The sequence below is a fragment of the Saimiri boliviensis genome, chromosome 3 (assembly GCF_048565385.1).
Source record: "Saimiri boliviensis isolate mSaiBol1 chromosome 3, mSaiBol1.pri, whole genome shotgun sequence".
NCBI lineage: Eukaryota > Metazoa > Chordata > Mammalia > Primates > Cebidae > Saimiri > Saimiri boliviensis.
In genome coordinates, this window is record NC_133451.1 from 121,495,414 (window position 1) to 121,567,502 (window position 72,089).

The window sequence follows — 72,089 nt, forward strand, 5'->3', positions numbered from 1 at the left end:
ATAAGGGCTTTCTGAGCTGCTGCAAACACACTTCAGTTTAACTCTGGAAGTTGAATACACACATTGACAACCATTCTGCTAGATAGCTCCGTTTTGGTTGTAGAGCAAGGTATTTCTCTTTACAGCCTGTTCTCCCATCCACTGTGGAATGTCCAAACGCAGTTTTTAGAAGAAACTTTTTGCAACCTCGCTGAATCTAAACATTGGTGCAACTTCCTAAAAGGAACCAGCACGCAGCAGATGAGTTTGTACGAAACGGGTCTTCTGTGTTTTATACGCATTCTTACTGATAAGTCTTATATGCGTCACTAGGGCTGGAAATGACTGTTTCTACATTCTCCAAAGAAAGGGTTTCTGAACTGCTGCAAACACACATCAGTTTAGCTCTGAAAGTTGAAGACACACATTGACAACCATTCTGCTAGATAGCTCCGATTTGGTTTTAGAGCAAGGTATTTCTCTTTACAGCCTGTTCTGCCATCCACTCTGGAATGTCCAAATGCCGCTTTTAGAAGAATCGTGTTTCTTCCTCGGTGAACCTAAACATAGATGCAGCTTCCTAAAAGGAACCAACACACAGCAGATGAGTTTGTACGAAGCGGGTATTCTGTGTTTTAAACGCATTCTTACTGATTACTCTTATATCCTTCTCTAGGGCTGGAAATGACTGTTTCTACATTCTCCAAAGAAAGGGTTTCTGAGCTGCTGCAAACACACATCAGTTTAATTCTGGAAGTCGAATAAACACATTGACAACCATTCTGATAGATAGCTCCGTTTTGGTCTTAGAGCAATTTATTTCTCTTTACAGCCTGTTCTCCCATCCACTCTGGAATGTCCAAACGCAGCTTTTAGAAGAAACGTTTTTGTACCCCGATGAATCTAAACATAGATGCAACTTCCTAAAAGGAACCAACACAAAGCAGATTAGTTTGTACCCAGCGGGTCTTCTGTGTTTTAAACGCATTCTTACTGATAACTCTTATATGCGTCTCTAGGGCTGGAAATGACTGTTTCTACATTCTTCAAAGAAAGGGTTTCTGAACTGCTGCAAACACACATCAGTTTAACTCTGGAAGTTGAATAAACACATTGACAACCATTTTGCTAGATAGCTCCGTTTTGGTTTTAGAGCAAGGTATTTCTCTTTACAGCCTGTTCTGCCATCCACTCTGGAATGTCCAAATGCAGCTTTTAGAAGAAACGTGTTTCTACCTCCGTGAATCTAAACATACATGCAACTTCCTAAAAGGAACCAACACACAGCAGATGAGTTTGTACGAAGCGGGTCTTCTGTGTTTTAAATGCATTCTTACTGATAACTCTTATATCCTTCTCTAGGGCTGGAAATGACTGTTTCTACATTCTCCAAAGAAAGGGTTTCTGAGCTGCTGCAAACACACATCAGTTTAACTCTGGAAGTCGAATAAACACATTGACAACCATTCTGATAGATAGCTCCGTTTTGGTATTAGAGTAATTTATTTCTCTTTACACCCTGTTCTCCCATCCACTCTGGAATGTCCAAACGCAGCTTTTAGAAGAAACGTTTTTGTACCTCGATGAATCTAAACATAGATGCAACTTCCTAAAAGGAACCAACACACAGCAGATGAGTTTGTACCCAGCGGGTCTTCTGTGTTTTTAACGCATTATTACTGCTAACTCTTATATGCGTCTGTAGGTCTGGAAATGACTGTTTCTACATTCTTCAAAGAAAGGGTTTCCGAAGTGCTGCAAACACACATCAGTTTAACTCTGGAAGTTGAATACACACATTGACAACCATTCTGCTAGATAGCTCCGTTTTGGTTTTAGAGCAACATATTTCTCTTTACAGTCTGTTCTCCCATCCACTCTGGAATGTCCAAATGCCACTTTTAGAAGAAACGTGTTTCTACCTCCCTGTATCTAAACATAGATGCAACTTCCTAAAAGTAACCAACACACAGCAGATGAGTTTGTACGAAGCGGGTATTCTGTGTTTAAAACGCATTCTTACTGATAACTCTTATATCCATCTCTAGGGCTGGAAATGACTGTTTCTACATTCTCCAAAGAAAGGGTTTTTGAGCTGCTGCAAACACACATCAGTTTAACTCTGGAAGTTGAATACACACATTAACAACCATTCTGATAGATAGATCCGTTTTGGTTTTAGAGCAAGTTATTTCTCTTTACAGCCTGTTCTCCCATCCACTCTTGAATGTCCAAACGCAGTTTTTAGAAGAAACTTGTTGCAACCTCGCTGAATCTAAACATTGGTGCAACTTCCTAAAAGGAACCAACACACAGCAGATGAGTTTGTACGAAGCGGGTCTTCTGTGTTTTAAACGCATTCTTACTGCTAACTCTTATATGCGTCTCTAGGGCTGGAAATGACTGTTTCTACATTCTCCAAAGAAAGGGTTTCTCAACTGCTGGAAACACATATCAGTTTAACTCTGGAAGTTGAGTAAACACATTGAAATCCATTCTGCTAGATAGCTCCGTTTTGGTTTTAGAGCAAGGTATTTCTCCTTACAGCCTGTTCTCCCATCCATTCTGAAATGTCGAAACACACCTTTTAGAAGAAACCTGTTTCTACCTCGGTGAACCTAAACATAGATGTAACTTCCTAAAAGGAACCAACACACAGTAGATGAGTTCGTAGGAAGCGGGTATTCTGTGTTTTAACCGAATTCTTACTGATAACACTAATATGCGTCTCTAGGGCTGGAAATGACTGTTTCTACATTCTCCAAAGAAATGGTTTCTGAACTGCTGCAAACACACATCAGTTTACCTCTGGAAGATGAATACACACATTGACAGCCATTCTGCTAGATAGCTCCGTTATGGTTTTAGGGGAAGGTATTTCTCTTTACAGCCTGTTCTCCCATCCACTCTGGAATGTCCAAACGCAGCTTTTAGAAGAAACGTGTTTCTACATCGCTGAATCTAAACATAGATGCAGCATCCTAAAAGGAACCAACACACAGCAGATGATTTTGTACGAAGCGGGTCGTCTGTGTTATAAACGTATTCTTACTGATAACCCTTATATGGGTCTCTAGGGCTGGAAATGACTGTTTCTACATTCTGCAAAGAAAGGGTTTCTGAACTGCTGCAAACACACATCAGTTTAACTCTGGAAGTTGAATACACACATTGACAACCATTCTGCTAGATAGCTCCGTTTTGGTTTTAGAGCAAAGTATTTCTCTTTACAGCCTCTTCTCCCATCCACTCTGGAATGTCCAAACGCAGTTTTTAGAAGAAACGTGTTTCTACCTCGCTGAATCTAAACATTAATGCAACTTCCTAAAAGGAACCAACACACAGCAGATGAGTTTGTAGGAAGCGGGTATTCTGTGTTTTAAACGAATTCTTACTGTTAACTCTTATAAGCGTTCCTAGGGCTGAAAATGACTGTTTGTACATTCTACAATGAAATGGTTTCTGAGCTGCTGCAAACACACATCAGTTTAATTATTAAAGCTGAATACACACATTGAAAACCATTCTGCTAGATAGCTCCGTTTTGGTTTTAGAGCAAGGTATTTCTCTTTACAGCCTCTTCTCCCATCCACTCTGGAATGTCCAAACGCAGTTTTTAGAAGAAACTTTTTGCAACCTCGCTGAATCTAAACATTGGTGCAACTTCCTAAAAGGAACTAACACACAGCAGATGAGTTTGTACGAAACGGGTCTTCTCTGTTTTAAACGCATTCTTACTGCTAACTCTTAAATGTGTCTCTAGGGCTGGAAATGACTTTTTCTACATTCTCCAAAGAAAGGGTTTCTGAACTGCTGCAAACACACATCAGTTTGACTCTGGAAGTTGAATACACACACTGAAAACCATTCTGCTTGATAGCTCCATTTTGGTTTTAGAGCAAGATATTTCTCTTTACAGCCTGTTCTCCCATCCACTCGGGAATGTCCAAACGCAGCTTTTAGAAGACACGTGTTTCTACCTCCCTGAATCTAAACATAGATGCAACTTCCTAAACGGAACCAACACACAGCAGATGAGTTTGTACGAAGCGGGTAATCTGTGTTTTAAACGCACTGTTACTGATAACTCTTATAACCGTCTCTAGGGCTTGAAATGACTGTTTCTGCATTCTCCAAAGAAAGGGTTTCTGAGCTGCTGCAAACACACATCAGTTTAACTCTGGAAGTTGAACACACACATTGACAACCATTCTGCTAGATAGCTCCGTTTTGGTTTTAGAGCAAGGTATTTCTCTTTACAGCCTGTTCTCCCATCCACTCTGGAATGTCCAAACGCAGTTTTTTGAAGAAACGTGTTGAAACCTCGCACAATCTAAACATAGATGCAACTTCCTAAAAGGAACCAACACACGGCAGATGAGTTTGTACGAAGCAGGTCTTCTGTGTTTTAAACGCATTCTTACTGATAACCCTTATATGCGTCTCTAGGGCTGGAAATTACTGTTTCTACATTCTCCAAAGAAAGGGTTTCTGAACTGCTGCAAACACACATCAGTTTAACTCTGGAAGACGAATAAACACATTGACAACCATTCTGCTAAATAGCTCCGTTTTGGTTTTAGAGCAAAGTATTTTTCTTTACAGCCTGTTCTCCCATCCACTCTGGAATGTCCAATCGCACCATTTAGAAGAAACGTGTTTCTACCTTGCTGAATCTAAACATAGATGCAACATCCTAAAAGGAACCAACACAGAGCAGATGAGTTTGTACGAAGCGGGTCTTCTGTGTTTTAAACGCATTCTTACTGATAACTCTTATATGCGTCTCTAGGGCTGGAAATGACTGTTTCTACATTCTCCAAAGAAAGGGTTTCTGAACTGCTGCAACCACACATCAGTTTTACTCTGGAAGTTGAATACACACATTGACAACCATTCTTCTAGATAGCTCCGTTTTGGTTTTAGAGCAAAGTATTTCTCTTTACAGCCTGTTTTCCATCCAATCTGTAATGTCCAAACGCAGCTTTTAGAAGAAACGTGTTTCTACCTCGCTGAATCAAAACATAGATGCAACTTCCTAAAAGGAACCAACACAGAGCAGATGAGTTTGTACGAAGCGGGTATTCTGTGTTTTAAAGGAATTCTTACTGTTAACTCTTATATGCCTCTCTAGGGCTGGAAATGACTGTTTCTACATTCTCCAAAGAAAGCATTTCTGAACTGCTGCAAACACACATCAGTTTAATTATTAAACTTGAATACACATATTCAAAACCATTCTGCTAGATAGCTCCATTTTGGTTTTAGAGAAAGGTATTTCCCTTTACAGCCTCTTCTCCCATCCACTCTGGAATGTCCAAACGCAGTTTTTAGAAGAAACGTGTTGAAACCTCTCTGAATCTAAACATAGATGCAACCTCCAAAAAGGAACCAACACACAGCAGATGAGTTTTTGTGAAGCGGGTATTCTGTGTTTTAAACGCATTCTTACTGCTAACTTTTATATCCGTCTCTAGGGCTGGAAATGACTGTTTCTACATTCTCCAAATAAGGGGTTTCTGAGCTGCTGCAAACACACATCAGTTTAACTCTGGAACGTGAATACACACATTGACAACCATTCTGCTAGATAGCTTCGTTTTGGTTTTAGAGCAAGGTATTTCTCTTTACATGCTGTTCTCCCATCCAATCTGGAATGTCCAAACGTAGTTTTTATAAGAAACTTTTTGCAGCCTCGCTGAATCTAAACATTGGTGCAACTTCCTAAAAGGAACCAACACACAGCAGATGAGTTTGTACGAAACGGGTCTTCTTTTTTTTAAACGCATTCTTACTGATAACTCTTATATGCATCACTAGGGCTGGAAATGACTGTTTCTACATTCTCCAAAGAAAGGGTTTCTGAACTGCTGCAAACAAACATCAGTTTAATTCTGGAAGTTGAATACACACACTGACAACAATTCTGCTAGATAGCTCCGTTTTGGTTTTAGAGCAAGGTATTTCTCTTTACAGCCTGTTCTCCCATCCACTCTGTAATGTCCATACGCAGCTTTTAGAAGAAACGTGTTTCTACCTCCCAGAATCTAAACATTGATGCAACTTCCTAAAAGGAACCAACACACAGCAGATGAGTTTGTACCAAGCGGGTCTTCTGTGTTTTAAACGCATTCTTTCTGATAACTCTTATATCCGTCTCTAAGGCTGGAAATCACTGTTTCTGCATTCTCCAAAGAAAGGGTTTCTGAGCTGCTGCAAGCACACAAAAGTTTAACTCTGGAAGTTGATTACACACATTGACAACCATTCTGCTAGATAGCTCCGTTTTGGTTTTAGAGCAAGGTATTTCTCTTTACAGCCTGTTCTCCCATTCACTCTGGAATGTCCAAACGCAGCTTTTAGAAGAAACGTGTTTCTCCCTCCCTGAATCTAAACATAGATGCCACTTCCTAAAAGGAACCAACACACAGGAGATGAGTTTGTACGAAGCGGGTATTCTGTGTTTTAAACGCATTGTTACTGATAACTCTTATATCCGTCTCTAGGGCTGGAAATGACTGTTTCTGCATTCTTCAAAGAAAGGGTTTCTGAGCTGCTGCAAATACACATCAGTTTAACTCTGGAAGTTGAATACACACATTGACAACCATTCTGCTAGATAGCTCCGTTTTGGTTTTACAGCAAGGTATTTCTCTTTACAGGCTGTTCTCACATCCACTCTGGAATGTCCAATTGCACATTTTAGAAGAAACGTGTTTCTACCTCGCTGAATCTAAACATAGATGCAACTTCCTAAAAGGAACCAACACACAGCAGATGAGTTTGTACGAAGCGGGTCTTCTGTGTTTTAAAGGAATTCTTATGTGTTAACTCTTATAAGCGTTGCTAGGGCAGGAAATCACTGTTTCTACATTCTACAATGAAAGGATTTCTGAGCTGCTGCAAACACACATCAGTTTAATTATTAAAGTTGAATAAACACATTGAAAACCATTCTGCTAGATAGCTCCGTTTTGGTTTTAGAGCAAGGTGTTTCTCTTTACATCCTCTTCTCCCATCCACTCTGGAATGTCCAAACGCAGTTTTTAGAAGAAACGTTTTGAAACCTCGCTGAATCTAAACATAGATGCAACTTCCTAAGAGGAACCAACACAAAGCAGATGAGTTTTTGTGAAGCGGGTATATTGTGTTTAAAACGCATTCTTATTGATATTTTTTATATCCGTCTCTAGGGCTGGAAATGACTGTTTCTACATTCTCCAAATAAAGGGTTTCTGAACTGCTGCAAAAACACATCAGTTAACCTCTGAAATTTGAATACACACATTGACAACCATTCTGCTTTATAGCTCCATTTTGGTTTTAGAGGAAGGTATTTCTCTTTACAGCCTGTTCTCCCATCCACTCTGGAATGTCCAATTGCACCTTTTTAAAAAAAGTGTTTCTACCTCGCTGAATCTAAACATAGATGCAACATCGTAAAAGGAACCAACACACAGCAAATGAGTTTGTACGAAGCGGGTCTTCTGTGTTTTAAACACATTCTTACTGCTAACTCTTATATGCGTCTCTAGGGCTGGAAATGACTGTTTCTACATTCTCCAAAGAAAGGGTTTCTGAGCTGCTGTAAACACACATCAGTTTAACTCTGGAACTTGAACACACACATTGAGAACCATTCTGCTAGATAGCTCCGTTTTGGTTTTAGAGCAAGGTATTTCTCTTTACAGCCTGTTCTCCCATCCACTCGGGAATATCCAAACGCAGCTTTTAGAAGAAACGTGTTTCTACCTCCCTGAATCTAAGCATAGATGCAACTTCCTAAACGGAACCAACACAAAGCAGATGAGTTTGTACGAAGCGGGTAATCTGTGTTTTAAACGCACTGTTACTGATAACTCTTATAACCGTCTCTAGGGCTGGAAATGACTCTTTCTGCATTCTCCAAAGAAAGGGTTTCTGAGCTGCTGCAAACACACATCAGTTTAACTCTGGAAGTTGAACACACACATTGACAACCATTCTGCTAGATAGCTCCGTTTTGGTTTTAGAGCAAGGTATTTCTCTTTACAGCCTGTTCTCCCATCCACTCTGGAATGTCCAAACGCAGTTTTTTGAAGAAACGTGTTGCAACCTCGCACAATCTAAACATAGATGCAACTTCCTAAAAGGAACCAACACACAGCAGATGAGTTTGTACGATGCGGGTCTTCTGTGTTTTAAACGCATTCTTACTGATAACCCTTATATGCGTCTCTAGAGCTGGAAATGACTGTTTCTACATTCTCCAAAGAAAGGGTTTCTGAACTGCTGCAAACACACATCAGTTTAACTCTGGAAGACGAATAAACACTTTGACAACCATTCTGCTAAATAGCTCCGTTTTGGTTTTAGAGCAAAGTATTTTTCTTTACAGCCTGTTCTCCCATCCACTCTGGAATGTCCAATCGCACCATTTAGAAGAAACGTGTTTCTACCTTGCTGAATCTAAACATAGATGCAATATCCTAAAAGGAACCAACACACAGCAGATGAGTTTGTACGAAGCGGGTCTTCTGTGTTTTAAACGCATTCTTACTGATAACTCTTATATGCGTCTCTAGGGCTGGAAATGACTGTTTCTACATTCTCCAAAGAAAGGGTTTCTGAACTGCTGCAAACACACATCAGTTTTACTCTGGAAGTTGAATACACACATTGACAACCATTCTGCTACATAGCTACGTTTTGGTTTTATAGCAAGGTATTTCTCTTTACAGCCTGTTCTCCCATCCACTCAGGAAAGTCCAATCGCACCTTTTAGAAGAAACGTGTTTCTACCTCGCTGAATCTAAACATAGATGCCACATCCTAAAAGGAACCAACACACAGCAGATGAGTTTGTACGAAGCGGGTCTTCTGTGTTTTAAACGCATTCTTACTGCTAACTATTATATGCGTCTCTAGGGCAGGAAATGACTGTTTCTACATTCTCCAAAGAAAGGGTTTCTGAACTGCTGCAAACACACATCAGTTTAACTCTGGAAGTTGAATACACACATTGACAGCCATACTGCTAGATAGCTCCGTTTTGGTTTTAGAGCAAGGTATTTCTCTTTACAGCCTGTCTCCCATCCACTCGGGAATGTCCAAACGCAGCTTTTAGAAGAAACGTTTTTCTACCTCCCAGAGTCTAAACATAGATGCAACTTCCTAAAAGGAACCAACACACAGCAGATGAGTTTGTACGAAGCGGGTCTTCTGTGTTTTAAACGCATTCTTTCTGATAACCCTTATATCCGTCTCTAGGGCTGGAAATGACTGTTTCTGCATTCTCCAAAGAAAGGGTTTCTAAGCTGCTGCAAACACACATCAGTTTAACTATGGAAGTTGAATATACACATTGACAACCAATCTGCTAGATAGCTCCGTTTTGGTTTTAGAGCAAGGTAATTCTCTTTACAGCCTGTTCTCCCATCCACTCTGGAATATCCAAACGCAGCTTTTAGAAGAAACGTGTTTCTACCTCGCGGAATCTAAACATAGATGCAACTTCCTAAAAGGAACCAACACACAACAGATGAGTTTATACGAAGCGGGTCTTCTGTGTTTTAAACGAATTCTAACTGCTAATTCTTATATGCGTCTCTAGGGCTGGAAGTGACTGTTTCTACATTCTCCAAAGAAAGGGTTTCTGAACTGCTGAAAACACACATCAGTTTAACTCTGAACGTTGAAGACACACATTGACAACCATTCGGCTAAATAGCTCCGTTTTGGTTTTAGAGCAAAGTATTTTCCTTTACAGCCTGTTCTCCCATCCACTCTGGAATGTCCAATCGCACCTTTTAGAAGAAACGTGTTTCTAACTTGCTGAATCAAAACATAGATGCAACATCCTAAAAGGAACCAACACAGAGCAGATGAGTTTGTACGAAGCGGGTCTTCTGTGTTTTAAACGCATTCTTACTGCTAACTCTTACATACGTCTCTAGGGCTGGAAATGACTGTTTCTACATTCTCAAAAGAAAGGGTTTCTGAACTGCTGCAAACACACATCAGTTTTACTCTGGAAGTTGAATACACACATTGACAACCATTCTGCTAGATAGCTCCGTTTTGGTTTTAGAGCAAGGTATTTCTCTTTACAGCCTGTTCTCCCATCCACTCTGTAATGTCCAAACGCAGCTTTTAGAAGAAACGTGTTTCTACCTCCCTGAATCTAAACATAGATGCAACTTCCTAAACGGAACCAACACACAGCAGATGATCTTGTACGAAGCGGGTAATCTGTGTTTTAAACGCACTGTTACTGATAACTCTTATAACCGTCTCTAGGGCTGGAAATGACTGTTTCTACATTCTCAAAAGAAAGGGTTTCTGAACTGCTGCAAACACACATCAGTTTAACTTTGGAAGATGAATAAACACATTGACAACCATTCTGCTAAATAGCTCCGTTTTGGTTTTAGAGCAAAGTATTTTTCTTTACAGCCTGTTCTCCCATCCACTCTGGAATGTCCAATCGCACCATTTAGAAGAAACGTGTTTCTACCTTGCTGAATCTAAACATAGATGCAACATCCTAAAAGGAACCAACACAGAGCAGATGAGTTTGTACGAAGCGGGTCTTCTGTGTTTTAAACGCATTCTTACTGATAACTCTTATATGCGTCTCTAGGGCTCGAAATGACTGTTTCTACATTCTCCAAAGAAAGGGTTTCTGAACTGCTACAAACACACATCAGTTTAACTCTGAAAGTTGAATACACACATTGACAACCATTCTGCTAGATAGCTCCGTTTTGGTTTTAGAGCAAGGTATTTCTCTTTACAGCCTGTTTCCCATCTACTCTGGAATGTCCAAACGCAGCTTTTAGAAGAAACGTTTTTCTACCTCGCTGAATCTAAACATAGATGCAACTTCCTAAAAGGAACCAACACACAGCAGATGAGTTTGTACGAAGCGGGTCTTCTGTATTTTAAACGCATTCTTACTGATAAATCTTATATGCGTCTCTAGGGCTGGAAATGAGTGTTTCTACATTCTCCAAAGAAACGGTTTCTAAACTGCTGCAAACACACATCAGCTTAACTCTGGAAGTGGAATACACACATTGACAACCATTCTGCTAGATAGCTCCTTTTTGGTTTTAGAGCTAGGTATTTCTCTTTACAACCTGTTCTCCAATCCACTCTCCAATGTCCAAACGCAGCTTTTAGAAGAATCGTGTTTCTACCTCGGTGAACCTAAACATAGATGCAGCTTCCTAAAAGGAACCAACACACAGCAGATGAGTTTGTACGAAGCGGGTATTCTGTGTTTTAAACGCATTTTTACTCATAACTCTTATATGCGTCTCTAGGCCTGGAAATGACTGTTTCTACATTCTCCAAAGAAAGGGTTTCTGAACTGCTACAAACAAACATCAGTTTAACTCTGGAAGTTGAATACTCACATTGAAAACCAGTCTGCTAGATAGCTCTGTTTTGGTTTTAGAGCAAGGTATTTCTCTTTACAACCTGTTCTCCCATCCACTCTGAAATGTTTAAACGCAGCTTTTAGAAGAAACGTGTTTCTACCTCGGTGAACCTAAACATAGATGCAACTTCCTTACAGGAACCAACACACAGCAGATTAGTTTGTAGGAAGCGGGTATTCGGTGTTTTAACCGAATTCTTACTGTTAAATCTTATAAGCGTTTCTAGGGCTGGAAATGACTGTTTCTACATTCTACAATGAAAGGATTTCTGAGCTGCTGCAAACACACATCAGTTTAATTATTAAAGTTGAATAAACACATTGAAAACCATTCTGCTAGATAGCTCCGTTTTGGTTTTAGAGCAAGGTGATTCTCTTTACAGCCTGTTCTCCCATCCACTCTGTAATGTCCAAACGCAGTTTTTAGAAGAAAATTTTTGCAACCTCTCTGAATCTAAACATGGGTGCAACTTCCTAAAAGGAACCATCACACAGCAGATAAGTTTGTACGAAGCGGGTATTCTGTGTTTTAAACGCATTCTTACTGATATCTCTTATATGCGTCTGTAGGGCTGGAAATGACTGTTTCTACATTCTCCAAAGAAAGGGTTTCTGAGCTGCTGTAAACACACATCAGTTTAACTCTGGAACTTGAAAACACACATTGACAACCATTCTGCTAGATAGCTCCATTTTGGTTTTAGAGCAAGGTATTTCTCTTTACAGCCTGTTCTCCCATCCACTCTGGAATGTCCAAACGCAGTTTTTAGAAGAAACTTTTTGCAACCTCGCTGAATCTAAACATGGGTGCAACTTCCTAAAAGGAACCAACACACAGCAGATGAGTTTGTACGAAACGGGTCTTCTGTGTTTTAAACGCATTCTTACTGATAACTTTTATATCCGTCTCTAGGGCTGGAAATGACTGTTTCTACATTCTCCAAATAAGGGCTTTCTGAGCTGCTGCAAACACACTTCAGTTTAACTCTGGAAGTTGAATACACACATTGACAACCATTCTGCTAGATAGCTCCGTTTTGGTTGTAGAGCAAGCTATTTCTCTTTACAGCCTGTTCTCCCATCCACTGTGGAATGTCCAAACGCAGTTTTTAGAAGAAACTTTTTGCAAACTCGCTGAATCTAAACATTGGTGCAACTTCCTAAAAGGAAACAACACGCAGCAGATGAGTTTGTACGAAACGGGTCTTCTGTGTTTCATACGCATTCTTACTGATAAGTCTTATATGCGTCAGTAGGGCTGGAAATGACTGTTTCTACATTCTCCAAAGAAAGGGTTTCTGAACTGCTGCAAACAAACATCAGTTTAACTCTTTAAGTTGAATACACACACTGACAACAATTCTGCTAGATAGCCTTGTTTTGGTTTTAGAACAAGGTATTTCTCTTTACAGCCTGTTCTCCCATCCACTCTGGAATGTCCAAACGCACCTTTTAGAAGAAACGTGTTTCTACCTCGCTGAATCTAAACACAGATGCAATTTCCTACAAGGAACCAACACACAGCAGATGAGTTGTACGAAGCGGGTCTTCTGTGTTTTATACGCATTCTTACTGATAAGTCTTATATGCGTCAGTAGGGCTGGAAATGACTGTTTCTACATTCTCCCAAGAAAGGGTTTCTGAACTGCTGCAAACACACATCAGTTTAGCTCTGAAAGTTGAAGACACACATTGACAACCATTCTGCTAGATAGCTCCGATTTGGTTTTAGAGCAAGGTATTTCTCTTTACAGCCTGTTCTCCCATCCACTCTGGAATGTCTAAACGCAGCTTTTAGAAGAAACGTGTTTCTACCTCGCTGAATATAAACACAGATGCAACATCCGAAAAGGAAACAACACAGAGCAGATTTGTTTGTACGAAGCGGGTCTTCTGTGTTTTAAACGTATTCTTACTGAAAACACTTATATGCGTCTCTAGGGCTGGAAAAGACTGTTTCTACCTTCTCCAAAGAAAGGGTTTCTGAACTGCTGCAAACACACATCAGTTTAACTCTGGAAGTTGAATACACACATTGAGAACCATTCTGCTAGATAGCTCCGTTTTGGTTTTAGAGCAAGGTATTTCTCTTTACAGCCTCTTCTCCCATCCATTCTGGAATGTCCAAACGCAGTTTTTAGAAGAAACGTGTTGCAACGTGGCTGAATCTAAACATAGATGCAACTTCCTAAAAGGAACCAACACACAGCAGATGAGTTTGTAAGAAGCGGGTATTCTGTGTTTTAAACGCATTCTTACTGATTACTCTTATATCCTTCTCTAGGGCTGGAAATGACTGTTTCTACATTCTCCAAAGAAAGGGTTTCTGAGCTGCTGCAAACACACATCAGTTTAGTTCTGGAAGTCGAATAAACACATTGACAACCATTCTGATAGAAAGCTCCGTTTTGGTCTTAGAGCAATTTATTTCTCTTTACAGCCTGTTCTCCCACCCACTCTGGAATGTCCAAACGCAGCTTTTAGAAGAAACGTTTTTTTACCCCGATGAATCTAAACATAGATGCAACTTCCTAAAAGGAACCAACACACAGCAGATTAGTTTGTACCCAGCGGGTCTTCTGTGTTTTAAACGCATTCTTACTGATAACTCTTATATGCGTCTCTAGGGCTGGAAATGACTGTTTCTACATTCTTCAAAGAAAGGGTTTCTGAACTGCTGCAAACACACATCAGTTTAACTCTGGAAGTTGAATACACACATTGACAACCATTTTGCTAGATAGCTCCGTTTTGGTTTTAGAGCAAGGTATTTCTCTTTACAGCCTGTTCTGCCATCCACTCTGGAATGTCCAAACGCAGCTTTTAGAAGAAACGTTTTTGTACCTCGATGAATCTAAACATAGATGCAACTTCCTAAAAGGAACCAACACACAGCAGATGAGTTTGTACCCAGCGGGTCTTCTGTGTTTTTAACGCATTCTTACTGCTAACTCTTATATGCGTCTGTAGGTCTGGAAATGACTGTTTCTACATTCTTCAAAGAAAGGGTTTCCGAACTGCTGCAAACACACATCAGTTTAGCTCTGGAAGTTGAATACACACATTGACAACCATTCTGCTAGATAGCTCCTCTTTGGTTTTAGAGCAACATATTTTTCTTTACAGTCTGTTCTCCCATCCACTCTGGAATGTCCAAATGCCACTTTTAGAAGAAACGTGTTTCTACCTCCCTGTATCTAAACATAGATGCAACTTCCTAAAAGGAACCAACACGCAGTAGATGAGTTCGTATGAAGCGGGTATTCTGTGTTTTAACCGAATTCTTACTGATAACACTAATATGCGTCTCTAGGTCTGGAAATGACTGTTTCTACATTCTCCAAAGAAAGGGTTTCTGAACTGCTGCAAACACACATCAGTTTAACTCTGGAAGATGAATACACACATTGACAGCCATTCTGCTAGATAGCTCCGTTATGGTTTTAGGGGAAGGTATTTCTCTTTACAGCCTGTTCTCCCATCCACTCTGGAATGTCCAAACGCAGCTTTTAGAAGAAACGTGTTTCTACATCGCTGAATCTAAACATAGATGCAACATCCTAAAAGGAACCAACACACAGCAGATGATTTTGTACGAAGCGGGTCGTCTGTGTTATAAACGTATTCTTACTGATAACCCTTATATGGGTCTCTAGGGCTGGAAATGTCTGTTTCTACATTCTCCAAAGAAAGGGTTTCTGAACTGCTGCAAACACACATCAGTTTAACTCTGAAAGTTGAATACACACATTGACAACCATTCTGCTAGATAGCTCCGGTTTGGTTTTAGAGCAAGGTATTTCTCTTTACAGCCTGTTCTCCCATCCACTCTGGAATGTCCTAACGCAGTTTTTTGAAGAAACGTGTTGCAACCTCGCATAATATAAACATAGATGCAACTTCCTAAAAGGAACCAACACACAGCAGATGAGTTTGTACGAAGCGGGTCTTCTATGTTTAAACGCATTCTTACTGATAACTCTTATATGCGTCTCTAGGGCTGGAAATGTCTGTTTCTACATTCTCCAAAGAAAGGGTTTTCTGAACTGCTGCAAACACAAATCAGTTTAACACTGGAAGTTGAATAGACACATTGACAACCATTCTGCTAGATAGCTCCGTTTTGGTTTTAGAGCTAGGTATTTCTCTTTACAGCCTGTTCTCCCATCCACTCTGGAATGTCCAAACGCAGTTTTTAGAAGAAACGTGTTGCAACCTCGCTGAATCTAAACATAGATGCAGCATTCTAAAAGGAACCAACACATAGCAGATGAGTTTGTACGAAGAGGGTCTTCTGTGTTTTAAACGCGTTCTTACTGATAACTATTATATACGTCTCTAGGGCTGGAAATGACTGTTTCTACATTCTCCAAAGAAAGGGTTTCTGAACTGATGCGAACACACATCAGTTTAGCTCTGAAAGTTGAATACACACATTGACAACCATTCTGCTAGATAGCTCCCTTTTGGTTTTAGAGCAAGGTATTTCTCTTTACAGCCTGTTTTCCATGCACTCTGGAATGTCCAAACGCAGCTTTTAGAAGAAACGTGTTTCTTCCTCGCTGAATCTAAACATAGATGCAACTTCCTAAAAGGAACCAACACAGAGCAGATGAGTTTGTACGAAGCGGGTATTCTGTGTTTTAAACGAATCTTACTGTTAACTCTTATATGCGTTTCTAGGGCTGGAAATGACTGTTTGTACATTCTCCAAAGAAAGGGTTTCTGAGCTGCTGCAAAAACACATCACTTTAATTATGAAAGTTGAATAGACACATTGAACACCATTCTGCTAGATAGCTCCGTTTTGGTTTTAGAGCAAGGTATTTCTCTTTCCAGCCTCTTCTCCCATCCACTCTGGAATGTCCAAACGCAGTTTTTAGAAGAAACCTGTTACAACCTCGATGAATCTAAACATAGATGCAACTTCCTAAAAGGAACCAACACACAGCAGATGAGTTTGTACGAAGCGGGTATTCTGTGTTTTAAAGGCATTCTTACTGATAACTCTTATATCCGTCTCTAGGGCTGGAAATGACTGTTTCTACATTCTCCATGGAAAGTGTTTCTGAGCTGCTGCAAACAAACATCAGTTTAACTCTGGAAGTTGTATACACACTTTGACAACCATTCTTATAGATAGCTCCGTTTTGGTTTTAGAGCAAGGTGTTTCTCTTTACAGCCTCTACTCCCATCCACTCTGGAATGTCCAAACGCAGTTTTTAGAAGAAACGTGTTGAAACCTCGCTGAATCTAAACATAGATGCAACTTCCTAAAAGGAACCAACACACAGCAGATGAGTTTTTGTGAAGCGGGTATTCTGTGTTTAAAACGCATTCTTACTGATATCTTTTATATCCGTCTCTAGGGCTGGAAATGACTGTTTCTACATTCTCCAAATAAAGGGTTTCTGAGCTACTGCAAACATATATCAGTTTAACTCTGGAACTTGAATACACACATTGACAACCATTCTGCTAGATAGCTCCGTTTTGGTTTTAGAAAAAGGTATTTCTCTTTACAGCCTGTTCTTCCATCCACTCTGGAATGTCCAATCGCAGTTTTTAGAAGAAACTTTTTGCATCCTCGCTGAATCTAAACATGGGTGCAATTTCCTAAAAGGAACCAACACGCAGCAGATGAGTTTGTACGAAGCGGGTCTTCTGTGTTTTAAACGCATTCTTACTGTTAACTCTTATATGCGTCTCTAGGTCTGGAAACGACTGTTTCTACTTTCTCCAAAGAAAGGGTTTTTGAACTGCTGCAAACACACATTAGTTTAACTCTGAAATTTGAATACACACATTGAAAACCATTCTGCTAGATAGCTCTGTTTTGGTTTTAGAGCAAGGTATTTCTCTTTACAGCCTGTTCTCCCATCCACTCTGAAATGTTTAAACGCAGCTTTTAGAAGAAACGTGTTTCTACCTCGGTGAACCTAAACATAGATGCAACTTCCTTACAGGAACCAACACAGAGCAGATTAGTTTGTAGGAAGCGGGTATTCTGTGTTTTAACCGAATTCTTACTGATAACACTTATATGCGTCTCTAGGGCTGGAAATGATTGTTTCTACATTCTCCATAGAAAGGGTTTCTGAGCTGCTGCAAACACACATCAGTTTAACTCTGGAAGTTGAATAAACACATTGACAACCATTCTGCTAAATAGCTCCGTTTTGGTTTTAGAGCAAGGTATTTCTCTTTACAGCCAGTTCTCCCATCCACTCTGGAATGTCCAAACGCAGTTTTTTGAAGAAACGTGTTGCAACCTCGCACAATCTAAACATAGATGCAACTTCCTAAAAGGAACCAACACACAGCAGATGAGTTTGTACGAAGCGGGTCTTCTGTATTTTAAACTCATTCTTACTGATAACTCTTATATGCGTCTCTAGGGCTGGAAATGTCTGTTTCTACGTTCTCCAAAGATTGGGTTTCTGAACTGCTGCAAACACACATCAGTTTAACTCTGAAAGTTGAATACACACATTGACAAACATTCTGCAAGATAGCTCCGTTTTGGTTTTAGAGCAAGGTATTTCTCTTTACAGCCTGTTTCCCATCCACTCTGGAATGTCCAAATGCAGCTTTTAGAAGAAACGTTTTTTTACCTCGCTGAATCTAAACATAGATGCAACTTCCTAAAAGGAACCAACACACAGCAGATGAGTTTTTGTGTAGCGGGTATTCTGTGTTTTAAACACATTCTTACTGATAATTTTTATATCCGTCTCTAGGGCTGGAAATGACTGTTTCTACATTCTCCAAATAAGGGGTTTCTGAGCTGCTGCAAACACACATCTGTTTAACTCTGGAAGTGAATACACACATTGACAACCATTCTGCTAGATAACTCCGTTTCGGTTTTAGAGCAAGGTATTTCACTTTACAGCCTGTTCTCCCATCCACTCTGGAATGTCCAAACGCAGTTTTTATAAGAAACTTTTTGCAACCTCGCTGAATCTAAACATTGGTGCAACTTCCTAAAAGGAACCAACACACAGCCGATGAGTTTGTACGAAACGGGTCTTCTGTGTTTTAAACGCATTCTTACTGCTAACTCTTATATGTGTCTCTAGCGCTGGAAATGACTGTTTCTACATTCTCCAAAGAAAGGGTTTCTGAACTGCTGCAAACACACATCAGTTTAACTCTGAAAGTTGAATCCACACATTGAAAACCATTCTGCTAGATAGCTCCGTTTTGGTATTAGAGCAAGGTATTTCTCTTTACACCCTGTTCTCACATCCACTATGGAATGTCCAAACGCAGCTTTTAGAAAAAACGTCTTTCTACCTAGCTGAATCTTAACATATATGCAACTTCCTAAAAGGAACCAACACACAGCAGATGAGTTTGTACGAAGCGGGTCTTCTGTATTTCAAACGCATTCTTACTGACAAATCTTATATGCGTCTCCAGGGCTGGAAATTACTGTTTCTACATTCTCCAAAGAAAGGGTTTCTGAACTGCTGCAAACACACATCATTTTAAGTCTGTAAGTGGAATACACACATTGACAACCATACTGCTAGATAGCTCCGTTTTGTTTTTAGAGCAGGGTATTTCTCTTTACAGCCTGTTCTCCCATCCACTCTGCAATGTCCAAACGCAGCTTTTAGAAGAAACTTGTTTCTACCTCGGTGAACCTAAACATAGATGCAGATTCCTAAAAGGAACCAACAAACAGCAGATGAGTTTGTACGAAGGGGGTATTCTGTGTTTTAAACACATTCTTACTGATAACTTTTATATCCGTCTCTAGGGCTGGAAATGACAGTTTCTGCATTCTCCAAAGAAAGGGTTTCTGAGCTGCTGCAAACACACATCAATTTAACTCTGGAAGTTGAATACACACATTGACAACCATTCTGCTAGATAGCTCTGTTTTGGTTTTACAGCAAGGTATTTCTCTTTACAGCCTGTTCTCCCATCCACTCTGGAAAGTCCAAACGCAGCTTTTAGAAGAAACGTGTTTCTACCTCGCTGAATCTAAACACAGATGCAATTTCCTAAAAGGAACCAACACGCAGCAGATGAGTTTGTACGAAGCGGGTCTTCTATGTTTTAAACGCATTCTTACTGCTAATTCTTATATGCGTCTCTAGGGCTGGAAATGACTGTTTCTACATTCTCCAAAGAAAGGGTTTCTGAGCTGCTGCAAACACACATCACTTTAATTATTAAACTTGAATACACACAGTGAAAACCATTCTGCTAGACAGCTCCGTTTTGGTTTTAGAGAAAGGTATTTCTCTTTACAGCCTCTTCTCCCATCCACTCTGGAATGTCGAAACGCAGTTTTTAGAAGAAACGTGTTGAAACCTCTCTGAATCTAAACATAGATGCAACTTCCTAAAAGGAACCAACACACAGCAGATGAGTTTGTACGAAGCGGGTATTCTGTGTTTTAAACGCATTCTTACTGCTAACTCTTATATGCGTCTCTAGGGCTGGAAATGACTGTTTCTACATTCTCCAAATAAGGGGTTTCTGAGCTGCTGCAAACACACATCAGTTTAACTCTGGAATGTGAAAACACACATTGACAACCATTCTGCTAGATAGCTCCGTTTTGGTTTTAGAGCAAGGTATTTCTCTTTACAGCCTGTTCTCCCATCCACTCTGGAATGTCCAAACGTAGTTTTTAGAAGAAACTTTTTGCAGCCTCGCTGAATCAAAACATTGGTGCAACTTCCTAAAAGGAACCAACACACAGCAGATGAGTTTGTACGAAGCGGGTCTTCTGTGTTTTAAATGCATTCTTACTGCTAACTCTTATATGCATCTCTAGGGCTGGAAATGTCTGTTTCTACATTCTCCAAAGAAAGGGTTTCTGAACTGCTGCAAACACAAATCAGTTTAACACTGGAAGTTGAATAGACACATTGACAACCATTCTGCTAGATAGCTCTGTTTTGGTTTTAGAGCTAGGTATTTCTCTTTACAGCCTGTTCTCCCATCCACTCTGGAATGTCCAAACGCAGTTTTTAGAAGAAACGTGTTGCAACCTCGCTGAATCTAAACATAGATGCAGCATTCTAAAAGGAACCAACACACAGCAGATGAGTTTGTACGAAGAGGGTCTTCTGTGTTTTAAACGCGTTCTTACTGATAACTATTATATACGTCTCTAGGGCTGGAAATGACTGTTTCTACATTCTCCAAAGAAAGGGTTTCTGAACTGATGCGAACACACATCAGTTTAGCTCTGAAAGTTGAATACACACATTGACAACCATTCTGCTAGATAGCTCCCTTTTGGTTTTAGAACAAGGTATTTCTCTTTACAGCCTGTTTTCCATGCACTCTGGAATGTCCAAACGCAGCTTTTAGAAGAAACGTGTTTCTTCCTCGCTGAATCTAAACATAGATGCAACTTCCTAAAAGGAACCAACACAGAGCAGATGAGTTTGTACGAAGCGGGTATTCTGTGTTTTAAACGAATCTTACTGTTAACTCTTATATGCGTTTCTAGGGCTGGAAATGACTGTTTGTACATTCTCCAAAGAAAGGGTTTCTGAGCTGCTGCAAAAACACATCACTTTAATTATTAAAGTTGAATAAACACATTGAAAACCATTCTGCTAGATAGCTCCGTTTTGGTTTTAGAGCAAGGTGTTTCTCTTAACATCCTCTTCTCCCATCCACTCTGGAATGTCCAAACGCAGTTTTTAGAAGAAACGTGTTGAAACCTCGCTGAATCTAAACATAGATGCAACTTCCTAAAAGGAACCAACACACAGCAGATGAGTTTTTGTGAAGCGGGTATTCTGTGTTTTAAACGCATTCTTACTGATATCTTTTATATCCGTCTCTAGGGCTGGAAATGACTGTTTCTACATTCTCCAAATAAAGGGTTTCTGAGCTGCTGCAAACACACATCAGTTTAATTATGAAAGTTGAATAGACACATTGAAAACCATTCTGCTAGATACCTCCGTTTTGGTTCTAGAGCAAGGTATTTCTCTTTACAGCCTCTTCTCCCATCCACTCTGGAATGTCCAAACGCAGTTCTTAGAAGAAACCTGTTACAACCTCGCTGAATCTAAACATAGATGCAACTTCCTAAAAGGAACCAACACACAGCAGATGAGTTTGTACGAAGCGGGTATTCTGTGTTTTAAACGCATTCTTACTGATAACTCTTATATGCGTCTCTAGGGCTGGAAATGACTGTTTCTACATTCTCCAAGGAAAGGGTTTCTGAACTGCTGCAACCACACATCAGTTTAACTCTGAAAGTTGAATACACACATTGACAACCATTCTGCTAGATAGCTCCGTTTTCGTTTTAGAGCAAGGTATTTCTCTTTACAGCCTGTTCTCCCATCCACTCTGGAATGTCCAAACGCAGTTTTTAGAAGAAACTTGTTGCAACCTCGCTGAATCTAATCGTTGGTGCAACTTCCTAAAAGGAACCAACACACAGCAGATGAGTTTGCACGAAGCGGGTTTTTATGTTTTAAACGCATTCTTACTGATAACTCTTATATGCGTCTCTAGGGCTGGAAATGACTGTTTCTACATTCTCCAAAGAAAGGGTTTCTGAACTGCTGCAAACACAAATCAGTTTAACACTGGAAGTTGAATACACACATTGACAACCATTCTGTTAGATAGCTCCGTTTTGGTTTTAGAGCAAGGTATTTATCTTTACAGCCTCTTCTCCCATCCACTCTGGAATGTCCAAACGCCGTTTTTAGAAGAAACGTGTTGCAACCTCGCTGAATCTAAAAATAGATGCAACTTCCTAAAAGGAACCAACACACAGCAGATGAGTTTGTATGAAGAGGGTCTTCTGTGTATTAAACGCGTTCTTACTGATAACTATTATATGCGTCTCTAGGGCTAGAAATGACTGTTTCTACATTCTCCAAAGAAAGGGTTTCTGAACTGATGCAAACACACATCAGTTTAGCTCTGAAAGTTGAATACACACATTGACAACCATTCTGCTAGATAGCTCCCTTTTGGTTTTAGAGCAAGGTATTTCTCTTTACAGCCTGTTTTCCATCCACTCTGGAATGTCCAAAGGCAGCTTTTAGAAGAAACGTGTTTCTTCCTCGCTGAATCTAAACATAGATGCAACTTCCTAAAAGGAACAAACACACAGCAGATGAGTTTGTACGAAGCGGTTATACTGTGTTTTAAAGAAATTCTTACTTTTAATTCTTATAAGCGTTTCTAGGGCTGGAAATGACTGATTCTACATTCTACAATGAAAGGATTTCTGAGCTGCTGCAAACACACATCAGTTTAATTATTAAAGTTGAATAAACACATTGAAAACCATTCTGCTAGATAGCTCCGTTTTGGTTTTAGAGCAAGGTGTTTCTCTTTACAGCCTCTTCTCCCATCCACTCTGGAATGTCCAAACGCAGTTTTTAGAAGAAACGTGTTGAAACCTCGCTGAATCTAAACATAGATGCAACTTCCTAAAAGGAACCAACACACAGCAGATGAGTTTTTGTGAAGCGGGTATTCTGTGTTTTAAACGCATTCTTACTACTATCTTTCATATCCGTCTCTAGGGCTGGAAATGACTGTTTCTACATTCTCCAAAGAAAGTGTTTCTGAGCTGTTGCAAACACACATCAGTTTAACTCTGGAAGTTGTATACACACTTTGACAACCATTCTGATAGATAGCTCCGTTTCGGTTTTAGAGCAAGGTATTTCACTTTACAGCCTGTTCTCCCATCCACTCTGGAATGTCCAAACGCAGTTTTTAGAAGAAACATGTTGCAACCTCGCTGAATCTAAACATTGGTGCAACTTCCTAAAAGGAACCAACACAGAGCAGATGAGTTTGTACGAAGCGGGTCTTCTGTGTTTTAAACGCATTCTTACTGCTAACTCTTATATGCGTCTCTAGGGCTGGAAATGACTGTTTCTACATTCTCCAGAGAAAGGGTTTCTGAACTGCTGCAAACACACATCAGTTTAACTCTGAAAGTTGAATACACACATTGACAACCATTCTGCTAGATAGCTCCGTTTTCGTTTTAGAGCAAGGTATTTCTCTTTACAGCCTGTTTCCCATCCACTCTGGAACGTCCAAATGCAGCTTTTAGAAGAAACGTTTTTCTGCCTCGCTGAATCTAAACATAGATGCAACTTCCTAAAAGGAACCAACACACAGCAGATTAGTTTGTACGAAGCGGGTCTTCTGTATTTTAAACGCATTCTTACTGGTAAATCTTATATGCGTCTCTAGGGCTGGAAATGACTGTTTCTACATTCTCCAAAGAAAGGGTTTCTGAACTGCTGCAAACACACATCAGCTTACCTCTGGAAGTGGAATACACACATTGACAACCATTCTGCTAGATAGCTCCGTTTTGGTTTTAGAGCAAGGTATTTCCCTTTACAGCCTGTTTTCCCATCCACTCTGGAATGTCCAAACGCAGCTTTTAGAAGAAACGTGTTTCTACCTCGCTGAATCAAAACATAGATGCAACTTCCTAAAAGGAACCAACACAGAGCAGATGAGTTTGTACGAAACGGGTATTCAGTGTTTTAAATGAATTCTTACTGTTAACTCTTATATGCGTTTCTAGGGCTGGAAATGACTGTTTCTACATTCTCCAAAGAAAGGGTTTCTGAGCTGCTGCAAACACACATCAGTATAATTATGAAAGTTGAATAGACACATTGAAAACCATTCTGCTAGATAGCTCCGTTTTCGTTTTAGAGCAAGGCATTTCACTTTACAGCCTGTTCTCCCATCCACTCTGGAATGTCCAAACGCAGTTTTTAGAAGAAACTTGTTGCACCCTCGCTGAATCTAAACATTGGTGCAACTTCCTAAAAGGAACCAACACACAGCAGATGAGTTTGTACGAAGCGGGTCTTCTGTGTTTTAAACGCATTCTTACTGCTAACTCTTATATGCGACTCTAGGGCTGGAAATGACTGTTTCTACATTCTCCAAAGAAACAGTTTCTGAACTGCTGCAAACACACATCAGTTTAACTCTGAAAGTTGAATACACACACTGACAACCATTTTGCTAGATAGCTCCGTTTTGTTTTTAGATCAAGGTATTTCTCTTTACAGCCTGTTCTCCCATCCACTCTGGAATGTCCAAACGCAGTTTCTTAAAGAAACGTGTTGCAACCTCGCACAATCTAAACATAGATGCAACTTCCTAAAAGGAACCAACACACAGCAGATGAGTTTGTACGAAGCGGGTCTTCTGTGATTTAAACGCATTCTTACTGATAACTCTTATATGCGTCTCTAGGGCTGGAAATGACTGTTTCTACATTCTCCAAAGAAAGGGTTTCTGAACTGCTGCAAACACACATCAGTTTAACTCTGGAAGATGAATAAACACATTGACAACCATTCTGCTAAATAGCTCCCTTTTGGTTTTAGAGCAAAGTATTTTTCTTTACAACCTGTTCTCCCATCCACTCTGGAATGTCCAATCGCACCATTTAGAAGAAACGTGTTTCTACCTTGCTGAATCTAAACATAGATGCAACATCCTAAAAGGAACCAACACAGAGCAGATGAGTTTGTACGAAGCGGGTCTTCTGTGTTTTAAACGCATTCTTACTGCCAACTCTTATATGCATCTCTAGGGCTGGAAATGACTGTTTCTACATTCTCCAAAGAAAGGGTTTCTGAGCTGCTGCAACCACACATCAGTTTAACTCTGAAAGTTGAATAGACACATTGACAACCATTCTGCTAGATAGCTCCGTTTTGGTTTTAGAGCAAGGTATTTCCCTTTATAGCCTGTTTTCCCATCCACTCTGGAATGTCCAAACGCAGCTTTTAGAAGAAATGTGTTTCTACCTCGCTGAATCTAAACATAGATGTAACTTCCTAAAAGGAACCAACACAGAGCAGATGAGTTTGTACGAAGTGGGTATTCTGTGTTTTAAACGAATTCTTACTGTTAACTCTTATATGCGCTTCTAGGGCTGGAAATGACTGTTTCTACATTCTCCAAAGAAAGGGTTTCTGAGCTGCTACAAACACACATCAGTTTAATTATGAAAGTTGAATAAACACATTGACAACCATTCTGCTAGATAGCTCCGTTTTGGTTTTAGAGCAAGGTATTTCTCTTTACAGCCTCTTCTCCCATCCACTCTGGAATGTCCAAACGCAGTTTTTAGAAGAAACCTGTTACAACCTCGCTGAATCTAAACATAGATGCAACTTCCTAAAAGGAACCAACACACAGCAGATGAGTTTGTACGAAGTGGGTATTCTGTGTTTTAAACGAATTCTTACTGTTAACTCTTATATGCGTTTCCAGGGCTAGAAATGACTGTTTCTACATTCTCTAAGGAAAGTGTTTCTGAGCTGCTGCAAACACACATTAGTTTAACTCTGGAAGTTGAATACACACTTTGACAACCATTCTGATAGATAGCTCCGTTTTGGTTTTAGAGCAAGGTATTTCTCTTTACAGCCTGTTCTCCCATCCACTCTGGAATGTCCAAACGCAGTTTTTAGAAGAAACATGTTGCAACCTGGCTGAATCTAAACATAGAGGCAACTTCCTAAAAGGAACCAACACACAGCAGATGAATTTGTACGAAGCGGGTATTCTGTGTTTTAAACCCATTCCTACTGATAACTCTTATATGCGTCTCTAGGGCTGGAAATGACTGTTTCTACATTCTCCAAAGAAAGTGTTTCTGAACTGCTGCAACCACACATCAGTTTAACTCTGAAAGTTGAATAGACACATAGACAACCATTCTGCTAGATAGCTCCGTTTTGGTTTTAGAGCAAGGTATTTCCCTTTACAGCCTGTTTTCCCATCCACTCTGGAATGTCCAAACGCAGCTTTTAGAAGAAACGTGTTTCTACCTCGCTGAATCAAAACATAGATGCAACTTCCTAAAAGGAACCAACACAGAGCAGATGAGTTTGTACGAAGCGGGTATTCTGTGTTTTAAACGAATCTTACTGTTAACTCTTATATGCGTTTCTAGGGCTGGAAATGACTGTTTGTACATTCTCCAAAGAAAGGGTTTCTGAGCTGCTGCAAAAACACATCAGTTTAATTATGAAAGTTGAATAGACACATTGAACACCATTCTGCTAGATAGCTCCGTTTTGGTTTTAGAGCAAGGTATTTCTCTTTCCAGCCTCTTCTCCCATCCACTCTGGAATGTCCAAACGCAGTTTTTAGAAGAAACCTGTTACAACCTCGCTGAATCTAAACATAGATGCAACTTCCTAAAAGGAACCAACACACAGCAGATGAGTTTGTACGAAGCGGGTATTCTGTGTTTTAAAGGCATTCTTACTGATAACTCTTATATCCGTCTCTAGGGCTGGAAATGACTGTTTCTACATTCTCCAAGGAAAGTGTTTCTGAGCTGCTGCAAACAAACATCAGTTTAACTCTGGAAGTTGTATACACACTTTGACAACCATTCTTATAGATAGCTCCGTTTTGGTTTTAGAGCAAGGTGTTTCTCTTTACAGCCTCTTCTCCCATCCACTCTGGAATGTCTAAACGCAGTTTTTAGAAGAAACGTGTTGAAACCTCGCTGAATCTAAACATAGATGCAACTTCCTAAAAGGAACCAACACACAGCAGATGAGTTTTTGTGAAGCGGGTATTCTGTGTTTAAAACGCATTCTTACTGATATCTTTTATATCCGTCTCTAGGGCTGGAAATGACTGTTTCTACATTCTCCAAATAAAGGGTTTCTGAGCTACTGCAAACATATATCAGTTTAACTCTGGAACTTGAATACACACATTGACAACCATTCTGCTAGATAGCTCCGTTTTGGTTTTAGAAAAAGGTATTTCTCTTTACAGCCTGTTCTTCCATCCACTCTGGAATGTCCAATCGCAGTTTTTAGAAGAAACTTTTTGCAACCTCGCTGAATCTAAACATGGGTGCAATTTCCTAAAAGGAACCAACACGCAGCAGATGAGTTTGTACGAAGCGGGTCTTCTGTGTTTTAAACGCATTCTTACTGATAACTCTTATATGCATCACTAGGGCTCAAAATGACTGTTTCTACATTATCCAAAGAAAGGGTTTCTGAACTCCTGCAAACAAACATCAGTTTATCTCTGGAAGTTGAATACACACACTGACAACAATTCTGCTAGATAGCCCCGTTTTGGTTTTAGAGCAAGGCATTTCTCTTTACAGCCTGTTCTCCCATCCACTCTGGAATGTCCAAACGCACCTTTTAGAAGAAACGTGTTTCTACCTCGCTGAATCTAAACACAGATTCAATTTCCTAAAAGGAACCAACACACAGCAGATGAGTTTGTACGAAGCGGGTATTCTGTGTTTTAAACGCATTCTTACTCCTAACTCTTATATGCATCTCTAGGTCTGGAAATGACTGCTTCTACATTCTCCAAAGAAAGGGTTACTGAACTGTTGCAAACACACATCAGTTTAACTCTGAAAGTTGAATACACACATTGACAACCATTCTGCTAGATAGCTCCGTTTTGGTTTTAGAGCAAGGTATTTCTCTTTACAGCCTGTTCTCCCATCCACTCTGGAATGTCCAAACGCACCTTTTAGAAGAAACGTGTTTCTACCTCGCTGAATCTAAACAAAGATGTAATTTCCTAAAACGAACCAACACACAGCAGATGAGTTTGTACGAAGCGGGTCTTCTGTGTTTTAAACGCATTCTTTCTGATAACTCTTATATCCGTTTCTAGGGCTGGAAATGACTGTTTCTGCATTCTCCAAAGAAAGGGTTTCAGAGCTGCTACAACCACACATCAGTTTAACTCTGGAATTTGAATAAACACATTGACAACCATTCTGCTAGATAGCTCCGTTTTGGTTTTAGAGCAAGGTATTTCTCTTTACAACCTGTTCTCCCATCCACTCTGGAATGTCCAAACGCAGCTTTTAGAAGAAACGTGTTTCTACCTCGCTGAATCTAAACATAGATGCAACTTCCTAAAAGGAACCAACACACAGCAGATGTGTTTGTACGAAGCGGGTATTCTGTGTTTTAAACGCATTCTTACTGATAACTCTTATATCCGTCTATAGGGCTGGAAATGACTGTTTCTACATTCTCTAAGGAAAGTGTTTCTGAGCTGCTTCAAACACACATCAGTTTAACTCTGGAAGTTGAATACACACTTTGACAACCATTCTGATAGATAGCTCCGTTTTGGTTTTAGAGCAAGGTATTTCTCTTTACAGTCTGTTCTCCCATCCACTCTGGAATGTCCAAACGCAGTTTTTAGAAGAAACTTGTTGCAACCTCGCTGAATCTAAACATTGGTGCAACTTCCTAAAAGAAACAAACACACAGCAGATGAGTTTGTACGAAGCGGGTCTTCAGTGTTTTAAACGCATTCTTACTGCTAAATCTTATACGCGTCTCTAGGGCTGGAAATGACTGTTTCTACATTCTCCAAAGAAAGGGTTTCTGAACTGCTGCAAACACACATCAGTTTAACTCTGGACGTTGAATACACACATTGAGAACCATTCTGCTAGATAGCTCCATTTTGGTTTTAGAGCAAGGAATTTCTCTTTACAGCCTCTTCTCCCATCCACTCTGGAATGTCCAAACGCAGTTTTTAGAAGAAACGTGTTGCAACCTCGCTGAATCTAAACATAGATGCAACTTCCTAAAAGGAACCAACACACAGCAGATGAGTTTGTACGAAGCGGGTCTTCTGTGTTTTAAACGCATTCTTACTGCTAACTCTTATATGCGTCACTAGGGTTGGAAATGACTGTTTCTACATTCTCCAAAGAAAGGGTTTCTGAACTGCTGCAAACACACATCAGTTTAACTCTGAAAGTTGAATAAACACATTGACAACCATTCTGCTAAAAAGCTCCGTTTTGGTTTTAGAGCAAGGTATTTCTCTTTACAACCTGTTTCCCATCCACTCTGGAATGTCCAAATGCAGCTTTTAGACGAAACGTTTTTCTACCTCGCTGAATCTAAATATAGATGTAACTTCCTAAAAGGAACCAACACACAGCAGATGAGTTTGTACGAAGCGGGTCTTCTGTGTTTTAAACGCGTTCTTACTGATAACTCTTATAAGCGTATCTAGGGCTGGAAATGACTGTTTGTACATTTTCCAAAGAAAGGGTTTCTGAACTGCTGCAAACACACATCAGTTTAGCTCTGAAAGTTGAATACACACATTGACAACCATTCTGCTAGATAGCTCCGTTTTGGTTTCAGAGCAAGGTATTTCTCTTTACAGCCTGTTCTCCCATCCACTCTGGAATGTCCAAACGCAGCTTTTAGAAGAAACGTGTTTCTACCTCGCTGAATCTAAATATAGATGCAACTTCCTAAAAGGAACCAACACACAGCAGATGAGTTTGTACGAAGCGGGTATTCTGTGTTTTAAAGGAATTCTTACTGTTAACTCTTATAAGCGTTTCTAGGGCTGGAAATGACTGTTTCTACATTCTACAATGAAAGGATTTCTGAGCTGCTGCAAACACACATCAGTTTAATTATTAAAGGTGAATAAACACATTGAAAACCATTCTGCTAGATAGCTCCGTTTTGGTTTTAAAGCAAGGTGTTTCTCTTTACAGCCTCTTCTCCCATCCACTCTGGAATGTCCAATCGCAGTTTTTAGAAGAAACGTGTTGAAACCTCGATGAATCTAAACATAGATGCAACTTCCTAAAAGGAACCAACACACAGCAGATGAGTATTTGTGAAGCGGGTATTCTGTGTTTTAAACGCAGTCTTGCTGATATCTTTTATATCCGTCTCTAGGGCTGGAAATGACTGTTTCTACATTCTCCAAATAAAGGGTTTCTGAGCTGCTGCAAACACACATCAGTTTAACTCTGGAACTTGAATACACACATTGACAACCATTCTGCTAGATAGCTCCGTTTTGGTTTTAGAAAAAGGTATTTCTCTTTACAGCCTGTTCTCCCATCCACTCTGGAATGTCCAATCGCAGTTTTTAGAAGAAACTTTTTGCAACCTCGCTGAATCTAAACATGGGTGCAATTTCCTAAAAGGAACCAACACGCAGCAGATGAGTTTGTACGAAGCGGGTCTTCTGTATTTTAAACGCATTCTTACTGTTAACTCTTATATGCGTCTCTAGGTCTGGAAATGACTGTTTCTACTTTCTCCAAAGAAAGGGTTTCTGAACTGCTGCAAACACACATTAGTTTAACTCTGAAATTTGAATACACACTTTGAAAACCATTCTGCTAGATAGCTGTGTTTTGGTTTTAGAGCAAGGTATTTCTCTTTACAGCCTGTTTTCCCATCCACTCTGAAATGTTTAAACGCAGCTTTTAGAAGAAACGTGTTTCTACCTCAATGAAAAGAAACATAGATGCAGCTTCATAAAAGGAACCGACACACAGCAGATGAGTTTGTACGAAGCGGGTATTCTGTGTTTTAAACGAATTTTTACTCATAACTCTTATATGCGTCTCTACGGCTGGAAATGACTGTTTCTACATTCTCCAAAGAAAGGGTTTCTGAACTGCTGCAAACACACATCAGTTTAACTCTGAAATTTGAATACTCACTTTGACATCCATTCTGCTAGATAGTTCCGTTTTGGTTTTAGTGCAAGGTATTTCTCTTTACAGCCTGTTCTCCCATCCACTCTGGAATGTCTAAACGCAGCTTTTAGAAGAAACGTGTTTCTACCTCGCTGAATCTAAACATAGATGCAACATCCGAAAAGGAAACAACACGCAGCAGATGAGTTTGTACGAAGCGGGTCTTCTGTGTTTTAAACCAATTCTTGCTGTTAACTCTATATGCGTTTCTAGAGCTGGAAATGACTGTTTATACATTCTGCAAAGAAAGGGTTTCTGAACTGCTGCAAGCACACATCAGTTTACCTCTGAAATTTGAATACACACATTGACAACCATTCTGCTAGATAGCTCCATTTTGGTTTTAGAGGAAGGTATTTCTCTTTACAGCCTGTTCTCCCATCCGCTCTGGAATGTCCAATTGCACCTTTTAGAAAAAACGTGTTTCTACCTCGCTGAATCTAAACATAGATGCAACATCCTAAAAGGAACCAACACAGAGCAAATGAGTTTCTACGAAGCGGGTCTTTTGTGTTTTAAACCCATTCTTACTGCTAACTCTTATATGCCTCTCTAGTGCTAGAAATGACTGTTTCTACATTCTCCAAAGAAAGGGTTTCTGAACTGCTGCAAACACACATCACTTTTACTCTGGAAGTTGAATACACACATTGACAACCATTCTGCTAATTTGCTCCATTTTGGTTTTAGAGCAAGGTATTTCTCTTTACAGCCTGTTCTCCCATCCACTCTGCAATGTCTAAACGCAGCTTTTAGAAGAAACGTGTTTCTACCTCGCTGAATATAAACAAAGATGCAACATCCGAAAAGGAAACAACACACAGCAGATAAGTTTGTACGAAGCGGGTCCTCTGTGTTTTAAATGAATTATTACTGCTAATTCTTATATGCGTCTCTAGGGCTGGAAATGACTGTTTCTACATTCTCAAAAGAAAGGGTTTCTGAACTGCTGGAAACACACATCAGTTTAACTCTGAAAGTTGAAGACACACATTGACAACCATTCTGCCAGATAGCTCCGTTTTGGTTTTAGAGCAAGGTATTTCTCTTTACAGCCTCTTCTCCCATCCACTCTGGAATGTCCAAAAGCAGTTTTTAGAAGAAACGTGTTGCAACCTCGCTATATCTAAACATAGATGCAACTTCCTAAAAGGAACCAACACAGAGCAGATGAGTTTGTACGAAGAGGGTCTTCTGTGTTTTAAATGCGTTCTTACTGATAACCCTTATATGCGTCTCTAGGGCTGGAAATGACTGTTTCTACATTCTCCAAAGAAAGGGTTTCTGAACTGCTGCAAACACACATCAGTTTAGCTCTGAAAGTTGAATACACACATTGACAACCATTCTGCTAGATAGCTCCGTTTTCATTTTAGAGGAAGGTATTTCTCTTTACAGCCTCTTCTCCCATCCACTCTGGAATGTCCAAACGCAGTTTTTAGAAGAAACATGTTGAAACCTCGCTGAATCTAAACATAGATGCAACTTCCTAAAAGGAACCAACACACAGCAGATGAGTTTTTGTGAAGCGGGTATTCTGTGTTTTAAACGCATTCTTACTGATAACTTTTATATCCGTCTCTAGGGCTGGAAATGACTGTTTCTACATTCTCCAAATAACGGGTTTCTGAGCTGCTGCAAACAGACTTCAGTTTAACTCTGGAACGTGAATACACACATTGACAACCATTCTGCTAGATAGCTCCGTTTTGATATTAGAGCAAGGTATTTCCCTTTACAGCCTGTTCTCCCATCCACTCTGGAATGTCCCAATGCAGTTTTTAGAAGAAACGTGTTGCTAACTCGCTGAATCTAAACATTGGTTCAACTTCCTAAAAGGAACCAACACACAGCAGATGAGTTTGTACGAAACGGGTCTTCTGTGTTTTAAACGCATTCGTACTGATAACTCTTATATGCATCACTAGGGCTGGAAATGACTGTTTCTACATTCTCCAAAAAAAGGGTTTCTGAACTGCTGCAAACAAACATCAGTTTAGCTCTGGAAGTTGAATACACACACTGACAACAATTCTGCTAGATAGCCCCGTTTTGGTTTTAGAGCAAGGTATTTCTCTTTACTGCCTGTTCTCCCATCCACTCTGGAATGTCCAAACGCACCTTTTAGAAGAAACGTGTTTCTACCTCGCTGAATCTAAACACAGATGCAATTTCCTAAAAGGAACCAACACACAGCAGATGAGTTTGTACGAAGCGGGTCTTCTGAGTTTTAAACACATTCTTTCTGGTAACTCTTATATCTGTCTCTAGGGCTGGAAATGACTGTTTCTGCATTCTCCAAAGAAAGGGTTTCTGAGCTGCTTCAAACACACATCAGTTTAACTCTGGAAGTTGAATACACACATTGACAACCATTCTGCTAGATAGCTCCGTTTTGGTTTTAGAGCAAGGTATTTCTCTTTACAGCCTGTTCTGCCATCCACTCTGGAATGTCCAAACGCATCTTTTAGAAGAAACGTTTTTCTATCTCGCTGAATCTAAACATAGATGCAACTTCCTAAAAGGAACCAACACACAGCAGATGAGTTTGTACGAAGCGGGTCTTCTGTGTTTTAAACGAATTCCTACTTCTAATTCTTATATGCGTCTCTAGGGCTGGAAATGACTGTTTCTACATTCTCCAAAGAAAGGGTTTCTGAACTGCTGCAAACACACATCAGTTTAACTCTGAAAGTTGAAGACACACATTGACAACCATTCTGGTAGATGGCTCCGATTTGGTTTTAGAGCAGGGTATTTCTCTTTACAGCCTGTTCTCACATCCACTCTGGAATGCCAAACGCAGCTTTTAGAAGAAACGTGTTTCTACCTCGCTGAATCTAAACACAGATGCAATTTCCTAAAAGGAACCAACACGCAGCAGATGAGTTTGTACGAAGCGGGTCTTCTGTGTTTTAAACGAATACTTACTGCTAACTCTTATATGCGTCTCTAGGGCTGGAAATTACTGTTTCTACATTCTCCAAAGAAAGGGTTTCTGAACTGCTGCAAACACACATCAGTTTACCTCTGAAAGTTGAATACAAACATTGACAACCATTCTACCAGATAGCTCCGTTTTGGTTTTAGAGCAAGGTATTTCTCTTTACAGCCTCTTCTCCCATCCACTCTGGAATGTCCAAACGCAGTTTTTAGAAGAAACGTGTTTCTACCTCGCTGAATCTAAACATAGATGCAACTTCCTAAAAGGAACCAACACACAGCAGATGAGTTTGTACGAAGCGGGTCTTCTGTGTTTTAAACGAATTCCTACTTCTAATTCTTATATGCGTCTCTAGGGCTGGAAATGACTGTTTCTACATTCTCCAAAGAAAGGGTTTCTGAACTGCTGCAAACACACATCAGTTTAACTCTGAAAGTTGAAGACACACATTGACAACCATTCTGGTAGATGGCTCCGATTTGGTTTTAGAGCAGGGTATTTCTCTTTACAGCCTGTTCTCACATCCACTCTGGAATGTCCAAACGCAGCTTTTAGAAGAAACGTGTTTCTACCTCGCTGAATCTAAACATAGATGCAACATCCTAAAAGGAACCACCACACAGCAGATGAGTTTCTACGAAGCGGGTATTCTGTGTTTTAAAGGAATTCTTACTGTTAACTCTTATATGCGTCTCTAGGGCTGGAAATGACTGTTTCTACATTCTACAATGAATTGGTTTCTGAGCTGCTGCAAACAAACATCAGTTTAATTATGAAAGTTGAATACACACATTGACAACCATTCCGCTAGATAGCTCCGTTTAGGTTTTAGAGCATGGTATTTCTCTTTACAGCCTCTTCTCCCATCCACTCTGGAATGTCCAAACGCAGTTTTTAGAAGAAACCTGTTACAACCTCGCTGAATCTAAACATAGATGCAACTTCCTAAAAGGAACCAACACACAGCAGATGAGTTTGTAAGAAGCGGGTATTCTGTGTTTTAAACGCATTCTTACTGATAACTCTTATATCCGTCTGTAGGGATGGAAATGACTGTTTCTACATTCTCCAAGGAAAGGGATTCTGAGCTGCTGCAAACACACAACAGGTAAACTCTGGAAGTTGTATACACACTTTGACAACCATTCTGATAGATAGCTCCGTTTTGGTTTTGGAGCAAGGTATTTCACTTTACAGCCTGTTCTCGCATCCACTCTGCAATGTCCAAATGCAGTTTTTAGACGAATCTTGTTGCAACCTGGGTGAATCTAAACATAGATGCAACTTCCTAAAAGGAACCAACACACAGCAGATGAATTTGTACGAAGCGGGTATTCTGTCTTTTAAACTCATTCTTACTGATAACTCTTATATGCGTCTCTAGGGCTGGAAATGACTGTTTCTACATTCTCCAAAGAAAGGGTTTCTGAACTGCTGCAACCACACATCAGTTTAACTCGAAAGTTGAATAGACACATTGACAACCATTCTGCTAGATAGCTTTGTTTTGGTTTTAGAGCAAAGTATTTCCCTTTACAGCCTGTTTTCCCATCCACTCTGGAATGTCCAAACGCAGCTTTTAGAAGAAACGTGTTTCTACCTCGCTGAATCTAAACATAGATGCAACTTCCTAAAAGGAACCAACACACAGCAGATGAGTTTGTACGAAGCGGGTCTTCTGTATTTTAAACGCATTCTTACTGATAAAACTGATATGCGTCTCTAGGGCTGGAAATGACTGTTTCTACATTCTCCAAAGAAAGGGTTTCTGAACTGCTGCAAACACACATCAGCTTAAATCTGGAAGTGGAATACACACATTGACAACCATTCTGCTAGATAGCTCCGTTTTGGTTTTAGAGCAAGGTATTTCTCTTTAAAGCATGTTCTCCAATCCACTCTGCAATGTCCAAACGCAGCTTTTAGATGAATCGTGTTTCTACCTCGGTGAACCTAAACATAGATGCAGCTTCCTAAAAGGAACCAACACACAGCAGATGAGTTTGTACGAAGCGGGTCTTCTATGTTTTAAACGCATTCTTACTGATAACTCTTATATGCGTCTCTATGGCTGGAAATGACTGTTTCTACATTCTCCAAAGAAAGGGTTTCTGAACTGCTGCAAAGACACATCAGTTTATCTCTGGAAGATGAATAAACACATTGACAACCAATCTGCTAAATAGCTCCGTTTTGGTTTTAGAGCAAAGTATTTTTCTTTACAGCCTGTTCTCCCATCCACTCTGGAATGTCCAATCGCACCATTTAGAAGAAACGTGTTTCTACCTTGCTGAATCTAAACATAGATGCAACATCCTAAAAGGAACCAAAAAAGAGCAGATGAGTTTGTACGAAGCTGGTCTTCTGTGTTTTAAACGCATTCTTACTGCAAACTCTTATATCCGTCTCTAGGGCTGGAAATGACTGTTTCTACATTCTCCAAGGAAAGTGTTTCTGAGCTGCTGCAAACACACATCAGTTTAACTCTGCAAGTTGTATACACACTTTGACAACCATTCTGATTGATAGCTCCGTTTCGGTTTTAGAGCAAGGTATTTCACTTTACAGCCTGTTCTCCCATCCACTCTGGAATGTCCAAACGCAGTTTTTAGAAGAAAATTGTTGCAACCTCGCTGAATCTAAACATTGGTGCAACTTCCTAAAAGGAACCAACACACAGCAGATGAGTTTGTACGAAGCGGGTCTTCTGTGTTTTAAACGCATTCTTACTGTTAACTCTTATATGCGTTTCTATTGCTGGAAATGACTGTTTCTACATTCTCCAAAGAAAGGGTTTCAGAGCTGCTGCAAACACACGTCAGTTTAATTATGAAAGTTATATAAACACATTGACAACCATTCTGCTAGATAGCTCCGTTTTGGTTTTAGAGCAAGATATTTCTCTTTACAGCCTGTTCTCCCATCCACTCTGGAATGTCCAAACGCAGTTTTTTGAAGAAACGTGTTGCAACCTTGCACAATCTAAACATAGATGCAACTTCCTAAAAGGAACCAACACACAGCAGATGAGTTTGTACGAAGCGGGTCTTCTATGTTTTAAACGCATTCTTACTGATAACTCTTATAAGCGTCTCTAGGGCTGGAAATGACTGTTTCTACATTCTCTAAAGTAAGGGTTTCTGAACTGCTGCAAACACACATAAGTTTAACTCTGAAAGCTGAATAGACACATTGACAACCATTCTGCTAGATAGCTCCGTTTTGGTTTTAGAGCAAGGTATTTCTCTTTACAGCCTGTTTTCCCATCCACTCTGGAATGTCCAAACGCAGCTTTTAGAAGAAACGTGTTTCTACCTCTCTGAATCTAAACATAGATGCAACTTCCTAAAAAGAACCAAAACAGAGCAGATGAGTTTGTACGAACTGGGTACTCTGTGTTTTAAACGAATTCTTACTGTTAACTCTTATATGCGTTTCTATTGCTGGAAATGACTGTTTCTACATTCTCCAAAGAAAGGGTTTCAGAGCTGCTGCAAACACACGTCCGTTTAATTATGAAAGTTAAATAAACACATTGACAACCATTCTGCTAGATAGCTCCGTTTTGGTTTTACAGCAAGGTATTTCTCTTTACAGCCTGTTCTCCCATCCACTCTGGAATGTCCAAACTCAGTTTTTTGAAGAAACGTGTTGCAACCTCGCACAATCTAAACATAGATGCAACTTCCTAAAAGGAACCCACACACAGCAGATGAGTTTGTACGAAGCGGGTCTTCTGTGTTTTAAACGCATTCTTTCTGATAACTCTTTTATGCGTCTCTAAGGTTGGAAATGACTGTTTCTACATTCTCCAAAGAAAGGGTTTCTGAACTGCTGCAAAGACACATCAGTTTAACTCTGGAAGATGAATAAACACATTGACAACCATTCTGCTAAATAGCTCCGTTTTGGTTTTAGAGCAAAGTATTTTTCTTTACAGCCTGTTCTCCCATCCACTCTGGAATGTCCAATCGCACCATTTAGAAGAAACGTGTTTCTACCTCGCTGAATCTAAACATAGATGCAACATCCTAAAAGGAAACAACACAGAGCAGATGAGTTTGTACGAAGCGGGTCTTCTGTGTTTTAAACGCATTCTTACTGCCAACTCTTATATGTGTCTCTAGGGCTGGAAATGACTGTTTCTACATTCTCCAAAGAAAGGCTTTCTGAGCTGCTGCAAACACACATCAGTTTAATTATGAAAGTTGAATACACACATTGAAAACCATTCTGCCACATAACTCCGTTTTGGTTTTAGAGCAAGGTATTTCTCTTTACAGCCTCTTCTCCCATCCACTCTCGAATGTCCAAACGCAGTTTTTAGAAGAAACCTGTTACAACCTCGCTGAATCTAAACATAGATGCAACTTCCTAAAAGGAACCAACACACAGCAGATGAGTTTGTACGAAGCGGGTCTTCTGTGTTTTAAACGCATTCTTACTGCCAACTCTTATATGCGTCTCTAGGGCTGAAAATGACTGTTTCTACATTCTCCAAATAAGGGGTTTCTGAGCTGCTGCAAACACACATCAGTTTAACTCTGGAACGTGAATACACACATTGACAACCATTCTGCTAGATAGCTCCGTTTTGGTTTTAGAGCAAGGTATTTCACTTTACAGCCTGTTCTCCCATCCACTGTGGAATGTCCAAACGCAGTTTTTAGAAGAAACTTGTTGCAACCTCGCTGAATCTAAACATTGGTGCAGCTTCCTAAAAGGAACCAACACACAGCAGATGAGTTTGTACGAAGCGGGTCTTCTGTGTTTTAAACGCATTCTTACTGTTAACTCTTATATGCGTCTCTAGGGCTGGAAATGACTGTTTCTACATTCTCCAAAGAAAGGGTTTCTGAACTGCTGCAAACACACATCAGTTTAACTCTGAAAGTTGAATACACACATTGACAACCATTCTGCTAGATAGCTCCGTTTTGGTTTTAGAGCAAGGTATTTCCCTTTACAGCCTGTTTTCCCATCCACTCTGGAATGTCCAAACGCAGCTTTTAGAAGAAACGTGTTTCTACCTCGCTGAATCTAAACATAGATGCAACTTCCTAAAAGGAAGAAACACAGAGCAGATGAGTTTGTACGGAGCGGGTATTCTGTGTTTTAAAGGAATTCTTACTGTTAACTCTTATATGCGTTTCTATTGCTGGAAATGACTGTTTCTACATTCTCCAAAGAAAGGGTTTCAGAGCTGCTGCAAACACACGTCAGTTTAATTATGAAACTTATATAAACACATTGACAACCATTCTGCTAGATAGCTCCGTTTTGTTTTTCGAGCAAGGTATTTCTCTTTACAGCCTGTTCTCCCATCCTTTCTGGAATGTCCAAATGCAGTTTTTTGAAGAAACGTGTTGCAACCTCGCACAATCTAAACATAGATGCAAATTCCTAAAAGGAACCAACACACAGCAGATGAGTTTGTACGAAGCGGGTCTTCTATGTTTTAAACGCATTCTTACTGATAACTCTTATAAGCGTCTCTAGGGCTGGAAATGACTGTTTCTACATTCTCTAAAGAAAGGTTTTCTGAACTGCTGCAAACACACATCAGTTTAACTCTGAAAGTTGAATAGACACATTGACAACCATTCCGCTAGATAGCTCCCTTTTGGTTTTAGAGCAAGGTATTTCTCTTTACAGCCTGTTTTCCCATCCACTCTGGAATGTCCAAACGCAGCTTTAGAAGAAACGTGTTTCTTCCTCGCTGAATCTAAACATAGATGCAACTTCCTAAAAGGAACTAAAACAGAGCAGATGAGTTTGTACGAACTGGGTACTCTGTGTTTTAAACGAATTCTTACTGTTAACTCTTATATGCGTTTCTATTGTTGGAAATGACTGTTTCTACATTCTCCAAAGAAAGGGTTTCAGAGCTGCTGCAAACACACGTCAGTTTAATTATGAAAGTTAAATAAACACATTGACAACCATTCTGCTAGATAGCTCCGTTTTGGTTTTAGAGCAAGGTATTTCTCTTTACAGCCTGTTCTCCCATCCACTCTGGAATGTCCAAACGCAGTTTTTTGAAGAAACGTGTTGCAGCCTCGCACAATCTAAACATAGATGCAACTTCCTAAAAGGAACCAACACACAGCAGATGAGTTTGTACGAAGCGGGTCTTCTATGTTTTAAACGCATTCTTACTGATAACTCTTATAAGCGTCTCTAGGGCTGGAAATGACTGTTTCTACATTCTCCAAAGAAAGGGTTTCTGAACTGCTGCAAACACACATCAGTTTAACTCTGAAAGTTGAATAGACACATTGACAACCATTCTGCTAGATAGCTCCGTTTTGGTTTTAGAGCAAGGTATTTCTCTTTACAGCCTGTTTTCCCATCCACTCTGGAATGTCCAAACGCAGCTTTTAGAAGAAACGTGTTTCTACCTCGCTGAATCTAAACATAGATGCAACTTCCTAAAAGGAACCAAAACAGAGTAGATGAGTTTGTACGAACTGGGTACTCTGTGTTTTAAACGAGTTCTTACTGTTAACTCTTATATGCGTTTCTATTGCTGGAAATGACTGTTTCTACATTCTCCAAAGAAAGGGTTTCAGAGCTGCTGCAAACACACGTCAGTTTAATTTTGAAAGTTAAATAAACACATTGACAACCATTCTGCTAGATAGCTCCGTTTTGGTTTTACAGCAAGGTATTTCTCTTTACAGCCTGTTCTCCCATCCACTCTGGAATGTCCAAACGCAGTTTTTTGAAGAAACGTTTTGCAACCTCGCACAATCTAAACATAGATGCAACTTCCTAAAAGGAACCAACACACAGCAGATGAGTTTGTACGAAGCGGGTCTTCTGTGTTTTAAACGCATTCCTACTGATAACTCTTTTATGCGTCTCTAAGGCTGGAAATGACTGTTTCTACATTCTCCAAAGAAAGGGTTTCTGAACTGCTGCAAAGACACATCAGTTTAACTCTGGAAGATGAATAAACACATTGACAACCATTCTGCTAAATAGCTCCGTTTTGGTTTTAGAGCAAAGTATTTTTCTTTACAGCCTGTTCTCCCATCCACTCTGGAATGTCCAATCGCACCATTTAGAAGAAACGTGTTTCTACCTCGCTGAATCTAAACATAGATGCAACATCCTAAAAGGAACCAACACAGAGCAGATGCGTTTCTACGAAGCGGGTCTTCTGTGTTTTAAACGCATTCTTACTGCCAACTCTTATATGCTTCTCTAGGGCTGGAAATGACTGTTTCTACATTCTCCAAAGAAAGGGTTTCTGAGCTGCTGCAAACACACATCAGTTTAATTATGAAAGTTGAATACACACATTGACAACCATTCTGCCAGATAGCTCCGTTTTGGTTTTAGAGCAAGGTATTTCTGCTTACAGCCTCTTCTCCCATCCACTCTCGAATGTCCAAACGCAGTTTTTAGAAGAAACATGTTACAACCTCGCTGAATCTAAACATAGATGCAACTTCCTAAAAGGAACCAACACACAGCAGATGAGTTTGTACGAAGCGGGTCTTCTGTGTTTTAAACGCAGTCTTACTGCCAACTCTTATATGCGTCTCTAGGGCTGGAAATGACTGTTTCTACATTCTCCAAATAGGGGGTTTCTGAGCTGCTGCAAACACACATCAGTTTAACTCTGGAACTTGAATACACACATTGACAACCATTCTGCTAGATAGCTCCGTTTTGGTTTTAGAGCAAGGTGTTTCTCTTTACAGCCTCTTCTCCCATCCACTCTGGAATGTCCAATCGCAGTTTTTAGAAGAAACGTGTTGAAACCTCGCTGAATCTAAACATAGATGCAACTTCCTAAAAGGAACCAACACACAGCAGATGAGTATTTGTGAAGCGGGTATTCTGTGTTTTAAACGCATTCTTACTGATATCCTTTATATCCGTCTCTAGGGCTGGAAATGACTGTTTCTACATTCTCCAAATAAAGGGTTTCTGAGCTGCTGCAAACACTCATCAGTTTAACTCTGGAACTTGAATACACACATTGACAACCATTCTGCTAGATAGCTCCGTTTTGGTTTTAGAAAAAGGTATTTCTCTTTACAGCCTGTTCTCCCATCCACTCTGGAATGTCCAATCGCAGTTTTTAGAAGAAACTTTTTGCAAACTCGCTGAATCTAAACATGGGTGCAATTTCCTAAAAGGAACCAACACGCAGCAGATGAGTTTGTACGAAGCGGGTCTTCTGTGTTTTAAACGCATTCTTACTGTTAACTCTTATATGCGTTTCTAGGTCTGGAAAAGACAGTTTCTACTTTCTCCAAAGAAAGGGTTTCTGAACTGCTGCAAACACACATTAGTCTAACTCTGAAATTTGAATACACACATAGAAAACCATTCTGCTAGATAGCTGTGTTTTGGTTTTAGAGCAAGGTATTTCTCTATACAGCCTGTTCTCCCATCCACTCTGAAATGTTTAAACGCAGCTTTTAGAAGAAACATGTTTCTACCTCGGTGAACCTAAACATAGATACAACTTCCTTACAGGAAGCAACACACAGCAGATTAGTTTGTAGGAAGCGGGTATTCTGTGTTTTAACCGAATTCTTACTGATAACACTTATATGCGTCTCTAGGGCTGGAAATGACTGTTTCTACATTCTCCATAGAAAGGGTTTCTGAACTGCTGGAAACACACATTAGTTTAACTCTGAAATTTGAATACACACATTGAAAACCATTCTGCTAGATAGCTGTGTTTTGGTTTTAGAGCAAGGTATTTCTTTTTACAGCCTGTTCTCCCATCCACTCTGGAATGTCCAAACGCAGTTTTTTGAAGAAACGTGTTGCAAACTCGCACAATCTAAACATAGATGCAACTTTCTAAAAGGAACCAACACACAGCAGATGAGTTTGTACGAAGCGGGTCCTCTGGGTTTTAAAACCAATCTTACTGATAACTCTTATATGCGTCTCTAGGGCTGGAAATGACTGTTTCTACATTCTCCAAAGAAAGGGTTTCTGAACTGCTGCAAACACACATCAGTTTAACTATGGATGATGAATAAACACATTGACAACCATTCTGCTAAATAGGTCCATTTTGGTTTTAGAGCAAAGTATTTTTCTTTACAGCCTGTTCTCCCTTCCACTCTGGAATGTCCAATCGCACCATTTAGAAGAAACGTGTTTCTACCTTGCTGAATCTAAACATAGATGCAACATCCTAAAAGGAAGCAACACAGAGCAGATGAATTTGTACGAAGCGGGTCTTCTGTGTTTTAAACGCATTCTTACTGCTAACTCTTATATGCGTCTCTAGGGCTGGAAATGACTGTTTCTACATTCTCCAAAGAAAGAGTTTCTGAACTGCTGCAAACACACATAAGTTTAACACTGAAAGTTGAATACACACATTGACAAACATTCTGCAAAATAGCTCCGTTTTGGTTTTAGAGCAAGGTATTTCTCTTTACAGCCTGTTTCACATCCACTCTGGAATGTCCAAATGCAGCTTTTAGAAGAAACGTTTTTCTACCTCGCTGAATCTAAACATAGATGCAACTTCCTAAAAGGAACCAACACACAGCAGATGAGTTTTTGTGTAGCGGGTATTCTGTGTTTTAAACGCATTCTTACTGATAATTTTTATATCCGTCTCTAGGGCTGGAAATGACTGTTTCTACATTCTCCAAATAAGGGGTTTCTGAGCTGCTGCAAACACACATCAGTTTAACTCTGGAACGTGAATACACACGTTGACAATCATTCTGCCAGATAGCTCCGTTTTCGTTTTAGAGCAAGCTATTTCTCTTACAGCCTGTTCTCCTATCCACTCTGCAATGTCCAAACGTAGCTTTTAGAAGAATCCTGTTTCTACCTCGGTGAACCTAAACATAGATGCAGCTTCATAAAAGGAACCGACACACAGCAGATGAGTTTGTACGAAGCGGGTCTTCTGTGTTTTAAACGCATTCTTACTGCTAACTCTTATATGCATCTCTAGGGCTGGAAATGACTGTTTCTACATTCTCCAAAGAAAGGGTTTCTGAACTGCTGCAAACGCACATCGGTTTAACTCTGAAAGTTGAATATACACATTGACAACCATTCTGCTAGATAGTTCCGTTTTGGTTTTAGAGCAAGGTATTTCTCTTTACAGCCTGTTCTCCCATCCACTCTGGAATGTCCAAACGCAGTTTTTTGAAGAAACGTGTTGCAACCTCGCACAATCTAAACATAGATGTAACTTCCTAAAAGGAACCAACACACAGCAGATGAGTTTGTACGAAGCGGGTCTTCTGTATTATAAACGCATTCTTACTGATAAATCTTACATGCGTCTCTAGGACTGGAAATGACTGTTTCTACATTCTCCAAAGAAAGTGTTTCTGAACTGCTGCAAACACACATCAGCTTAACTCTGGAAGTGGAATACACACATTGACAACCATTCTGCTAGATAGCTCCGTTTTGGTTTTAGAGCAAGGTATTTCTCTTTAAAGCCTATTCTCCCATCCCCTCTGCAATGTCCAAACGCAGCTTTTAGAAGAATCGTGTTTCTACCTCGGTGACCCTAAACATAGATGCAGCTTCCTAAAAGGAACCAACACACAGCAGATGAGTTTGTACGAAGCGGGTATTCTGTGTTTTAAACGCATTCTTACTGATAACTCTTATATCCGTCTCTAAGGCTGGAAATGACTGTTTCTACATTCTCCAAGGAAAGGGTTTCTGAGCTGCTGCAAACACACATCAGTTAAACTCTGGAAGTTGTATACACACTTTGACAACCATTCTGATAAATAGCTCCGTTTTGGTTTTAGAGCAAGGTATTTCCCTTTACAGCCTGTTTTCCCATCCACTCTGGAATGTCCAAACGCAGCTTTTAGAAGAAACGTGTTTCTACCTCGCTGAATCAAAACATAGATGCAACTTCCTAAAAGAAACCAACACAGAGCAGATGAGTTTGTACGAAGCAGGTATTCTGTGTTTTAAAAGAATTCTTACTGTTAACTCTTATATGCGTTTTTAGGGCTGGAAATGACTGTTTCTACATTCTCCAAAGAAAGGGTTTCTGAGCTGCTGCAAACACACATCAGTTTAATTATGAAAGTTGAATAGAAACATTGAAAACCATTCTGCTAGATAGCTCCGTTTTGGTTTTAGAGCAAGGTATTTCTCTTTACAGCCTCTTCTCCCATCCACTCTGGAATGTCCAAACGCAGTTTTTAGAAGAAACCTGTTACAACCTCGCTGAATCTAAACATACATTCAACTTCCTAAAAGGAAAAAACACACAGCAGATGAGTTTGTACGAAGCGGGTCTTCTGTGTTTTAAACGCATTCTTACTGATAACTCTTATATCCGTCTCTAGGGCTGGAAATGACTGTTTCTACCTTCTCCAAGGAAAGTGTTTCTGAGCTGCTGCAAACACACATCAGTTTAACTCTGGAAGTTGTATACACACTTTGACAACCATTCTGATAGATAGCTCCGTTTCGGTTTTAGAGCAAGGTATTTCACTTTACAGCCTGTTCTCCCATCCACTCTGGAATGTCGAAACGCAGTTTTTAGAAGAAACCTGTTGCAACCTCGCTGAATCTAAACATTGGTGCAACTTCCTAAAAGGAACCAACACAGCAGATGAGTTTGTACGAAGCGGGTCTTCTGTGTTTTAAACGCATTCTTACTGCTAACTCTTATATGCCTCTCTAGGGCTAGAAATGACTGTTTCTACATTCTCAAAAGAAAGGGTTTCTGAACTGCTGCAAACACACATCAGTTTAACTCTGGAAGATGAATAAACGCATTGACAACCATTCAGCTAAATAGCTCCGTTTTGGTTTTAGAGCAAAGTATTTTTCTTTACAGCCAGTTCTCCCATCCACTCTGGAATGTCCAAACGCAGTTTTTAGAAGAAACTTGTTGCAAACTCGCTGAATCTAAACATTGGTGCAACTTCCTAAAAGGAACCAACACACAGCAGATGAGTTTGTACGAAGCGGGTATTCTGTGTTTTAAACGCATTCTTACTGCTAACTCTTATATGCGTCTCTAGGGCTGGAAATGACTGTTTCTACATTCTCCAAAGAAAGGGTTTCTGAACTGCTGCAAACACACATCAGTTTAACTCTGAAAGTTGAATACACACATTGACAACCATTCTGCTAGATAGCTCCGTTTTGGTTTTAGAGCAAAGTATTTTTCTTTACAGCCTGTTCTCCCATCCACTCTTGAACGTCCAATCGCACCATTTAGAAAAAACGTGTTTCTACCCCGCTGAATCTAAACATAGATGCAACATCCTAAAAGGAACCAACACAGAGCAGATGAGTTTATACGAACCGGGTATTCTGTGTTTTAAAGTAATTCTTACTGTAAACTCTTATATGCGTCTCTAGGGCTGGAAATGACTGTTTCTACATTCTGCAATGAATGGGTGTCTGAGCTGCTGCAAACAAACATCAGTTTAATTATTAAAGTTGAATACAAACATTGAAAACCATTCTGCTAGATAGCTCCGTTTTGGTTTTAGAGCAAAGTATTTCTCTTTACAGCCTCTTCTCCCATCCACTCTGGAATGTCCAAACGCAGTTTTTAGAAGAAACGTGTTGCAAACTCGCTATATCTGAACATAGATGCAACTTCCTAAAAGGAACCAACACACAGAAGATGAGTTTGTACGAAGAGGGTCTTCTGTGTTTTAAACGCGTTCTTACTGATAACTCCTATATTCGTTTCTAGGGCTGGAAATGACTGTTTCTACATTCTCCAAATAAAGGGTTTCTGAACCGATGCAAACACACATCAGTTTAGCTCTGAAAGATGAATACACACATTGACAACCATTCTGCTAGATAGCTCCGTTTTGGTTTTAGAGCAAGGTATTTCTCTTTACAGCCTGTTTTCCATCCACTCCGGAATGTCCAAACACAGCTTTTAGAAGAAACTTGTTTCTACCTCGCTGAATCTAAGCATAGATGCAACTTCCTAAAAGGAACCAACACACAGCAGATGAGTTTGTACGAAGCGGGTATTCTGTGTTTTAAACGCATTCTTACTGATAACTCTTAGATCCGTCTCTAGGGCTGGAAATGACTGTTTCTACATTCTCCAAGGAAAGGGTTTCTGAGCTGCTGCAAACACACATCAGGTTAACTCTGGAAGTTGTATACACACTTTGACAACCATTCTGATAGATGGATCCGTTTTGGTTTTAGAGCAAGGTATTTCACTTTACAGCCTGTTCTCGCATCCACTCTGGAATGTCCAAACGCAGTTTTTAGAAGAATCTTGTTGCAACCTGGCTGAATCTAAACATAGAGGCAACTTCCTAAAAGGAACCAACACAGAGCAGATGAGTTTGTACGAAGCGGGTATTCTGTGTTTTAAACGCATTCTTACTGCCAACTCTTATATGCGTCTCTAGGGCTGGAAATGACTGTTTCTACATTCTCCAAAGATAGGGTTTCTGAACTGCTGCAAACACACATCAGCTTAAATCTGTAAGTGGAATACACACATTGACAACCATTCTGCTAGATAGCTCCGTTTTGGTTTTAGAGCAAGGTATTTCTCTTTACAGCCTGTTCTCCCATCCACTCTGCAATGTCCAAACGCAGCTTTTAGAAGAATCGTGTTTCTACCTTGGTGAACCTAAACATAGATGCAGCTTCCTAAAAGGAACCAACACACAGCAGATGAGTTTGTACGAAGCTGGTCTTCTGTGTTTTAAATGCATTCTTACTGCCAACTCTTATATGCGTCTCTAGGGCTGGAAATGACTGTTTCTACATTCTCCAAAGAAAGAGTTTCTGAACTGCTGCAAACACACATCAGTTCAACTCTGAAAGTTGAATACACACATTGACAACCATTCTGCTAGATAGCTCCGTTTTCGTTTTAGAGCAAGGTATTTCTCTTTACAGCCTGTTTCCCATCCACTCTGGAATGTCGAAATGCAGCTTTTAGAAGAAACGTTTTTCTACCTCGCTGAATATAAACATAGATGCAACTTCCTAAAAGGAACCAACACACAGCAGATGAGTTTGTACGAAGCGGGTCTTCTGTATTTTAGACGCATTATTACTGATAAATCTTATATGCGTCTCTAGGGCTGGAAATGACTGTTTCTACATTCTCCAAAGAATTGGTTTCTGAACTGCTGCAAACACACATCAGCTTAACTCTGGATGTGGAATACACACATTGACAACCATTCTGCTAGATAGCTCCGTTTTGTATTTAGAGCAAGGTATTTCTCTTTAAAGCCTGTTCTCCCTTCCACTCTGCAATGTCCAAACGCAGCTTTTAGAAGAATCGTGTTTCTACCTCGGTGAACGTAAGCATAGATGAAGCTTCCTAAAAGGAACCAACACACAGCAGATGAGTTTGTACGAAGCGGGTCTTCTATGTTTTAAACGCATTCTTACTGATAACTCTTATATGCGTCTCTAGGGCTGGAAATGACTGTTTCTACATTCTCCAAAGAAAGGGTTTCTGAACTGCTGCAACCACACATCAGTTTAACTCTGAAAGTTGAATAAACACATTGACCACAATTCTGCTAGATAGCTCCGTTTTGGTTTTAGAGCAAGGTATTTCCCTTTACAGCCTGTTTTCCCATCCACTCTGGAATGTCCAAACGCAGCTTTTAGAAGAAACGTGTTTCTACCTCGCTGAATCAAAATATAGATGCAACTTCCTAAAAGGAACCAACACAGAGCAGATGAGTTTGTACGAAGCGGGTATTCTGTGTTTTAAACGAATTCTTACTGTTCACTCTTATATGCGTTTCTATTGCTGGAAATGACTGTTTCGACATTCTGCCAAGAAAGGGTTTCAGAGCTGCTGCAAACACACTTCAGTTTAATTATGAAAGTTATATAAACACATTGACAACCATTCTGCTAGATAGCTCCGTTTTGGTTTTAGAGCAAGGTATTTCTCTTTACAGCCTGTTCTCCCATCCACTCTGGAATGTCCAAACGCAGTTTTTTGAAGAGATGTGTTGCAACCTCGCACAATCTAAACATAGATGCAACTTCCTAAAAGGAACCAACACACAGCAGATGAGTTTGTACGAAGCGGGTCTTCTGTGTTTTAAACGCTTTCTTACTGCTAACACTTATATGCGTCTCTAGGGCTGGAAATGACTGTTTCTACATTCTCCAAAGAAAGGGATTCTGAACTGCTGCAAAGACACATCAGTTTAACTCTGGAAGATGAATAAACACATTGACAACCATTCTGCTAAATAGCTCCGTTTTGGTTTTAGAGCAAAGTATTTTTCTTTACAGCCTGTTCTCCCATCCACTCTGGAATGTCCAATCGCACCATTTAGAAGAAACGTGTTTCCACCTTGCTGAATCTAAACATAGATGCAACATCCTAAAAGGAACCAACACACAGCAGATGAGTTTGTACGAAGCGGGTCTTCTGTGTTTTAAACGCATTCTTACTGATAACTCTTATATGCGTCTCTAGGGCTGGAAATGACTGTTTCTACATTCTCCAAAGAAAGGGTTTCTGAACTGCTGCAAACACACATCAGCTTATCTCTGGACGTGGAATGCACACATTGACAACCATTCTGCTAGATAGCTCAGTTTTGGTTTTAGAGCAAGGTATTTCTCTTTAAAGCCTGTTCTCCCATCCACTCTGCAATGTCCAAACGCAGCTTTTAAAAGAATCGTGTTTCTACCTCGGTGAACCTAAACATAGATGCAGCTTCCTAAAAGGAACCAACACACAGCAGATGAGTTTGTACGAAGCGGGTCTTCTATGTTTTAAACACATTCTTACTGATAACTCTTATATGCGTCTCTAGGGCTGGAAATGACTGTTTCTACATTCTCCAAAGAAAGGGTTTCTGAGCTGCTGCAAACACACATCAGTTTATTTATGAAAGTTGAATAGACACATTGAAAACCATTCTGCTAGATAGCTCCATTTTGGTTTTAGAGCAAGGTATTTCTCTTTACAGCCTGTTCTCCCATCCACTCTGGAATGTCCAAACGCAGTTTTTAGAGGAAACTTGTTGCAACCTCGCTGAATCTAAACATTGGTGCAACTTCCTAAAAGGAACCACCACACAGCAGATGAGTTTGTACGAAGCGGGTCTTCTGTGTTTTAAACGCATTCTTACTGTTAATTCTTATATGCGTCTCTAGGGCTGGAAATGACTGTTTCTACATTCTCCAAAGAAAAGGTTTCTGAACTGCTGCAAACACACATCAGTTTAACTCTGAAAGTTGAATACACACATTGACAACCATTCTGATAGATAGCTCCGTTTTGGTTTTAGAGCAAGGTATTTCACTTTACAGCCTGTTCTCCCATCCACTCTGGAATGTCCAAACGCAGTTTTTAGAAGAAACGTGTTGCAACCTCGCTGAATCTAAACATTGGTGCAACTTCCTAAAAGGAACCAACACACAGCAGATGAGTTTGTACGAAGCGGGTCTTCTGTGTTTTAAACGCATTCTTACTGTTAACTCTTATATGCGTCTCTAGGGCTGGAAATGACTGTGTCTACATTCTCCAAAGAAAGGGTTTCTGACCTGCTGCAAACACACATCAGTTTAATTATGAAAGTTGAATACACACATTGAAAACCTTTCGGCTAGATAGCTCTGTTTTGGTTTTAGAGCAAGGTATTTCTCTTTAAAGCCTCTTCTCCCATCCACTCTGGAATGTCCAAATGCAGTTTTTAAAAGAAACTTGTTACAACCTCGCTGAATCTAAACATAGATGCAACTTCCTAAAAGGAACCAACACACAGCAGATGAGTTTGTACGAAGCGGGTATTCTGTGTTTTAAACGCATTCTAACTGATAACTCTTATATGCGTCTCTTGGGCTGGAAATGACTGTTTCTACATTCTCCAAAGAAAGGGTTTCTGAACTGCTGCAACCACACATCAGTTTAACTCTGAAAGTTGAATAGACACATTGACAACCATTCTGCTAGGTAGCTCCGTTTTGGTTTTAGAGCAAGGTATTTCCCTTTACAGCCTGTTTTCCCATCCACTCTGGAATGTCCAAACGCAGCTTTTAGAAGAAACGTGTTTCTACCCCGCTGAATCTAAACATAAATGCAACTTCCTAAAAGGAACCAACACAGAGCAGATGAGTTTGTACGAAGCAGGTATTCTGTGTTTTAAACGAATTCTTACTGTTAACTCATATGCATTCCAGGGCTGGAAATGACTGTTTCTAAATTCTCCAAAGAAAGGGTTTCTTAGCTGCTGCAAACACACATCAGTTTAATTATGAAAGTTGAATACACACATTGACAACCATTCTGCTAGATAGCTCCGTTTTCGTTTTAGAGCAAGGTGTTTCTCTTTACAGCCTGTTTCCCATCCACTCTGGAATGTCCAAATGCAGCTTTTAGAAGAAACGTTTTTCCACCGCGCTGAATCTAAACATAGATGCAACTTCCTAAAAGGAACCAACACACAGCAGATGAGTTTGCACGAAGCGGGTTTTGTGTATTTTAAACGCATTCTTACTGATAAATCTTATATGTGTCTCTAGGGCTGGAAATGACTGTTTCTACATTCTCCAAAGAAAGGGTTTCTGAACTGCTGCATACACACATCAGCATAACTCTGGAAGTGGAATACACACATTGACAACCATTCTGCTGGATAGCTCCGTTTTGGTTTTAGAGCAAGGTATTTCTCTTTACAGCCTCTTCTCCCATCCACTCTGGAATGTCCAAACGCAGTTTTTAGAAGAAACGTGTTGCAACCTGGCTGAATCTAAACATAAATGCAACTTCCTTAAAGGAACCAACACACAGCAGATGAATTTGTACGAAGCGGGTATTCTGTGTTTTAAAAGCATTCTTACTGATAATTCTTATATGCGTCTCTAGGGCTGGAAATGACTGTTTCTACATTCTCCAAAGAAAGGGTTTCTGAACTGCTGCAAACACACATCAGATTATCTCTGAAAGTTGAATAGCCACATTGACAATCATTCTGCTAAATAGCTCCGTTTTGGTTTTAGAGCAAGGTATTTCTCTTTACAGCCTGTTCTCCCATCCACTCTGGAATGTCCAAACGCAGTTTTTTGAAGAAACGTGTTGCAACCTCGCACAGTCTAAACATAGATGTAACTTCCTAAAAGGAACCAACACACAGCAGATTAGTTTGTACGAAGCGAGTCTTCTGTGTTTTAAACGCATACTTACTGCTAACTCATATATGCGTCTCTAGGGCTGGAAATGACTGTTTCTACATTCTCCAAAGAAAGGGTTTCTGAACTGCTGCAAACACACATCAGTTTAACTCTGGAAGATGAATAAACACATTGACAACCATTCTGCTAAATAGCTCCGTTTTGGTTTTAGAGCAAAGTATTTTTCTTTACAGCCTGTTCTCCCATCCACTCTGGAATGTCCAATCGCACCATTTAGAAGAAACGTGTTTCCACCTTGCTGAATCTAAACATAGATGCAACATCCTAAAAGGAACCAACACAGAGCAGATGAGTTTGTACGAAGTGGGTCTTCTGTGTTTTAAACGCATTCTTACTGCCTACTCTTATATGCGTCTCTAGGGCTGGAAATGACTGTTTCTACATTCTCCAAAGAAAGGGTTTCTGAACTGCTGGAAACACACATCAGTTTACCTCTGAAAGTTGAATACACACATTGACAACCATTCTGCTAGATAGCTCCGTTTTGGTTTTAGAGCAAGGTATTTCCCTTTACAGCCTGTTTTCCCATCCACTCTGGAATGTCCAAACGCAGCTTTTAGAAGAAACGTGTTTCTACCTCGCTGTATCTAAACATAGATGCAACTTCCTAAAAGGAACCAACACAGAGCAGATGAGATTGTACGAAGCGGGTATTCTGTGTTTTAAAGGAATTCTTACTGTTAACTCTTATATGCTTTTCTAGGGCTGGAAATGACTGTTTGTACATTCTCCAAAGAAAGGGTTTCTGAGCTGCTGCAAACACACATCAGTTTAATTATGAAAGTTGAATAAACATATTGAAAACCTTTCTGCTAGATAGCTCCGTTTTGGTTTTAGAGCAAGGTATTTCTCTTTACAGCCTCTTCTCCCATCCACTCTGGAATGTAAAAACGCAGTTTTTAGAAGAAACCTATTACAACCTCGATGAATCTAAACATAGATGCAACTTCCTAAAAGGAACCAAATCACAGCAGATGAGTTTGTACGAAGCGGGTATTCTGTGTTTTAAACGCATTCTTACTGATAACTGTTATATCCGTCTCTAGGGCTGGAAATGACTGTTTCTACATTCTCCAAGGAAAGGTTTTCTGAGCTGCTGAAAAAACACATCAGTTTAACTCTGGAAAGTTTTATACACACTTTGACAACCATTCTGCTAAATAGCTCCGTTTTGGTTTCAGAGCAAGGCATTTCTCTTTACAGCCTGTTCTCCCATCCACTCTGGAATGTCCAAACGCAGTTTTTTGAAGAAACGTGTTGCAACCTCGCACAATCTAAACATAGATGCAACTTCCTAAAAGGAACCAACGCACAGCAGATTAGTTTGTACGAAGCGGGTCTTCTGTGTTTTAAACGCATTCTTACTGATAACCCTTATATGCGTCTCTAGGGCTGGAAATGACTGTTTCTACATTCTCCAAAGAAAGGGTTCCTGAACTGCTGCAAACACACATCAGTTTAACTCTGGAAGATGAATAAACATATTGACAACCATTCTGCTAAATAGCTCCGTTTTGGTTTTAGAGCAAAGTATTTTTCTTTACAGCCTGTTCTCCCATCCACTCTGGAATGTCCAATCGCACCATTTAGAAGAAACATGTTTCTACCTTGCTGAATCTAAACATAGATGCAACATCCTAAAAGGAACCAACACAGAGCAGATGAGTTTGTACGAAGCGGGTCTTCTGTGTTTTAAACGCATTCTTACTGCAAACTCTTATATGCGTCTCTAGGGCTGGAAATGACTGTTTCTACATTCTCCAAAGAAAGGGTTTCTGAACTGCTGCAAACACACATCAGTTTAACTCTGAAAGGTGAATACACACATTGACAACCATTCTGCTAGATAGCTCCGTTTTCGTTTTAGAGCAAGGTATTTCTCTTTACAGCCTGTTTCACATCCACTCTGGAATGTCCAAATGCAGCTTTTAGAAAAAACGTTTTTCTACCTCGCTGAATCTAAACATAGACGCAACTTCCTAAAAGGAACCAATACACAGCAGATGAGTTTGTACGAAGCGGGTCTTCTGTATTTTAAACGCATTCTTACTGATAAATCTTATATGCGTCTCTGGGGCTGGAAATGACTGTTTCTACATTCTCCAAAAAAAGGGTTTCTGAACTGCTGCAACCACACATCAGCTTAACTCAGGAAGTGGAATACACACATTGACAACCATTCTGCTAGATAGCTCCGTTTTGGTTTTAGAGCAAGGTGTTTCTCTTTAAAGCCTGTTTCCCATCCACTCTGGAATGTCCAAATGCAGCTTTTAGAAGAAACGTTTTTCTACCGCGCTGAATCTAAACATAGATGCAACTTCCTAAAAGGAACCAACACACAGCAGATGAGTTTGCACGAAGCGGGTTCTGTGTATTTTAAACGCATTCTTACTGATAAATCTTATATGCGTCTCTAGGGCTGGAAATGACTGTTTCTACATTCTCCAAAGAAAGGGTTTCTGAACTGCTGCAAACACACATCAGCATAACTCTGGAAGTGGAATACACACATTGACAACCATTCTGCTAGATAGCTCCATTTTGGTTTTAGAGCAAGGTATTTCTCTTTACAGCCTCTTCTCCCATCCACTCTGGAATGTCCAAACGCAGTTTTTAGAAGAAACGTGTTGCAACCTGGCTGAATCTAAACATAAATGCAACTTCCTTAAAGGAACCAACACACAGCAGATGAATTTGTACGAAGCGGGTATTCTGTGTTTTAAACGCATTCTTACTGATAATTCTTATATGCGTCTCTAGGGCTGGAAATGACTGTTTCTACATTCTCCAAAGAAAGGATTTCTGAACTGCTGCAAACACACATCAGATTATCTCTGAAAGTTGAATAGCCACATTGACAATCATTCTGCTAAATAGCTCCGTTTTGGTTTTAGAGCAAGGTATTTCTCTTTACAGCCTGTTCTCCCATCCACTCTGGAATGTCCAAACGCAGTTTTTTGAAGAAACGTGTTGCAACCTCGCACAATCTAAACATAGATGTAACTTCCTAAAAGGAACCAACACACAGCAGATTAGTTTGTACGAAGCGAGTCTTCTGTGTTTTAAACGCATACTTACTGCTAACTCATATATGCGTCTCTAGGGCTGGAAATGACTGTTTCTACATTCTCCAAAGAAAGGGTTTCTGAACTGCTGCAAACACACATCAGTTTAACTCTGGAAGATGAATAAACACATTGACAACCATTCTGCTAAATAGCTCCGTTTTTGTTTTAGAGCAATGTATTTTTCTTTACAGCCTGTTCTCCCATCCACTCTGGAATGTCCAATCGCACCATTTAGAAGAAACGTGTTTCCACCTTGCTGAATCTAAACATAGATGCAACATCCTAAAAGGAACCAACACAGAGCAGATGAGTTTGTACGAAGTGGGTCTTCCGTGTTTTAAACGCATTCTTACTGCCTACTCTTATATGCGTCTCTAGGGCTGGAAATGAGTGTTTCTACATTCTCCAAAGAAAGGGTTTCTGAACTGCTGGAAACACACATCAGTTTACCTCTGAAAGTTGAATACACACATTGACAACCATTCTGCTAGATAGCTCCGTTTTGGTTTTAGAGCAAGGTATTTCCCTTTACAGCCTGTTTTCCCATCCACTCTGGAATGTCCAAACGCAGCTTTTAGAAGAAACGTGTTTCTACCTCGCTGTATCTAAACATAGATGCAACTTCCTAAAAGGAACCAACACAGAGCAGATGAGATTGTACGAAGCGGGTATTCTGTGTTTTAAAGGAATTCTTACTGTTAACTCTTATATGCGTTTCTAGGGCTGGAAATGACTGTTTGTACATTCTCCAAAGAAAGGGTTTCTGAGCTGCTGCAAACACACATCAGTTTAATTATGAAAGTTGAATAAACATATTGAAAACCTTTCTGCTAGATAGCTCCGTTTTGGTTTTAGAGCAAGGTATTTCTCTTTACAGCCTCTTCTCCCATCCACTCTGGAATGTAAAAACGCAGTTTTTAGAAGAAACCTATTACAACCTCGATGAATCTAAACATAGATGTAACTTCCTAAAAGGAACCAAAACACAGCAGATGAGTTTGTACGAAGCGGGTATTCTGTGTTTTAAACGCATTCTTACTGATAACTGTTATATCCGTCTCTAGGGCTGGAAATGACTGTTTCTACATTCTCCAAGGAAAGGTTTTCTGAGCTGCTGAAAAAACACATCAGTTTAACTCTGGAAAGTTTTATACACACTTTGACAACCATTCTGCTAAATAGCTCCGTTTTGGTTTTAGAGCAAGGCATTTCTCTTTACAACCTGTTCTCCCATCCACTCTGGAATGTCCAAACGCAGTTTTTTGAAGAAACGTGTTGCAACCTCGCACAATCTAAACATAGATGCAACTTCCTAAACGGAACCAACACACAGCAGATTAGTTTGTACGAAGCGGGTCTTCTGTGTTTTAAACGCATTCTTACTGATAACTCTTATATGCGTCTCTAGGGCTGGAAATGACTGTTTCTACATTCTCCAAAGAAAGGGTTCCTGAACTGCTGCAAACACACATCAGTTTAACTCTGGAAGATGAATAAACAAATTGACAACCATTCTGCTAAATAGCTCCGTTTTGGTTTTAGAGCAAAGTATTTTTCTTTACAGCCTGTTCTCCCATCCACTCTGGAATGTCCAATCGCACCATTTAGAAGAAACATGTTTCTACCTTGCTGAATCTAAACATAGATGCAACATCCTAAAAGGAACCAACACAGAGCAGATGAGTTTGTACGAAGCGGGTCTTCTGTGTTTTAAACGCATTCTTACTGCAAACTCTTATATGCGTCTCTAGGGCTGGAAATGACTGTTTCTACATTCTCCAAAGAAAGGGTTTCTGAACTGCTGCAAACACACATCAGTTTAACTCTGAAAGGTGAATACACACATTGACAACCATTCTGCTAGATAGCTCCGTTTTCGTTTTAGAGCAAGGTATTTCTCTTTACAGCCTGTTTCACATCCACTCTGGAATGTCCAAATGCAGCTTTTAGAAAAAACGTTTTTCTACCTCGCTGAATCTAAACATAGACGCAACTTCCTAAAAGGAACCAATACACAGCAGATGAGTTTGTACGAAGCGGGTCTTCTGTATTTTAAACGCATTCTTACTGATAAATCTTATATGCGTCTCTAGGGCTGGAAATGACTGTTTCTACATTCTCCAAAGAAAGGGTTTCTGAACTGCTGCAACCACACATCAGCTTATCTCAGGAAGTGGAATACACACATTGACAACCATTCTGCTAGATAGCTCCGTTTTGGTTTTAGAGCAAGGTATTTCTCTTTACAACCTGTTCTCCCATCCACTCTGCAATGTCCAAACGCAGCTTTTAGAAGAATCGTGTTTCTACCTCGGTGAACCTAAACATAAATGCAACTTCCTAAAAGGAAGCAACACACAGCAGATGAGTTTGTACGAAACTGGTCTTCTGTATTTTAAACTCATTCTTACTGATAAATCTTATATGCGTCTCTAGGGCTGGAAATGACTGTTTCTACATTCTCCAAAGAAAGGGTTTCTGAACTGCTGCAAACACACATCAGTTTAACTCTGAAAGTTGAATACACACATTGACAACCATTCTGCTAGATAGCTCCGTTTTGGTTTTAGAGCAAGGTATTTCCCTTTACAGCCTGTTTTCCCATCCACTGTGGAATGTCCAAACGCAGCTTTTAGAAGAAACGTGTTTCTACCTCGCTGAATGCAAACATAGATGCAACTTCCTAAAAGGAACCAACACAGAGCAGATGAGTTTGTACGAAGCGGGTATTCTGTGTTTTAAACGAACTCTTACTGTTAATTCTTATATGCGTTTCTAGGGCTGGAAATGACTGTTTCTACATTCTCCAAAGAAAGGGTTTCTGAGCTGCTGCAAACACACATCAGTTTAATTATGAAAGTTGAATAGACACATTGAAAACCATTCTGCTAGATAGCTCCGTTTTGGTTTTAGAGCAAGGTATTTCTCTTTACAGCCTGTTCTCCCATCCACTCTGGAATGTCCAAACGCAGTTTTTAGAGGAAACTTGTTGCAACCTCGCTGAATCTAAACATTGGTGCAACTTCCTAAAAGGAACCAACACACAGCAGATGAGTTTGTACGAAGCTGGTCTTCTGTGTTTTAAACGCATTCTTACTGTTAATTCTTATATGCGTCTCTAGGGCTGGAAATGACTGTTTCTACATTCTCCAAAGAAAAGGTTTCTGAACTGCTGCAAACACACATCAGTTTAACTCTGAAAGTTGAATACACACATTGACAACCATTCAGATAGATCGCTCCGTTTTGGTTTTAGAGCAAGGTATTTCACTTTACAGCCATTACTCCCATCCACTCTGGAATGTCCAAACGCAGTTTTTAGAAGAAAAGTGTTGCAACCTCGCTGAATCTAAACATTGGTGCAACTTCCTAAAAGGAACCAACACACAGCAGATGAGTTTGTACGAAGCGGGTCTTCTGTGTTTTAAACGCATTCTTACTGTTAACTCTTATATGCGTCTCTAGGGCTGGAAATGACTGTTTCTACATTCTCCAAAGAAAGGGTTTCTGACCTGCTGCAAACACACATCAGTTTAATTATGAAAGTTGAATACACACATTGAAAACCTTTCTGCTAGATAGCTCCGTTTTGGTTTTAGAGCAAGGTATTTCTCTTTAAAGCCTCTTCTCACATCCACTCTGGAATGTCCAAACACAGTTTTTAAAAGAAACCTGTTACAACCTCGCTGAATCTAAACATAGATGCAACTTCCTAAAAGGAACCAACACACAGCAGATGAGTTTGTACAAAGCGGGTATTCTGTGTTTTAAACGCATTCTAACTGATAACTCTTATATGCGTCTCTAGGGCTGGAAATGACTCTTTCTACATTCTCCAAAGAAAGGGTTTCTGAACTGCTGCAACCACACATCAGTTTAACTCTGAAACTTGAATAGACACATTGACAACCGTTCTGCTAGATTGCTCCGTTTTGGTTTTAGAGCAAGGTATTTCCCTTTAGAGTCTGTTTTCCCATCCACTCTGGAATGTCCAAACGCAGCTTTTAGAAGAAACGTGTTTCTACCCCGCTGAATTTAAACATAGATGCAACTTCCTAAAAGGAACCAACACAGAGCAGATGAGTTTGTACGAAGCGGGTATTCTGTGTTTTAAACGAATTCTTACTGTTAACTCATATGCATTCCAGGGCTGGAAATGACTGTTTCTAAATTCTCCAAAGAAAGGGTTTCTGAGCTGCTGCAAACACACATCAGTTTAATTATGAAAGTTGAATACACACATTGACAACCATTCTGCTAGATAGCTCCGTTTTCGTTTTAGAGCAAGTTATTTCTCTTTACAGCCTGTTTCCCATCCACTCTGGAATGTCCAAATGCAGCTTTTAGAAGAAACGTTTTTCTACCTCGCTGAATCTAAACATAGATGCAACTTCCTAAAAGGAACCAACACACAGCAGATGAGTTTGTACGAAGCGGGTCTTCTGTATTTTAAACGCATTCTTACTGGTAAATCTTATATGCGTCTCTAGGGCTGGAAATGACTGTTTCTAGATTCTCCAAAGAAAGGGTTTCTGAACTGCTGCAAACACACATCAGCTTAACTCTGGAAGTGGAATACACACATTGACAACCATTCTGCTAGATAGCTCCGTTTTGGTTTTAGAGCAAGGTATTTCTCTTTACAGCCTCTTCTCCCATCCACACTGGAAAGTCCAAACGCAGTTTTTAGAAGAAACGTGTTGCAACCTGGCTGAATCTAAACATAAATGCAACTTCCTAAAAGGAACCAACACACAGCAGATGAATTTGTACGAAGTGGGTATTCTGTGTTTTAAACGCATTCTTACTGATAATTCTTATATGCTTCTCTAGGGCTGGAAATGACTGTTTCTACATTCTCCAAAGAAAGGGTTTCTGAACTGCTGCAAACACACATCAGTTTAACTCTGGAAAGTTGTATACACACTTTGACAACCATTCTGCTAAATAGCTCCGTTTTGGTTTTAGAGCAAGGTATTTCTCTTTACAGCCTGTTCTCCCATCCACTCTGGAATGTCCAAAGGCAGTTTTTTGAAGAAACGTGTTGCAACCTCGCACAATCTAAACATAGGTGCAACTTCCTAAAAGGAACCAACACACAGCAGATGAGTTTGTACGAAGCGGGTCTTCTGTGTTTTAAACGCATTCTTACTGATAACTCTTATATGCGTCTCTAGGGCTGGAAATGACTGTTTCTACATTCTCCAAAGATAGGGTTTCTGAACTGCTGCAAAGACACATCAGCTTAACTCTGGAAGATGAATAAACACATTGACAACCATTCTGCTAAATAGCTCCGTTTTGGTTTTAGAGCAAAGTATTTTTCTTTACAGCCTGTTCTCCCATCCACTCTGGAATGTCCAACCGCACCATGTAGAAGAAACGTGTTTCTACCTTGCTGAATCTAAACATAGATGCAACATCCTAAAAGGAACCAACACAGAGCAGATGAGTTTTTACAAAGCGGGTCTGCTGTGTTTTAAACGCATTCTTACTGCCAACTATTATATGCGTCTCTAGGGCTGGAAATGACTGTTTCTACATTCTCCAAAGAAAGGGTTTCTGAACTGCTGCAAACACACATCAGTTTAACTCCAAAAGTTGAATACACACATTGACAACCATTTTGCTAGATAGCTCCGTTTTGGTTTTAGAGCAAGGTATTTCCCTTTACAGCCTGTTTTCCCATCCACTCTGGAATGTCCAAACGCAGCTTTTAGAAGAAACGTGTTTCTACCCCGCTGAATCTAAACATAGATGCAACTTCCTAAAAGGAACCAACACAGAGCAGATGAGTTTGTACGATGTGGGTATTCTGTGTTTTAAACGAATTCTTACTGTTAACTCTTATATGCGTCTCTAGGGCTGGAAATAACTGTTTCTACATTATCCAAAGAAAGGGTTTCTGAGCTGCTGCAAACACACATCAGTTTAATTATGAAAGTTGAATACACACATTGACAACCATTCTGCTAGATAGCTGCGTTTTGGTTTTAGAGCAAGGTATTTCACTTTACAGCCTGTTCTCCCATCCACTCTAAAATGTCCAAACGCAGTTTTTAGAAGAAACTTGTTGCAAACTCGCTGAATCTAAACATTGGTGCGACTTCCTAAAAGGAACCAACACACAGCAGATGAGTTTGTACGAAGCAGGTCTTCTGTGTTTTAAACGCATTCATACTGCTAACTCATATATGCGTCTCTAGGGCTGGAAATGACTGTTTCTACATTCTCCAATGAAAGGGTTTCTGAACTGCTGCAAACACACATCAGCTTAACTATGGAAGTGGAATACACACATTGACAACCATTATGCTAGATAGCTCCGTTTTGGTTTTAGAGCAAGGTATTTCTCTTTAAAGCCTATTCTCCCATCCACTCTGCAATGTCCAAACGCAGCTTTTAGAAGAATCGTGTTTCTACCTCGGTGAACCTAAACATAGATGCAGCTTCCTAAAAGGTTCCAACACACAGCAGAAGAGTTTGTACGAAGCGGGTATTCTGTGTTTTAAACGCATTCTTACTGATAACTCTTATATCCATCTCTAAGGCTGGAAATGACTGTTTCTACATTCTCCATGAAAAGGGTTTCTGAGCTGCTGCAAACACACATCAGTTAAACTTTGGAAGTTTTATACACACTTTGACAACCATTCTGATAAATAGCTCCGTTTTGGTTTTAGAGCAAGGTATTTCACTTTACAGCCTGTTCTCCCATCTACTCTGGAATGTCCAAACGCAGTTTTTTGAAGAAACGTGTTGCAACCTCGCACAATCTAAACATAGATGCAGCTTCCTAAAAGGAACCAACACACAGCAGACGAGTTTGTACGAAGCGGGTCTTCTGTGTTTTAAACGCATTCTTACTGATAACTCTTATATGCGTCTCTAGGGCTGGAAATGACTGTTTCTACATTCTCCAAAGAAAGGGTTTCTGAACTTCTGCAAACACACATCAGTTTAACTCTGAAAGTTGAATACACACATTGACAACCATTCTGCTAGATAGCTCCGTTTTGGTTTTAGAGCAAGGTATTTCTCTTTACAGCCTGTTCTCCCATCCACTCTGGAATGTCCAAATGCAGTTTTTTGAAGAAACGTGTTGCAACCTCGCACAATCTAAACATAGATGCAACTTCCTAAAAGGAACCAACACAGAGCAGATGAGTTTGTACGAAGCGGGTCTTCTGTGTTTTAAACGCATTCTTACTGCCAACTCTTATATGCGTCTCTAGGGCTTGAAATGACTGTTTCTACATTCTCCAAAGAAAGGGTTTCTGAACTGCTGCAAACACACATCAGTTTAACTCTGAAAGGTGAATACACACATTGACAACCATTCTGCTAGATAGCTCCGTTTTCGTTTTAGAGCAAGGTATTTCTCTTTACAGCCTGTTTCCCATCCACTCTGGAATGTCCAAATGCAGCTTTGAGAAGAAACGTTTTTCTACCTCGCTGAATCTAAACATAGACGCAACTTCCTAAAAGGAACCAACACACAGCAGATGAGTTTGTACGAAGCGGGTCTTCTGTATTTTAAACGCATTCTTACTGATAAATCTTATATGCGTCTCTAGGGCTGGAAATGACTGTTTCTACATTCTCCAAAGAAAGGGTTTCTGAACTGCTGTAACCACACATCAGCTTAACTCTGGAAGTGGAATACACACATTGACAACCATTCTGCTAGATAGCTCCGTTTTGGTTTTAGAGCAAGGTATTTCCCTTTACAGCCTGTTTTCCCATCCACTCTGGAATGTCCAAACGCAGCTTTTAGAAGAAACGTGTTTCTACCTCGCTGAATCTAAACATAGATGCAACTTCCTAAAAGGAACCAACAAAGAGCAGATGAGGTTGTACGAAGCGGGTATTCTGTGTTTTAAAGGAATTCTTACTGTTAACTCTTATATGCGTTTCTAGGGCTGGAAATGACTGTTTCTACATTCTTCAAAGAAAGGGTTTCTGAGCTGCTGCAAACACACATCAGTTTAATTATGAAAGTTGAATACACACATTGAAAACCTTTCTGCTAGATAGCTCCGTTTTGGTTTTAGAGCAAGGTATTTCTCTTTAAAGCCTCTTCTCCCATCCACTCTGGAATGTCCAAACGCAGTTTTTAAAAGAAACCTATTACAACCTCGCTGAATCTAAACATAGATGCAACTTCCTAAAAGGAACCAACACACAGCAGATGAGTTTGTAGGAAGCGGGTATTCTGTGTTTTAAATGCATTCTAACTGATAACTCTTATATGCGTCTCTAGGGCTGGAAATGACTGTTTCTACATTCTCCAAAGAAAGGGTTTCTGAACTGCTGCAACCACACATCAATTTAACTCTGAAAGTTGAATAGACACATAGACAACCATTCTGCTAGATAGTTCCGTTTTGGTTTTAGAGCAAGGTATTTCCCTTTACAGCCTGTTTTCCCATCCACTCTGGAATGTCCAAACGCAGCTTTTAGAAGAAACGTGTTTCTACCTCGCTGAATCTAAACATAGATGCAACTTCCTAAAAGGAACCAACACAGAGCAGATGAGTTTGTACGAAGCGGGTATGCTGTGTTTTAAACGAATTCTTACTGTTAACTCATATGCGTTTCTAGGGCTGAAAATGACTGTTTCTACATTCTCCAAAGAAAGGTTTTCTGAGCTGCTGCAAACACACATCAGTTTAACTCTGAAAGTTGAATGCACACATTGACATCTATTCTGCTAGATCGCTCCGTTTTCGTTTTAGAGCAAGGTATTTCTCTTTACAGCCTGTTTCCCATCCACTCTGGAATGTCCAAATGCAGCTTTGAGAAGAAACGTTTTTCTACCTCGCTGAATCTAAACATAGATGCAACTTCCTAAAAGGAACCAACACAGAGCAGATGAGTTTGTACGAAGGGGGTCTTCTGTATTTTAAACGCATTCTTGCTGATAAATCTTATATGCGTCTCTAGGGCTGGAAATGACTGTTTCTACGTTCTCCAAAGAAAGGGTTTCTGAACTGCTGCAAACACACATCAGCTTGACTCTGGTAGTGGAATACACACATTGACAACCATTCTGCTAGATAGCTCCGTTTTGGTTTTAGAGCAAGGTATTTCTCTTTACAGCCTGTTCTCCCATCCACTCTGCAATGTCCAAACGCAGTTTTTAGAAGAAACCTATTACAACCTCGCTGAATCTAAACATAGATGCAACTTCCTAAAAGGAACCAACACACAGCAGATGAGTTTGTACGAAGCGGGTCTTCTATGTTTTAAATGCATTCTTACTGATAACTCTTATATGCGTCTCTAGGGCTGGAAATGTCTGTTTCTACATTCTCCAAAGAAAGGGTTTCTGAATTGCTGCAACCACACATCAGTTTAACTCTGAAAGTTGAATAGACACATTGACAACCATTCTACTAGATAGCTCCGTTTTGGTTTTAGAGCAAGGTATTTCCCTTTACAGCCTGTTTTCCCATCCACTCTGGAATGTCCAAACGCAGCTTTTAGAAGAAACTTGTTTCTACCTTACTGAATCTAAACATAGATGCAACTTCCTAAGAGGAACCAACACAGAGCAGATGAGTTTGTACGAATTGGGTATTCTGTGTTTTAAACGAATTCTTACTGTTAACTCTTATATGCGTTTCTAGGGCTGGAAATAACTGTTTCTACATTCTCCAAAGAAAGGGTTTCTGAGCTGCTGCAAGCACACATCAGTTTAATTATGAAAGTTGAATACACACATTGAAAACCATTCTTCCAGATAGCTCTGTTTTGGTTTTAGAGCAAGGTATTTCTCTTTACAGCCTCTTCTCCCGTCCACTCTGGAATGTCCAAACGCAGTTTTTAGAAGAAACCTGTTACAACCTCGCTGAATATAAACATAGATGCAACTTCCTAAAAGGAACCAACACACAGCAGATGAGTTTGTACGAAGCGGGTATTCTGTGTTTTAAACGCATTCTTACTGATAACTCTTATATCCGTCTCTAGGGCTGGAAATGACTGTTTCTACATTCTCCAAGGAAAGGGTTTCTGAGCTGCTGCAAACACACATCAGTTTAACTCTGGAAGTTGTATACACACTTTAACAACCATTCTGATAGATAGCTCCGTTTTGGTTTTAGAGCAAGGTATTTGACTTTACAGCCTGTTCTCCCATCCACTCTGGAATGTCCAAACGAAGTTTTTAGAAGAAGCTTGTTGCAACCTCGCTGAATCTAAACATTGGTGCAACTTCCTAAAAGGAACCAACACACAGCAGATGAGTTTGTACGAAGCGGGTCTTCTGTGTTTTAAATGCATTCTTACTGCTAACTCTTATATGCGTCTCTAGGGCTGGAAATGACTGTTTCTTCATTCTCCAAAGAAAGGGTTTCTGAACTGCTGCAAACACACATCAGTTTAACTCTGAAAGTTGAATACACACATTGAAAACAATTCTGCTAGATAGCTCCATTTTGGTTTTAGAGCAAGGTATTTCCCTTTACAGCCTGTTTTCCCATCCACTCTGGAATGTCCAAACGCAGCTTTTAGAAGAAACGTGTTTCTACCTCGCTGAATCTAAACATAGATGCAACTTCCTAAAAGGAACCAACAAAGAGCAGATGAGGTTGTACGAAGCGGGTATTCTGTGTTTTAAAGGAATTCTTACTGTTAACTCTTATATGCGTTTCTAGGGCTGGAAATGACTGTTTCTACATTCTTCAAAGAAAGGGTTTCTGAGCTGCTGCAAACACACATCAGTTTAATTATGAAAGTTGAATACACACATTGAAAACCTTTCTGCTAGATAGCTCCGTTTTGGTTTTAGAGCAAGGTATTTCTCTTTAAAGCCTCTTCTCCCATCCAATCTGGAATGTCCAAACGCAGTTTTTAAAAGAAACCTATTACAACCTCGCTGAATCTAAACATAGATGCAACTTCCTAAAAGGAACCAACACACAGCAGATGAGTTTGTAGGAAGCGGGTATTCTGTGTTTTAAATGCATTCTAACTGATAACTCTTATATGCGTCTCTAGGGCTGGAAATGACTGTTTCTACATTCTCCAAAGAAAGGGTTTCTGAACTGCTGCAACCACACATCAATTTAACTCTGAAAGTTGAATAGACACATAGACAACCATTCTGCTAGATAGTTCCGTTTTGGTTTTAGAGCAAGGTATTTCCCTTTACAGCCTGTTTTCCCATCCACTCTGGAATGTCCAAACGCAGCTTTTAGAAGAAACGTGTTTCTACCTCGCTGAATCTAAACATAGATGCAACTTCCTAAAAGGAACCAACACAGAGCAGATGAGTTTGTACGAAGCGGGTATTCTGTGTTTTAAACGAATTCTTACTGTTAACTCATATGCGTTTCTAGGGCTGAAAATGACTGTTTCTACATTCTCCAAAGAAAGGGTTTCTGAGCTGCTGCAAACACACATCAGTTTAACTCTGAAAGTTGAATGCACAGATTGACATCTATTCTGCTAGATCGCTCCGTTTTCGTTTTAGAGCAAGGTATTTCTCTTTACAGCCTGTTTCCCATCCACTCTGGAATGTCCAAATGCAGCTTTTAGAAGAAACGTTTTTCTACCTCGCTGAATCTAAACATAGATGCAACTTCCTAAAAGCAACCAACACAGAGCAGATGAGTTTGTACGAAGGGGGTCTTCTGTATTTTAAACGCATTCTTGCTGATAAATCTTATATGCGTCTCTAGGGCTGGAAATGACTGTTTCTACGTTCTCCAAAGAAAGGGTTTCTGAACTGCTGCAAACACACATCAGCTTGACTCTGGTAGTGGAATACACACATTGACAACCATTCTGCTAGATAGCTCCGTTTTGGTTTTAGAGCAAGGTATTTCTCTTTACAGCCTGTTCTCCCATCCACTCTGCAATGTCCAAACGCAGTTTTTAGAAGAAACCTATTACAACCTCGCTGAATCTAAACATAGATGCAACTTCCTAAAAGGAACCACCACACATCAGATGAGTTTGTACGAAGCGGGTCTTCTATGTTTTAAATGCATTCTTACTGATAACTCTTATATGCGTCTCTAGGGCTGGAAATGACTGTTTCTACATTCTCCAAAGAAAGGGTTTCTGAATTGCTGCAACCACACATCAGTTTAACTCTGAAAGTTGAATAGACACATTGACAACCATTCTACTAGATAGCTCCGTTTTGGTTTTAGAGCAAGGTATTTCCCTTTACAGCCTGTTTTCCCATCCACTCTGGAATGTCCAAACGCAGCTTTTAGAAGAAACTTGTTTCTACCTTACTGAATCTAAACATAGATGCAACTTCCTAAGAGGAACCAACACAGAGCAGATGAGTTTGTACGAAGTGGGTATTCTGTGTTTTAAACGAATTCTTACTGTTAACTCTTATATGCGTTTCTAGGGCTGGAAATAACTGTTTCTACATTCTCCAAAGAAAGGGTTTCTGAGCTACTGCAGGCACACATCAGTTTAATTATGAAAGTTGAATACACACATTGAAAACCATTCTTCCAGATAGCTCTGTTTTGGTTTTAGAGCAAGGTGTTTCTCTTTACAGCCTCTTCTCCCACCCACTCTGGAATGTCCAAACGCAGTTTTTAGAAGAAACCTGTTACAACCTCGCTGAATCTAAACATAGATGCAACTTTCTAAAAGGAACCAACACACAGCAGATGAGTTTGTACGAAGCGGGTATTCTGTGTTTTAAACGCATTCTTACTGATAACTCTTATATCCGTCTCTAGGGCTGGAAATGACTGTTTCTACATTCTCCAAAGAAAGGGTTTCTGAACTGCTGCAAACACACATCAGTTTAACTCTGAAATTTGAATACACACATTGACAACCATTCTGCTAGATAGCTCCGTTTTGGTTTTAGAGCAAGGTATTTCTCTTTACAGCCTCTTCTCCCGTCCACTCTGGAATGTCCAAACGCAGTTTTTAGAAGAAACCTGTTACAACCTCGCTGAATATAAACATAGATGCAACTTCCTAAAAGGAACCAACACACAGCAGATGAGTTTGTACGAAGCGGGTATTCTGTGTTTTAAAAGCATTCTTACTGATAACTCTTATATCCGTCTCTAGGGCTGGAAATGACTGTTTCTACATTCTCCAAGGAAAGGGTTTCTGAGCTGCTGCAAACACACATCAGTTTAACTCTGGAAGTTGTATACACACTTTGACAACCATTCTGATAGATAGCTCCGTTTTGGTTTTAGAGCAAGGTATTTGACTTTACAGCCTGTTCTCCCATCCACTCTGGAATGTCCAAACGGAGTTTTTAGAAGAAGCTTGTTGCAACCTCGCTGAATCTAAACATTGGTGCAACTTCCTAAAAGGAACCAACACACAGCAGATGAGTTTGTACGAAGCGGGTCTTCTGTGTTTTAAACGCATTCTTACTGCTAACTCTTATATGCGTCTCTAGGGCTGGAAATGACCTTTTCTACATTCTCCAAAGAAAGGGTTTCTGAACTGCTGCAAAGACACATCAGTTTAACTCTGGAAGATAAATAAACACATTGACAACCATTCTGCTAAATAGCTCCGTTTTGGTTTTAGAGCACAGTATTTTTCTTTACAGCCTGTTCTCCCATCCACTCTGGAATGTCCAATCGCACCATTTAGAAGAAACGTGTTTCTAGCTTGCTGAATCTAAACATAGATGCAACATCCTAAAAGGAACCAACACAGAGCAGATGAGTTTGTACGAAGCGGGTCTTCTGTGTTTTAAATGCATTCTTACTGCCAACTCTTATATGCGTCTCTAGGGCTGGAAATGACTGTTTCTACATTCTCCAAGGAAAGGGTTTCTTAACTGCTGCAAACACACATCAGTTTAACTCTGAAAGTTGAATACACACATTGACAACCATTCTGCTAGATAGCTCCGTTTTGGTTTTAGAGCAAGGTATTTCCCTTTACAACCTGTTTTCCCATCCACTCTGGAATGTCCAAACGCAGCTTTTAGAAGAAACGTGTTTCTACCTCGGTGAACCTAAACATAGATGCAGCTTCCTAAAAGGAATCAACACACAGCAGATGAGTTTGTACGAAGCGGGTCTTCTGTGTTTTAAACGCATTCTTACTGCTAACTCTTATATGCGTCTCTAGGGCTGGAAATGACTGTTTCTACATTCTCCAAAGAAAGGGTTTCTGAACTGCTGCAAACACACATCAGTTTAACTCTGAAAGTTGAATACACACATTGACAACCATTCTGCTAGATAGCTCCGTTTTGGTTTTAGAGCAAGGTATTTCTCTTTACAGCCTGTTCTCCCATCCACTCTGGAATGCCCAAACGCAGTTTTTTGAAGAAACGTGTTGCGAGGGACTTTCAAGATGGCCGCCTAAGAACAGCTCAGGACTTCAGCTCCCAGTGAAAGTGCAGAGGGTGAGTGGACGCCGCATTTCCAGACGAACTCTTATTGCCCACAGACCAGGAGATACCCAGGCAGAGGGGTCGCCAGCGTCGCAGTCCCAGCCGGTGCGGCTGTTTTGGCCCCCGAGGGGCTGATTCCGCCCGCGCGGCTGCTGTGACCACTCCCTGTTGCTGCGGTTCTCCCTACAAAAGCCACTGGTCTGGGAGCCCTCTTAGCTGGCGAGCAGAGCCTTGAGACGGCAGAATAGCCCATGCATCTGAAATAGCGAGCCAGGCCAGGAGATTCCTAGGCAAAAAATCCGCCAGGAGCTGGCGCCGCGGTTCGAGCCGACTCCGTGAGTCGCAGCACGGGAGATCCCGGCGCCTTTTCAACAAGCGACGGGAACGCGGGGTCGTTCAACTTAAAAGAAAAGACTCTGAGTCAGGGAGCCAGGTGATCAGGCTCGGTTGGTCCCACCCCTCCACCCCCAACAACAACGAAAACAAAAACAGTAATTGGAAACCCTCTGGGTTGAGCCCTTCAAACCAAGCACAGCTGAACCGGGACGGTCCGGCTCCGTGGGGGAGGGGCTTCCGCCATTACTGAGACTCTCCACCGCTACGGAGGCAGGCTGCCGTTGCCGAGGCAACCCGCCGTTGCCGAGGCAACCTGCCACAACAGAGAGAGAGTCCGCCATAACAGAGGCGGGGCCACCATTGCCCAGACAGTTCTAACTACGCCCATATAAAAAGGACTACAGGGAAGAGCTCAGGGCAGCTGGGCAGAGCCCACAGCAGCTCAGCAAAGCCCCTGCGGGCAGGCAGAGGCTAGGCGTGCTGCTAGCTGGGCGGGTCCGACCTGAAAAAAAAAAAAAAAAAATCAAAAAAGGCAGTAGTGCAACGGAAACTCATAAAGCTCCAACTCCCTGGGACAGAGACAGACAACAGGTGGATAAACCCACAAAAATGGGTAGAAACCAGCGTAAAAAGGATGAAAACTCCCGAAACCAGAACACCTCTCCTCCTAAAAGAGATCACAACTCCTCACCAGCAAGGGAACCAGACCGGATGGAGAAGGAGGGTGATGAAATGACAGAATCAGACTTCAGAAGATGGGTAGTAAGAAACTACAATGAGCTAAAAGAACATGTTCTAACCCATCGCAAAGAAAATAGGAACCTTGAAAAAAGATTGGACGAACTGCTGACGAGAATGGACAGCATAGAGAGGAGAATAAGTGAATTGATGGAGCTGAAAAACGCAACACGAGAACTTCGTGAAGCATGCACAAGCTTCAACAGCCGAATTGACCAAGCAGAAGAAAGGATATCAGAGGTCGAAGACCAACTCAATGAAATAAAAAGAGAAGGCAAGAACAGAGAAAAAAGCGCAAAAAGGAATGAACAAAATCTTCAAGAAATGTGGGACTATGTGAAAAGACCTAATCTACGTCTGATAGGTGTACCTGAATGTGATGAAGAGAATGAATCCAAGCTGGAAAATACTCTTCAGGATATTATCCAGGAAAACTTCCCCAACCTAGCAAGGCAGACCAATATTCAAATCCAGGAAATACAGAGAACACCACAGAGATATTCCTCAAGAAGAGCAACCCCAAGGCACATAATCGTCAGATTCACCAGGGTTGAAATGAAAGAGAAAATGCTAAGGGCAGCCAGAGAGAAAGGTCGGGTTACCCACAAAGGGAAGCCCATTAGACTCACAGCAGATCTCTCAGCAGAAACCCTACAAGCCAGAAGAGACTGGGGGCCAATATTCAACATCCTTCAAGAAAAGAACTTTCAACCCAGAATCTCCTATCCAGCCAAACTCAGCTTCATAAGTGAAGGAAAAATAAAATCCTTTGTGAACAAGCAAGCACTCAGAGATTTCATCACCACCAAACCTGCTCTACAAGAACTCCTGAAAGAGGCTCTACACATATAAAGGAACAACCAGTACCAGCCACTCCAAAAACACACCAAATGGTAAAAAAGCAGCAACACAATCAAGAATCTGCATCAACTAACCAACAAAACAGCCAGGTAGCATCAAAATGACAGCATCAAATTCACACATAACAATACTATCCCTAAATGTCAATGGACTAAATGCCCCAATCAAAAGACACAGACTGGCAAATTGGATAAAAAGCCAAAACCCATCAGTGTGCTGTATCCAGGAAACCCATCTTACATGCAAGGATACACAAAGGCTCAAAATAAAGGGATGGAGGAAGATCTACCAGGCAAATGGAGAGCAAAAAAAGGCAGGAGTTGCAATTCTCATCTCTGATAAAATAGACTTTAAAGCAACAAAGATCAAAAGAGACAAAGAAGGACAATACATAATGGTAAAAGGATCACTGCAACAAGAAGAGCTAACGATCCTAAATATATATGCACCCAATACAGGAGCACCCAGATACATAAGGCAAGTTCTTAATGACTTACAAAGAGACTTAGACTCCCACACAATAATAGTGGGAGACTTTAACACACCATTGTCAATATTAGACAGATCAACCAGACAGAAAATCAACAAGGATATCCAGGACCTGAACACAGACCTGGAACGAGCAAACCTAATAGACATTTACAGAACTCTCCACCCCAAATCCACAGAAT